This window comes from Schistocerca cancellata, chromosome 4, assembly GCF_023864275.1.
Source record: "Schistocerca cancellata isolate TAMUIC-IGC-003103 chromosome 4, iqSchCanc2.1, whole genome shotgun sequence".
NCBI classification, from domain to species: Eukaryota; Metazoa; Arthropoda; class Insecta; order Orthoptera; family Acrididae; genus Schistocerca; species Schistocerca cancellata.
The window spans coordinates 122,009,056-122,081,144 of record NC_064629.1 but is presented as its reverse complement, the minus strand read 5'-3'; the positions used below and the strand labels follow the sequence as shown (position 1 = coordinate 122,081,144).

Sequence of the window (72,089 nt, the reverse complement as noted above, 5' to 3'; positions counted from 1 at the left end):
TCTGAAACCTAAAAATATATGAAAACTTAGAGAGCGATCTCACCCGCAGTCACGCGCTTATGACGTCACACCAAAGATGATAGGGCTCTTCTCAAAAAAAATCAAAAAAGTATCTTATTACTTAGTTTTAAAGCCAACTGGGTTCATTACGCGTTCTTTACCGCTAAAAACATTTTCACACGAGCACTGTTTAAGAACTGTAAATAGTTTTCACTCCCGTATGAAAATTTCATTGCTAGAAACACCTCCTCGATCTCTAGTTTCACTAACACTGCCTGCCCATTAAGTGTTATTACTTTATTCGTCTTTATTACTGGAAACTTTTCATTTAGAGGCACCATATAAAGCTTTGTGAGAGGGTTCTCGTAGCCCGCTCCACTACCGATATTGTAGAGTTTCTGAGAGGAAGGATTCATAACCTGAAATAAAATTTACATTCTCTCAATGTAATGTTAGTATATAACGCCATAAAAATGCATAAACTCACATTTCGACCTCTGAGCACTGATAGTCGATTAGTGTCACCAATCCCTGCAGCTGACAACCGCGTTGTTGATTGAACAGAATGACAGGAGAATGGAAAGGATGGTACATGAGGTAGGTTAGTCTTAGCACAGTAGGCACGATAACAACAACAATAAATTGGATTCAGTGATTAGGCTTGAATGAAAACTTAATCCAACCACATTTTAAACAATGAAACTAGGTGAGCAGGCAAACTAGCCACCCAAAGACAGGAAGTACAACATCTAGCTCAGATAATGCGAGTCCTCACAGGTTGAAATTTAATTTGCACAATTACAAACACGAAAGTTTTATTCAGCACCTGTTTGAAATGAAAAACGTAGTATTCTTCAGGTTCCTTCTGGATTGTCGACAGTTGACTCAGGAGCCCTGTTGACGTGTTGCACAGTAGGACCTTGCCACACCCACCAACACTTGCAATTTTTGTGAGAGAAGAAGCCATAGCATTCTGCAAGCAGCGGTCATGGTGGGCCAATGCAATATTGACCATTTTACTCGACGCCAAGAAAAGTTCTGTCTCCGAATGCCTGACTCCTCCACAGAGCACAGTCATCACTAGCCCTCTAGTGCTGAGACGCGGCTCGCCGTCACCACCGCGATAGTGAAGTTAGTGCACGTGGCAGCCACGGAATGTTTCCATGTCCGTCACGGCACAGCTGAGACACCTCTCATTATACAGGGTGTTACAAAAAGGTACGGCCAAACTTTCAGGAAACATTCCTCACACACAAAGAAAGAAAATATGTTATGTGGACATGTGTCCGGAAACGCTTACTTTCCATGTTAGAGCTCATTTCATTACTTCTCTTCAAATCACATTAATCATGGAATGGAAACACACAGCAACAGAACGTACCAGCGTGACTTCAAACACTTTCTTAAAGGAAATGTTCAAAATGTCCTCCGTTAGCAAGGATACATGCATCCACCCTCCGTCGCATGGAATCCCTGATGCACTGATGCAGCCCTGGAGAATGGCGTATTGTATCACAGCCGTCCACAATACGAGCACGAAGAGTCTCTACATTTGGTACCGGGGTTGCTTAGACAAGAGCTTTCAAATGCCCCCATAAATGAAAGTCAAGAGGGTTGAGGTCAGGAGAGCGTGGAGGCCATGGAATTGGTCCGCCTCTACCAATCCATCGGTCACCGAATCTGTTGTTGAGAAGCGTACGAACAGTTCGACTGAAATGTGCATTAGCTCCATCGTGCATGAACCACATGTGTCGTACTTGTAAAGGCACATGTTCTAGCAGCACAGGTAGAGTATACTGTATGAAATCATGATAAGGTGCTCCATTGAGCGTAGGTGGAAGAACATACTGACGAAACTAAAATGAGCTCTAACATGGACATTAAACGTTTCCGGACACATGTCCACATAACATCTTTTCTTTATTTGTGTGTGAGGAATGTTTCCTGAAAGTTTGGCCGTACCTTTTTGTAACACCCTGTGTATAATAGAACAGTGATGACACTGCCACGGTCGGTTTGCATATAACACCAACGTGTGTGTGTGTGTGTGTGTGTGTGAAACTTTTCCAAGTCCATATTTCACTAACTTCACATGTCCTGACAGGCTAAGTACTGCAAAAAAGTACGAATGCGCGATGGTATTTCAAGCTACAGAAGCAGGCAGCCAGTCTTCGGTGTGGGTAGCGTACAAAAGCAGTTTCTGGGACACTTTTTGGAACGCCGATTCTAGGACACATTGGGGAACGTCGATTCTGGGACATTTTTGACTCAGCCCTCCATCTTCCCAGTCGTCTCTTCCCTCTCCCTCCTCATTTCTTACCGGCCAATACGAGCGCTCTTTTGATTTACATGGAAACTCCTTAATACAACCATACTAGAGCTAACCGGAAATCCATCCCACAACCTCCTGGTTTCGAAAGACTTCCCGTCCCCCTTCTGCCGTATTTTTTATTCAATTAAAGTCACCTTATTCGTATTTTTTACGGGAGACCCTCCCACCACATCATCATTCTACACTGCATTACCTTGACTGACAGTTGATTTACATATTTCCGGGTAATTGTCAGGGAAAAAGAGATGTAATTAAACATTACTGTTGCAGATTCGCATGCGATAAAAATAAATATGGCTATTGTCAGACACCCGTTGCGCCGCTGGCTTGAACTCAGCCTGATATACATCTCGTGTAGCTATGTGCGAAAAATTTGTCACACGAAGCGTAGGCCGCCACTGGCCAGCAAGCGCGGTTGTGATTCTCCGGCGCACATCGTTGGGTGCGCGTCACAGCGAGAACAAAGTCACGGGCAAGACGTTATCGTTAACGTATACTCAGCCATTTAAATACACCGATCCTTTTAGGTAACCTCTGTTGTTAGACGCCGGCATTGTGCTGCTCCGTTTTCATAACGTTCAGACAATTTCCATCCCATATTCGACAACGTCATGTGATTCACCTCTTACTCACCATTCTGTTGTCGTTATGTCTCGACATGTGGAATGCATTCCAACACGTCAATCATAGTATTGAAGTTTCGTGACTGCTTTTGGGATAATTGTCAATGTGCACTGAACCTCCTAAGTATACCGGTGCGTTTAGGTCGTCTACATATTAGTAACATGTGAATCTGTATTATCATAATTGGTACTGTCCCGCCTTGGCGTCCACTGCGCCGTCGTACAGCGCTCTCCATGACGATAGCTAGCGGCAGATTCTGCACGCTGTGCAGTCGGTGGGTCCGGAAACCACATCACGCCACCCAGCGAGCAGGGTGGGACAGCGCTGAACCTTCAGGCAGCCAATTCACTTATAGCTTGCTGCCCCGAGGTCCAGGTATGTCGACCCACCTCTCTATTTTTAAGTGTGATCATATTTAATGAAGTGCAAACGCAAGTGTCGATTGGGTGAGGATAATTTCTACGTACATGACCGTCATTTAACACTGACCATCATTCAGCACTAACCATCAGTCAACACTAGCTTCCATTCTGTTCAACCATTTTACCTCATACTTTAAACAATTGGTTCTCTAAGTTTGGATCTGTTCCGGGAAGATGAGCACAATAGAGGGTTTCCCAGAAAGTATGTCCCGCATTTTTTTTCTTCAACAATTCTGTATTGAACATAATGAGAATTACACACAAGAAAGAATAGTGTTTTATCTACACACCCTATGTTTCCACGTAACCTCCATCCCGCTCTATAGCCTTCCCCCAGCGCGAAACAAGATCGTGTATGCCCTGTCGGTACGGATCCTCGTCCGGGTGGCGGAGCCAGTGCTTCACTGTGTGAATCACCCCCTCATTGTCCTCAAAATGTCTTCTACCAATGGCATCCTTTAATGGCTCAAAGATGTGGAAGTCCGAAGGGGCTAGATCAGGGCTGTCAGATGTGACATGGTCAGGGTTGTTAGGTGCGACAGCGGTGGATGGTCTCCCCGTCCGTGAAGCAACGCCGAACAGCCTTCTGATGACCACACTCTCCGTGCCCAGCGACTAACTGTACTTCTGTCGACAGCGGATGATCCATAGACTTTGCACAAGCGTTTGCGAATATTCCCCACAGTTTCTTTCTCTGCAGTGAGAAATTCAATGGCAGCACGTTGCTGATAACGTACACCTACAGACGCCATTTTGAAACTATCCTGCAGCTACGCTATCTGTCGTAAGTGACAGAAACTTGATGCGCTCACTCAGGAGACTTCAAATAATACGTACGTCACGTTTCGCATCCGTAGCATTGTTTTCAGGGCACCCCTGGTAGGATTCGATCCAGCAACCTTCCAGTTTCCAAATCCTATTTTACGATTGCAAGTCATGTATCCCCTTCGGAATTATCAAACGATGTTGCATACCGTGTATTGGAGAAATAATGTTACTCAAATATCTAATACATCTGCTGAGTCTGATAAGATCTCGGGCAAACACCTCCCACTGACTTGATTCCTGCCATGTGATATGCATGACTCCAAAGAACTAGACGATTAACAGTATTAGATGCGATATTAAACTGTCCACGTTTCTCATTGATCATGTTTGTGCGATATTGTTGTTATGATTCTACAGGATGAAAAGTATTGAAACCGACAAACTCTGTGAGTTTGTAGGGGACATCAAAACAAATATTTTTCCCTAATGTCATTTTTTCCTACGAGGTCTATTTAAACCGGTAGAGGAAGATTGCTCTGGCGGGAAATTAATTAAACCAACAAACAGTTTTCCAGTTTTTTATGACCAAGAGACAAGACATTAACACAACCCAATCTCAATTACAGTAGATTTTCAAAAATGCCTCCATTGACACGTAAACAGTGGTTACACCGTCGGATCATGTTCTATCCGACACAGGCAAAAACCCCAGAAGTACCTCAACTGTTCCTGCTGCTGCAGTAGCAAACACCAGATCTTCTTCTGATGCAACAGGAGTTGCGTAAACAAGGTTGCACATCTCTCCCCACACAAAAAGTCCAGAGGGGACATATCTGGGGATCGAGCAGCTCATGGTACAGGACCACCTCTGCCAATCCACATTTCTGGGAACCGTCCGTCCAGGAACCGACGCACACGACGACTGAAATGTGCTGGCGCCGCGTCATGTTGGAACCTCATGCGTAATCTTGTAGGGAGCGAGACGTCTTCCAGCAATTATGGCTATGCTCTGGCGAGAAAATTGTAATGGTGCCTGCCATTTAATGACCTAGGTAGCAGATACGACCCAATTAAACAGTTCCCAACAACAACGACCCACTCATTAACGAAGAACAGCACGTGATGAGCGCTAGTAACTGTGGCATGTGGGTTATCCTCACTTCAAACATGCGAATTGTGCATGTTGAAGACTCCATCACTCCCGAACGTTGCTTCATCGGTAAAGACCACACAGGATGGAAATGTAGGATGCATTTCACACTGTTCCAGGTACCACTGCGAAAACTGTGCTCTGGGTCGATAATCAACTGGTTCCAGGTTATGGACACGCTGTAAGTGAAATGGACGTAACAATTGCTCTCCAAGGACTGTTCTTACATTCGTCTGATTCATCCCCATGTTACGTGCAATTGCACGAGTGCTGATTGAAGGATCCCGGCCTACATGCTGCAAGACAGCTTCCTCAAATTGCTGCGTTCTTACCGTGCGACGGCGTCCCTGTCCAGGTAATCTGCTAAATGACCCGGTCTCACGCAGACGTTGGTACACAGCAGCAAAGGTCGTATGATGCGGGATACGGCGATTAGGATATTGTTGTTGATAAACCCGCTGTGCAGCTCGTCCGTTGTGGTGCGCTACGTAGTACGCACCTACCATATCATTGTACTCACTCCAGGTGTATCGCTCCATTAGTAAACAGAGGCAATGCACTACTACACTGGCGGACAGCAGTTGCCTCCAACTGAAGAGCATAACACGCCCTCTGACAATTGAAGATCGTAATACGATCTATAACAATTGAAGAGCGTAACACGGCCTCCACCGGTTTAAATAATCCTCATAGGAGAAAATGACATTAGGGAAAAATATTTGTTTTGATGTCCACTACAACCTCCCAGAGTTTGTCGGTTTAAATACTTTTGACCCTGTATATGAAAATCATACCTAAGTTTTAAAAAGAGTATGATGTATACGGTTTAAGCCCATCTGACAAATTCTGAAAAATTCCCCTATTATGTTAAAGTTTAAACAAACCTCCTCTGATGTAACGCACTTTAAAAAATTGTCATCCCAAATCTGTATCTCATTTCCGAATGCTTGAACAACTAGTGAGAGGATATTTAAAAAAACTTCACTTGCCTAAAAATTTAGAAAACAGTGCGAAATTCTCCAACCATAAGTCTAAAATCACGTGAGGCCTCCTGGTTGTCAGAATTAGAGCACATACCCTAACTTGAAAAATTTGTATAGTCAGTCTGTGTCCTTGGCATCACTCATCAATGCAGTTGTGGATACAAACACACCATAGGCAGAAGGATATTTCCCATTCTGCACAGCGTCAGGCCATGCTTCCAAAGTCCTCGCCGTTTCCGCCAGCCTCTCACTCCACCATGACCATGATTACTGATGCCATCACGCGAGCCACTGCTCGCAGCGCACTTGGGTCTACCGTTAAACCCCAGTAACCGCATACACACCTGCCGTCTAGTCTGTTTGTCATGTATTACACTCTAGAACTGTAAGCTGTCGCACAATGCTCAGATAGAACTATTATGTCATCACCGAATCACGTCATAGCATGGACCCACAGGAGACTGCAGCGTCTCCAGCCACCTGTCCAGTCACCCACTAGGATGCAGACGTGTGTTGCCGAACATTAGTTCTCGCGATAATTATACCTCCAAATCAGGAAGTGTTCTATGTGTTCGAACTAACTACGCAACATACCAGATCTGAGATTTTCTTTTCCTACCTGAAGTACATCCCAATACAGAATCCAGTTGCTATTAGCTTAGTGGGATGTCGCGAAGTACTTGTTACCGGGTCATATATAACTGTATAGCACACGTCCTAACAATAGTACTCAGCTGTTGATTATTTTAACTCCATGGATGACTTCACACATTTACAGAACGGTAGTATTGTCTGTGAGTTCCATGTTTCAGCTCTAAAACATCGTAATTCTTCAACGTAGGTCATGAGGTGTTAATCACAGTGTAATCATCGCTATAATATTACGAGTACACCTATGTGTGCTTGATGTACTTAAAAAATTAAGGAATGCATTTTAATGATACTGCTCTAATCTTCACAATATGCATTAACATTGTACAAAAAAGTTACTTATATCAATAGTATCTATTGCAACATGGTTGTTTTCGTTAAAAGTGCTGTGACTGAATCAGGTCCCTCAAACACAGCACACAAGGAAAGGGTAGGTCCACATTATCGCAAGCAAGTGTAAAGGGAAAAAATAGTACTCCTGGAAGCAGATTTTACACATGTGAGCATTGTCAGAAGCTCTCGCAGCCACGTTGTGTTCTGCTGTTGTATTTAGAAGATTTCCTGAAGATCTAGTTTGTCAGGACGTGGTTTAATAGCTAAAGACCGACCTTTGAAATATGTCAGCCTCGCATCTCTTGTTCTATAATTAGCGTGAGATGACCTAATTTCCCATACACCACATGTTGAACTACTAAATGATACTGATTCGGCAGATGATTGTGGATGCACCTCCATTCTGCAGAGGTTACCAGTATCGTACAAAAGAAATAATTCGACCCATCACCAATACACTTTCACAAACATACCTCCGCAACACCCTCAGACATCCACTACGTTACAGAGCGCCCTGCTTTCAAAAGCTTCCTTTACATACAGACTATCTGAAAATCCAAGATGCTGGCACTTCGGCTCACGTGATATAGGCATCACGTCCGGTCATGTATTTTAAATTTACCTGTAAATGTAGTACAATTGCGAACACCTAGCGCAATTGCCCTATTTTTCTGCATATGTGTTTATAGGTTTCTTTTGGTTGGCCCCCAGACCCTACTCCCGATCTACTACCCGTAAATCCACCTACAGACACTGCTCCAGACGTACTGCAGGTGGATTCATCTTCGAAACTGTACTGGACGTAACATGTGCTGGATTCACCTTTGAATAGTGTCCCAGATCTATCCTGTACAATGGGGGCACCCCTGTGAGAAACAGATATACACACATACAGAGAAATAGAGCACTTGCGCTAGATATTTACAGCTGAATGACATTTACACTCAAATTTCGAATACGCGACCAGGAGTGACATCGAGACCACATGACCAGAATAATTGGCATCTTGGATCTTTAGAGTAAGCTATACGTAAGAGGAGCTTTGAAAGCAGATCGCTCTGTATCATAGCGGATGTCTGAGGGTGTTGGGGAAATATATCTGTGAAAGTGTGTCTGTGGTGGGTCGAACTGTTTCCTTTATACAAGAGTTATAATCTGTGTATAATGGAGATACTCCCACAATCATCTCCTGATCTTTGGAGTAGGCAGTTCAGTATATGTTATCTACAAGATTAGATTAGCTCACCCTATAGAACATGTAATATATCCTTCAAAGCTTGGTCTTTACCTGTTAAGGAACGCCCTGACAAACTAAGTGAAGTTGGATCATTTTGTAATGGTGACGTAGATGAAACCGCGTGTTTCCATTGTTGTGAAGGGTTGAAATATTCGGATGAAATGAGTAACTCACGGGTTGAACATGCTGTGTGGTTTCCCAGCTGCTTGTTTGTGCTTCTTCGGCAAGGCAGGCGTTTTATCGATAGCATGTGTCAGAATATGGATACAAAAATTATTACAAAGGGTGTGGCTAATGTTAAACCGTCATGAAATCTACTGAATACAGCATCAGAACACTAAGTGACTTTGAGAATTTCTGACAGTGCTCACGTGTGTAAAATCTGCTTGCAGGATGAAATGGGAGTACAGTTCCTTCCCTGCCGACATGTTGCTACTTGTGTTAAAAGTGAATCTACCCTTTCCTCATGTGTTGTGTGTTAGAGACCTGTTTCAGCCACAGTAAGTGCGTTTTCGAAGACAGAACCGATTTTGCAAGAGATACTGTTATTTAGTAATGTATCTTTTGTGTAAAGTTAATACATATTGTGAAGAATAAAGCATTAACTTTAAAATGTTTCTTTTCTTTTTCTATATCAAGCGCACTTAGGAACGACAGCGATTATTACGCAGTGAACATAAAACCTCGTGACCTACATTGAAGAACTGCGACTTTTTTGTGTCGAAACATAGAACTGACACAAAATACCACTGTTCTGTTAAGGTATGCAGGCATCCATGGGGTTAAAAATATCATTTCGTCCCCCAGCAGAGTATTGTGGTTAGGACCAGTGCCACACAGTCCCACACGATCTGGTAAGAAATTCTTTGCGACACATACACCCACCTCATGACGTGCTTTGAAGAACCTAGAATTTTTAGTGTCGAAACACAGAACTGACAGACAATACCACAATCTTCCATGAAGTTAAAAAAAGAACATCATTTCTTTTCCCAGCACAGTACTATTGTTAGGCCCTGTGCTACACAGTTGTATATGATCCGGTAATAGGTGCTTTGCGACACGTACTCCCCATTAAACATGTTGCAACCAGATTTTGTATTGAGGTGCACTGCAAGGGGAAAAGAAAATCCTACTGCTACCAATGGCCATGTGCCATATTAATTCAGTAAAGAGGAATACACAGCAGATTTAATCAGAACAGGCGATAGAAGGTACTTGGTTTCTTCATGTATGCTGCATGTGTTAGATGATGTCATGTATCCGTACTTCAATAGGGGGAAGTCTATGCACTCTAGAGACATTGTACCATATTCCATAGTCGGTAGCTTGGCGTATATTAGGAGAAATTGGTATGGATGCAGTAGGAATATAAGAAACCCATCTGAAGTAGAATTGATTGACGTTGAAATGGACCATCTGCCTGTACCACTGCAATGTCATTCTGTAGATGCCTAATAGCATATGAATTCAGATGAACCACGAAACTTGTGTCGTCAGATATCTCAGGATGAAACCACTGTACAGCTGATTCTTCTGTATGCGTAATCTGCCTGCAGTCGTAAACTTGCATGTGTAAATCGTGATATCAGATCTGTGGTCTTAGCTTGTATGCAAACGTCTGATTTGGTATGCAACCTGTGGCATACAATCCGACTGTGTACGCTGCTAATACCAATGTTCATTGCAAACGATTTAGAACTCTCATTTTTTGTCTTTGTATATTAAGAGGTGGGAAATTTGCACTTCAGTATAACACACTATACTATCTTCCAGCAGGTTTGGTTCTAGGGTTTGATACTTCAGAAAGAATCTTCTCCATCACTGCTAACATTCAAAGCAACCTTGACAATCTTATGTGACATTTCTGAGTTAGTATTAATTAAATAATAATACCACCATCCATCAAAAGATTGTGAGATGGGCATGATACTTGTGGTAGGAAATCTACTACTATTACATTTGGTTGGAAGGTATCGTAATCAATAGTTTGCATCTAATGTTAGTACCTAATCGAAATAGCTATGCGATCTACTATTTGAATCTGTGGAATGAATATAGTTCCAATAGCCTGCCAACTTAACTCTGCTAATCACACGAGCTTTTGAACTACTATAGCCCCTTTTCGTGCAGAAACGCCCATTTAACTGACTGTAATTTGAGGATGAACATCGTAATGATGTCTTAGCCGTCAAATTAGTATGCTCTAAATATATCTGAAGTTGTGTCTAAACATATCCCATTAAACAGGAATCGTGTGGTATAAGACTCAAATGTGCTAATGAAGCTAACACGTGTGTTCATCATAAATGATTTAGAAATCTGCTCGAGCCATTTTATGTCTTAACTAAAACGAACTGTGTGTGAGAAATAGCTCTCGTGCCAGCGTCGGCAGTCATGGGCCTGATGGAGTGCGAGGTTGGTGGTTCAAATGGTTCAAATGGCTCTGAGCACTATGGGACTTAACTTCTGAGGTCATCAGTCCCCTAGAACTTAGAACTACTTAAACCTAACTAACCTAAGGACATCACACACATCCATGCCCAAGGCAGGATTCGAACCTGCGACCGTAGCGGTCACGCGGTTCCAGACTGAAGCGCCTAGAACCGCACGGCCACACCGGCTGGCTCGAGGTTGGTGGAAATGGTGAGGACTTTGGAAGCATGACCAGGCACGGAAAAGACCCTCTTGCCTCTGGTATATTTGTATAAATAAAGATGCAAGTGTGTCTCTCTATTATTCCTGCCACACCCAATACTGCAGTAATGGGTGATGGTAAGGATACAGACTGAATAGACAGCTTTCTAAAATTAGGATAAGTGTCCTGGTTCTGACAACCAGACGGCCTCCAATCATTATAGACTTATGGTATGAGGGCTTTACACTATTTATTAAATTTTTTGGACAAGTGAATTTTTTTGTATGTGCTCTCCCTGGTTGATCAACCATAGTGAAATCCGGATCCAGATTTGGGGTGGCAGTCATTTGATGTGTGTTACATTGGAGGACTGTTAAATGTTAATGTCAGGGGGAAATTATTTAAACTTTCTCAGAGTGGCTTTAACTAAGACGTTATTTTTTAAACTTATGTCTGATTGTGAAACACGAACATCAAAAAAAGTTTTTCATCACCTCGGTTCCCAGTGTTCTGGAACCTGTACAGAAAATTTGAATAGAGGTCAACATAAATCTGATTTCCGCCATTTTTATTGCTAATGAAAACCACACACTGCCTGTTGTACCACCATACAATGAGACATTCAGAAGTGGTGGTCCAGATTACTATACACACCGGCACCCCTGATACCTAGTGGCACGTCCTCTTGCACTGATGCATGCCTGTACTCGTCGTGGCATACTATCCACAAGTTCATCAAGGCACGCTTGGTCCAGGTTGTCCCACTCCTCAACGGCGATTCGGCGTTGCTTGGTGGGTCACGTCGTCCATAAACAGCCCTTTTCAATCTATCCCAGGCATGTTCGATAGGGTACATGTTTGGAGAACATGCTGGCCACTCTAGTCGAGCGATGTCGTTATCTTGAAGGCAGGCATTCACAAGATGTTCATGATGGGGGCACGAATTGTCGTCCATGAAGAGTCAGACAGCAGTAGCGGGCCGAGACACAAGCAGCAACAGGGAAGTAACCGATATTGTGACTTTTACCAGTTCCTAACAAGGAGCGAATTTTATGTCATCATCTGTATGCTTTAATAGTTTAGTTTATTGAGTTTCTGCGTGTTAATTTAATATCTAATAGCCACAGTTCTCGTGTTTTCGTTTGTGTCGGAAAGTAAACCGATTTTGTGACGTATTGCAAGTTTCTAATCATGGGCGAATTATTTAGTTTCACCTGAGTGCTTCGGTAGTTGGGTTTTAGAATCTCTGCGTATTAACCTAATTTATTAGAGACAGCTCCTGCGTTTTCGTCAGGGTGTACAGTAGAGTTGCGCAACGCCTGCCGATAGTCCGTTTATCTACACAGTTTAGCTTTCCACGGTCTTTAGTATGGATAAGGACTGCGATTGTCGTGCGCGGATGCGAGCCGAGTTGGTGCAACTTGGCTCTCAGCTTCAGGCTGTGATAGCTTCGGTTATACAGCTTGAGGCTGCAGTGGATGGGCACCACTGTTGTGGACCGTCCGTGGGAATCCAACGGACGTCCAGCACGTCAGAGTCCTCCGATCGGTCCTCACCGGTGGCCAGCCCAGTTACTGCTCGCACTGAGGCTCACCCCTCACATCTGGTCGAGTGGGAGGTCGATCTGGGGCGTAGCAGGCGGCCGCACGTAAGGCCTCCCCGGTTAGTGTGACAAACAGGTTTCAGGTGCTGTCTGTGGCTGACACTGTCGCTGAGCCAGATGCTGTCGACTGTCCTGTTTCAGAGGAAACCTCTCACCTGCAAGATCCTGAAAATCACAGAGGGTGCGGTTATTGATTATTTGGAGCTCCAACGTTAGGCACGTTATGGGGCCACTTAGGGACATGGCTGCCAAGAAGGGAAAGAAAACCAATGTGCACTCCATGTGCAATCCGGGTGGAGTCATTCCAGATGTGGAACGGGTCCTCCCAGTTGGCATGAAGAGCACAGGGTGCCGCCAACTCCAGGTGATTGCTCACGTCGGTACCAATGATGTGTATCACTTTGGATCAGAAGAGATTATCTCTGGTTTGGAGCGGCTAACAGAAGTAGTAAAGGCTGCCAGTCTTGCTTGCAAAATGAGAGCAGAGCTGACCATTTGCAGCATAGTCGACAGGACTGACTGCGGACCTCGCATAGAGCCGAGTGGACGGTCTGAATCAGAGGCTCAGATGGTTCTGCGATCGTGGAGGGTGCAGATTCCTCGACTTGCGCAAAAGTGTTGTTGGGTTTCGGGTTCCGCTGAATAGGAAGTAGCTACACAGGTAGCAGGGGCTTTGGGGTGTGGACTGGGTGCTTTTTTAGGTTAGAGGGTCTCGGAAAAACACAAGAAGGGCTTCAGTCACAAAGGGTGCAGGTCTAACACAGGAAGAACGTAGATACAGGAACCATCGGTATAACAGTTGTAAATCGTCGTAGCTGTGTTGGGAAAGTTCCAGAGCTCCAACCGCAAATAGAAAGCACTGACGCTCAAATCGTTACAGGCACTTAAAGCTGGCTAAAGCCGGAGATAAGCTCAGCCAAAAATTTTGCGAAGAACCTAACGGTGATCCGAAAGGATAGGCTAAACACGGTTGGCGGTGGCGTGTTTGTTGCTATTTGAAGTAGGTTATCTTGTCACGAAATTGATGTAGATAGTTCATGTGAGTTAGTATGGGCAGCGGTCATTGTTGGCAACCGGAATAAAATAAAAATTGGATACTTTTACCGACCTCCCGATTCAGATGATACAGTTGCTGAAAGGTTCAAAGAAAACAAAAGTTCGATTTCAAACACGTACCCGACTCATACGATTATAGTTGGTGGTGACTTTAACTTACCCTCGATATGTTGGCGAAAACATATGTTTAATTCAGGAGGTACGCATAAAACATCACCCGAAATTGTGCTAAACGCATTCTCTGAAAATTATTTCGAGCAGTTAGTTAATGAGCCCCCGCGAATAGTAAACGGTTGTGAAAACACACTTGACCTCTTAGCAGCATATAATCCTGAGTTAATAACGAGCATCAAAACGGATACAGGTATTAGTGAACACAGGGTTGCTGTAGCGAGATTGAATATTGGGACACCCAAATCGTCCAAAAATAAATGCAAAATATACCTATTCAAAAAAGCAGATAAAATTTCACTTGACGCCTTCCTGAGAGATAATCTCCACTCCTTCCAAACTAATAATATAAGTGTAGACCAGATGCGGCTTGAATTCCGAGAAATAGTATCGGCAGCAATTGGGAGATTTATATCTAATAAATTAACAAACGACGGAGATAATCCTCCTTGGTACACAAAACGGGTCAGAACACTGTCACAGAAACCATGAACCAAACATGCCAAATTTAAACAGACGCAAAATCCCCTATATTGGCGATCTTTTACAAAAGCTCGAAATGTAGCACGGACTACAATGCGAGAAGCTTATAATTGTTTCCACAACGAAACTTTGTCTCGAAACTTGGCAGAAAATCCAAAGAGATTCTGGTCGTATGTGAAGGATGTTAGCGGCAAGAAACAACAATGCCTTCTCTGCGCGATAGCAATGGAGGTATTATCGAAGTTAGTGCTGCCAAAGCAGAGTTACTACTCACAGCCTTCCGAAACGCCTTCACAGAAGAAGACGAAGTAAATATTCCAGAATTCGAATCAAGAACAGATGCCAACATGAGTAACGTAGAAGTAATTATCCACGGAGTAGTGAAGCAACTTAAATTACTTAATAAAAGCAAGTCCTCTGGTCCTGACTGTGTACCAATTACGTTCCTTTCAGAGTATGCTGATGCATTAGCTCCATACTTATCAAGCATATACAACCGTTCGCTCGACGAAAGATCCGTACCCAAAGAAAGGAATGTTGCACAGGTCACACCAATATTCAAGAAAGGTAGTAGGAGTAATTCACTTAATTACAGGCCCATATCGTTAAAGTCGATATGCAGCAAGATTTTTGAACATATATTGTGTTCTATCATTGAATTACCTCAAAGAAAACGGTCTATTGACACACAGTCGCCGGCTGCGGTGGGCAAGCGGTTCTAGGTGTTTCAGTCCGGAACCGCGCTGATGCTACGGTCGCAGGTTCGAATCCTGCCTCGGGCATGGATGTGTGTGATGTCGTTAGGTTTAATTAGTTCTAAGTCTAGGGGACTGATGACCTCAGATGTTAAGTCCCATAGTGCTTAGAGCCATTTGAACCAACTTTGACACACAGTCAACAGTTCAGGAAACATCGTTCTTGTGAAACACAGCTAGGTCTTTATTCGCATAAAGTGTTGAGTGCTATTGACAAGGGATTTCAGATCGATTTCATATTTCTGGAAGGCTTTTGACACTGTACCACACAAGCGGCTAGTAGTGAAATTGCGTGCTTATGAAATATCGTCTCAGTTATGTGACTTGATTTGTGATTTCTTGTTAGAGAGGTCACTGTTCGTAGTAATTGACGGAAAGTCAACGAGTACCTGGCGTACCCCAAGGTAGTGTTATGGGCCCTTTGCTTTTCCTTATCTATATAAACGATTTGGGAGGCAATCTGAGCACCTGTATTAGGTTGTTTGCGGATAACTCTGTCTTTATCGACTAAAAAAGTCATCAGAGTATCAGATCAAATTACAAAACGATTTCGGAAAGATATCTGAATGGTGCAAAAGTTGGCAGTTAACCCTGAATATCGAAAAACGTCAGGTCGTACACGTGAGCGCTAAAATAAATCGTTAAACTTCGGTTACACGATAAATCAGTCAAATCTAAAGGTCGTAAATTCAACTAAATACCTAGGAATTACAATTATGAACAACTTAAATTGGAAGGAACCCATAGAAAATGTTGTGGGGAAGGTAACAAAAGACTGCGTTTAACTGGCAGGTCACTTAGAAAATGTAACAGATCTACTAAGGAGACGACCTAAACGAAGCTTGTCCGTCCTCTTTTAGAATAGTGCTGCGCGGTGTGGGATCCTTACCAGACAGGACTGACGGAGTACATCGAAAAAGTTCAAGAAAGGGCAGCACGTTTTGTATTATCGCGAAATATGGGAGAGAGCGTCACTGAAATGATACAGGATTTGGCCTGGACATCATTTAAAGAAAGGCGTTTTTCGTTGCGACGGAACCTTCTCACGAAATTCCAATCACCAACTTTCTCCTCCAAATGCGAAAATATTTTGTTGACAACGACCAAGACATGGAGAAAAGATCACCACGATAAAGTAAGGGAAATCAGAGCACGTGCGGAAAGATATAAGTGTTCGTTCTTTCCGCGCGCTATGCGAGATTGGAACAATGGAGAATTGTGAAGGTGGTTCGATGAACCCTCTGCCAGGCACTTAAATGTGATGTTCAGGGTAGCTATGTAGATGTACATGAATGCCTCGCCAATATACTGCCGATATGGATGCACTGTCGGTTGGTGGATGGCATTCACGTATCGTACAAGACGCTACGGCGTCTTCCATGACCACAAGCGGCGTATGTCGGCCCCACATAATGCCACCACAAAACAACAGGGTTCAAATGGTTCTGAGCACTATGGGACTTAACTTCTGAGGTCATCAGTCCTCTAGAACTTAGAACTACTTAAACCGAACTAGCCTAAGGACATCACACACATCAATGCCCGAAGCAGGATTCGAACCTGTGACCGTAGCGGTCGCGCAGTTCCAGACTGTAGCACCTAGAACCGCTCGGCCACCCTGGCCAGCAGACATCAGGGAACCTCCACCTTGCTGAACTCGCTGGACGATTGTCTGGGTGAAGGGATATGCGATACTCATCCGTGAAGAGAACGTGATGCCAGTCCTGAGCGGTCCATTCGGCATGTTGTTGGGCCCTTCTGTACTGCGCTGCATGGTGTCGTGATTGCAAAGATGGACCGCGCCATGGACGTCGTGAGTGAAGTTGCACATCATGCAGCCCAATGTGCTCAGTTTGACGCGTAACACGACGTCCTGTGGCTGCACGAAAAGCATTATTCAACCTGGTGGCGTTGCTGTCAGGATTCCTCCTAGCCATAATACATAGGCAGCCGTCATCCACTGCAGTAGTAGCCCTTGGGTGGCCTGAGCGAGACATGTCATCGACAGTTTCTTTCTCGCTGTATCTCCTCCATGTCCGGACAATATAACTTTGGTTCACTCCGAGAAGCCTGGACACTTCCCCTGTTGAGAGCCCTTGCTGGCACAAAGTAACAATGCGGACGCGATTGAACCGCGGTATTGACCATATAGGCATTGTTGAACTACAGACAACACGAGCCGTGTACCTCCTTCCTGGTGGAATGACTGGAAGTGATCGGCCGTCGGACCCCTTCCCTCTAATAGGCGCAGTTCATATATGGTTGTTTACATCTTCGGGTTTAGTAACAGTCAAAGGGACTGTGTCTGTGATGCAATACCCACAGTCAACGTCTATCTTCTGGAGTTCTGAGAACAGGGGTTCTCTACTGCGCCAATGTTTTATAAGAGGAAAATATGGTGCTAAATTTTAGTGTCCATTCTTGTGCAGATAGTCAACGACATTTTTTTTCTCTGGGATGAAGCCACAGCTAAAAGGGGACCAAACGGAACTGCAAGCTGTTTAAAGATGTATTTTGAAAAGAATGACATTAAAGTTGAAAAGTTGGTTGCGTTTTCCGACAACTGTGGCGGACAAAATAAGAATTGGACGTTAGTGGCATTTTGGCTATACCTGTTAAAGTTTGGTCGTTTCAGATACGTCGAGCATACGTTTCCTTAGGCTGAACATAGCATGCTACCTAGTGACAGAAACTTTGCTCAGGTGGAGCTCCTCACATTATCAAAGTGTTTATGGAACTGATCATAGTGAAGAAGTTGTAAGATCATCCAAGCGAAAGAAGTCATTCAAGGTAACTCGTATGACTCAAGAGTGTTTTACAGTCTCTCTGCACTGTAACATCTGTTCCACAAACTACAAGCTCAACTTCTCAAAGCAAATTCAGTATTAGAAACTGTGTTCGACTCTCATTTTCTTCTGAGCTACAAAGTCCCACCCCCACATTGCCTAGAATCAGTTTCCTTATCAAAACTTGGAAGACCTGCAAGCATTTCTTTCCTGACAGAGCTTAAACCGAAATATTCTGGGTCTCTTCCTATTAAACGAGACAAGCTACGAGACATTCTCTGAAGCTTAAAATAGATATCTCCTGTATATCATGACTGGTGCAACTCACTCCAAGCAGAAGGATGTACTGCGCTTCAGCAACAAGAAGACGATGAAGGAAGATACACAATCATGTACTGAGAAAACAATATTTAAAGTAAAATAATAATGTTAAGTAAATGCATCGAGAATAAAATGTTTACATGTAACAGAATGTTAAGTAAGTGTGTTGAGACTACAATGTTTCGAGTAAATAATGTTAATTACGCGTTTCTTAAATTTTGAAAAACGTTTTTCGAGTAGATATTACATACTAAAAATATGTAACTGTTGACACTGTGTAATAAAGTAATGCAGTACCCGAAAAAACTAATATTTTGTATGTATTTCAGATATCTGATTTATGGGAGTTTATTAAAGTATTTCTGGTGCGTTTTCTCAGAATTACTGATTTGTCTCTTACAATTTTTTACTGCCGAGCCCTTCAATTATGAGTACACACTGTCTAGGAGTATCCACATCTCAAAACTAGACAGGCCAGAGAAGCTACAGCATCCTTACACACAAACATGGTGACAGTCTCGCGTCACATCGATTCTTTGGTGAGTAGTGAAAATTCGTTATACTTCCCGTTCAAGTGCCCCCTATCGTTTTGAAAGGAGCCGCCACTTTTTATTGGTGTTCGCAGTTTCAGCGACGTGATGTGAACATGCTAACATCAAATTTTAAGTGTACCCAGTGCAGTGGGACAATATCTAATAAAAACCATTAGCGAATTTTTTCTACGGGTGCAGATGTCCAGATAAAAAACTGGAGTTGTAAGTCGACGCTTAACACATAAATTAGATCAGCCACATGCCGCAGACCGTGATGCAACATCCTATACAATAGTGCCTCTATTTCGTTGTTAAATAATAAAAACAACAGACAGCCACATGTTGACTTGGGTTTGATAAATCTGTTCTTTTCTTTTAAGGCATACAGGACAATATTGCTTGAAGATGTAGAGGTGACAAACATATATTCCGCCTCATGCCTTAATATAACACTTGCACATTGGCAAGGACGCTGGATTACAGATGGCAGTAGATGGAATGTTCGTCTGTAACAGGTTGGGGCTTGCAGAAGTACTCAGTCAATACTCCTAACAAACAGCAACTCCGTAGAAACGCATGTGTACAGGTGCCGCAAAAATGTGAGTCACCAAATCGACATGTGTGACGAACCATTGTGATCGCCAATGCATGTTCACAGCACCTGATTATTTAATGTAATAGCGTTACACAGTCTCATTATTGAGTGTATATTCGTTGTGTGCTTACAGAAAACATCATTTTTGTAGAATTAAGACACACTGTATTATCAAAGTGTCATAAGTTAATGCTTGGGTAGCTTGGTAGAGCACTTGCCCGCGAAAGGCAAAGGTCCCGAGGTCGAGTCTCGGTCCGGCACGAAGTTTTAATGTGCCAGGAACTTGCATATATTTTCATCTTTATTTACACATCGATCACTTCTTTCGGCTGGTATATCTGATCAGAGGGTCACTGCAGTTTCTGTCCAGGTACTCGCTGATGTCAGCATCAGCACTTTCTTATGGTCCAGGTCATTCTACGAGTCCACCACTCTCAGGCAATTATGATGGGTACAGTTGGCTAAAATCAGCATTAGCACTTCCTTATCTCCAAGGTCATTCCTGGAACTGTATACAGACACATGCATCATGGCCAGACTGGGAATCGAGACACTGTACCCCTACCCCCAGACTCCAATGCCCTCCTTGGCAGCTAAAGGTTACTAATTTAATTCGAGAAATTATTAATTTTTATGCGTGTTCTCATATGCTGTCCAGCATGAAGCACCGCCTTCCCCCACCTCTGCCCCTGCCTCAGTGCCACCAATCAAATACATACCGAATGGCGATTTCTGTAGCTTCTGAGTTGGCATTTTTCTTGGGAGTGAGATTCGACTGTAGCTCACAAGTGTAGCCCCACACATGTATTTACCATTGATACTTTCGTGGGGGTGAGAGATGACTGAAACTCACAGGTAAGTGCCACTTGACATAGCTGACAGGCATATTTGCACATACTGCTGATTACTCAGAATCCGACATCCTCTTGCCATCCACCCTGAGGACCCCTTAGTCGGCAGCCAGTAGCATGCACTGTAGCTCTCCTTCCATTTAATTGTAGCGAGGCTGTGGTCTGCTGACATGACACATATTTTTACTTACAAGCTTGACAACTGGATACATTTCCAGGAGACTCACTGCACAATATTATAACTAATAAGTATGAACAAATTAATTTCTTTCAAATGATCTGGTATTCTTATACCTACGTTACACAAATGCATCACGTCAATATGCATAACTGCTTATGTGAAACACGTAATCCCATTATTTCATCACATCTGTCTGTACATACATCTAGGTTCCATGTGGTCAAAATATGAAATTCTTGAGCTGAGGAAAGAAGATTTCGACAAATTTATTTTCTGTAAACATCAATCAGAAAAATGTACTTAGAGCTTTCTGCATCACGAATGGAAGGACATTATAGTGGAGGACTGTGTGACTGGAGGCAGAGGGTAGCTCATTTAGTCAGCACTTGAAACTTTTAATGGATAACGAAAATCATGTTCTTTATGTTAAGGTATCTTTTTAACAGAAAAGTCAAATTACATCGGCAGCACACGAAGCTTTTAATGAATAATGACAGATTACGTCGCAAACATCTGATGGACTTCACGCCACTGTACAATTCTCTCTTATTACCTCTAAACTGAAGAGGTCGTTGTATCTGCTGGATGACGTCGATGCATATACGTAACTGGCCTTGGGTGGGGTGAGGGAAGTGGAGATGGAGGTGTGGAGGGAATTCTGGGAAGTGAGCGACGGGAGTGAACCCAGGGAATGCTGATGTCAGAGATTCCTGGAACGGTGATGCTGTTATCAGCAACTTTTTGGCTTGGAAATACACTGCTCCGTTCCTATCAATTAAAATATTTTTTAAAACATTTAATAAAATCGCAGGTATGACTAATGTTTTTGGCGTCGTCACATTTCGAAAACCCTGGAGGTCAACTATGCTGCGAGCTGCTATGCTGCTGCCAGTTCATGAACCTCAATTCTACCTACTGCCAATGTAATGCTATTTAACAAGCCATTTACTGTATGGCAAAGAAAGCAGAATTGCCATATCTTTCTTTCTGGTAATCAAAACTCATTGTGAGATGTCTAAATCCATGCCTACACCGAATAATTTTCGCACGGCGACGCATCGTGATATTACACACAGTCTTATTCCCCATTGTGTTTTGCAAACTGTCGTTTCGTAGTCATTGCGGTATTAATAGTAGAACTTCCGGACAAGTTAAATAATTTTCGTTGTGCAGCGTCGTTTTGTTACTTCATCTCGGCACTCATTTCTATCCACCAGTCTCCCAGGGGCTACAGTCTCAGGTATACTCCATCTTAATTCTGCTCGTCTTTCTTTACTGCGTAAATTCTGATCGTTTGTCACTTAGCTCTTATCAAGAAGCGCTTATTTTTGTAAATATATTCTTGATTTTTATACCTAGTCTACGATTTTAATATCTGTGCCTTCATGGTCTTGTTAGTTATCATACTACAGAGTGTCCCAGAATTGTTACGACGAACTGCGAGGGTTTGTACGTGGTGTCTTGAGGAGAAAATCGAGGATGGCAACCTGTGTCGGGAAACGTCACCCAACGACACTACAGAGAGTCGAAGTTACAGGCGCCACTAGGTCACCCCTTTTGGCAGCAAACGTGAGCTTGTACGCTGATGGACCGTAGGCGGTCATATCGCAACGTCGTTTGTTGTTCAGTAATCGCGACTGATAGCCTCAATCGCTACTGGAGGAAATGGAGCTAATAGCTGAGCAGACACACCTTATCTATTATGAATGCGACTATCTGTTGCCTCAGTTTGTTTTTCTCCTGGATATCTCTAAAATATCCTATGTTTTTCGATGCACAGGAGAAAATTAAACTGAATTTGGAAACACGTCTCCGAAACCGTCATTCACCAAAACAACAGAACATTGCACCCATTGGAGACAAGGCCTGTCTTACGCAGCACTACGTCCATCTTCTCCACTGGCAATCGCGGCAATCAGTAGTGACCAATGAATAGCAAACAAAAATGCGAGACGTTCCATCTACGGTGCGTTACCGTACAAAATCAGTTTTTTTGACGAACTGTTGGCCTAATGGCAGGCGTTGGTGCATATAAATCCGACGCACTGTGGCGCCGTTAGATTACGCTCTACACACGGGTTCCTATCCTCGATGTGTTCCACATGACACCCCGTACAGACCCTCGAAGTTTGTCGCAACATCTCTGGGACACTCTGTATATTATCTGTTAAAACACTTATTTTGTACATACATAGATTTTATCTTAAATGTTGTTCTTGTTGTGGTCTTCAGTCCTGAGACTGGTTTGGTGCAGCTCTCCATGCTACCCTATCCTGTGCAAGCTTCTTCATCTCCCAGTACCTACTGCAACCTACATCCTCCTGAATCTGCTTAGTGTATTCATCTCTTGGTCTCCCTCTACGATTTTTACCCTCTAAGCTTCCCTCCAATACTAAATTGGTGATCCCTTGATGCCTCATAACATGTCCTACCAACCGATCCCTTCTTCTAGTCAAGTTGTGCCAAAAATTTCTCTTCTCCCCAATCCTATTCAATACCTCCTCATTAGTTATATGATCTACCCATCTAATTTTCAGCATTCTTCTGTAGCACCACATTTCGAAAGCTTCTATTCTCTTCTTGTCCAAACTAGTTATCGTCCATGTTTCACTTCCATACATGGCTACGCTCCATACAAATACTTTCAGAAACGACTTCCAGACACTTAAATCTATACTCGATGTTAACAAATTTCTCTTCTTCAGAAACGCTTTCCTTGCCATTGCCAGTCTACATTTTATATCCGCTCTACTTCGACCATCATCAGTTCTTTTGCTTCCCAAATAGCAAAACTCCTTTACTACTTTAAGTGTCTCATTTCCTAATCTAATTCCCTCAGCATCACCCGACTTAATTCGACTACATTCCATTATCCTCGTTTTGCTTTTGTTGATGTTCATCTTATATCCTCCCTTCAAGACACCATCCATTCCGTTCAACTGCTCTTCTAAGTCCTTCGCTGTCTCTGACAGAATTACAATTTATCTTACATAAAATATTATATTTTACATTGTGGGATTTAGGTATGTGACGCTCCGATCAGTCTAATATGTTCAGGCACTGAAGCCTGCAGGAACCATTAACGTGCCTTCTGCGAAATTTAGTGTCACCTGATTGGTGCTGCAGGCATGTGATGCGGTAAGGAATGTATTCGTAAGTAGAACGGAGACGAATGTGGAATTGTACCGGATTTCCAAAACTGAAGTTTCAGTTTAAATATGCTGTATAACGAGAACCACAACTCAGAATTCCACATTTGAACAGCATAATATTGACGCAGGGGAAACGTCATGGGGGGAAAATGAAAATCTTACCAATAGATGGCACTTTAAACGTCAGAATATAAACAGAAACAGATGCGCGGCCCACTGCTGTTCCTCAGTTTGCGACCCAGCTTGTCTGTCTCCATGAAAGATGGCGCGCTTCTGTTGAAGCTCTTTTACAAGAACGGCGTCTGTGCGGCAGTAGCCCTGCAGAAGACCCAGACATTCAAGGGTACGATAAAAGGCGCTGGTCTGATGTCTGCTAAGGGTCTGGAGGAAATGACTACAAAATTGGAAAAGACCTTTTTTTAAGTGCAGTGTGCAGAGGGAAGGAAGCTGTTAATCCGACGTGTGTCGAAGAAGTGGCCAAGATGTGGCCATAGCATTGCAGGAGGGATTGAACGGAGATGCGCAGATATGCAGTGCACGGGGAACTGTCCGAACGTTGTACATGGCTGCGATCACGATGCATAAAATCCTACGAAACCTCCTGCATTGCTAGCCGTACGCTCACCCATCTTCTGGAGTTGTTTACTACTGACCTGCCAGCAAGACAAACGTTCGCTACGGAATTTCTTGCTCGTATGGACGTGGACAGTGAATAGACGTGGAACATTCTATGGACAGACGAAGCCCATTTCCATCTCAAAGAACATGTCAATACTCAGAATTGCAGAATATGTGCATCAGAAAAGTCTCACGTACACCAACCGGTAACACTTCATTCTGCAAATACGATTGTGTGGCACAGGCTGATGGTATCGTTTATCGAAGGGCCGTACGTATTCAATGAGATGATTCCTGCAGGTCTTGTTATCTGTGCGGCCACTGGTAAACGCTATGAGTCTTTTGCGCACCAACGTCATTGTAACCCTTCAACAACGTAATGTGTGAGCAGGATCATTTTTATGCAAGATGGCGAGCCTCTGCACATAGCACAGTAAGTGCAAAGGCATTTCAGAAATGCTATAATTATCAGCCGTCATTTCGCTACAGCCTGGCCAGCCAAATCACCTGATCCTGGTCTGTGTGACTTCTGGCTGTGGGGTTATCTGAAAAATGTTGTGTTCAGTGTCTCAGTTACGAACGTAGCTGAACCGTAGGCACGCTCTACGCAACGCTTTCTGAATGTGATGCCCGAGACACTCCGATCTGTTATGGAAAATGCTGTTACCCGATTTCAGTTTGCGGTAATAATCGATGGATGGCATAGTGAACATGACTTGCGCGAGTCTACGAAGAGTTAGGAACTGATGTCATTTCGCTCTTTATGATGTTTTTGCTCTAGGACAATTAAAAACAGGCGTGATTTTGATTTTTATGTCGTTTTGGCCTCAGGACAATTAAAAATGATGTTACTCATCCGATGTGGTAGGACCCTGGCCTGCTGGATGGTCTTACATTACAAATAGTGCCACAAGTGTTGACGGCCGAACTTGTGCAATCAAGCACATGGTACAGTATGGATGGTGTAATCTGCAACATTATCTATGTGATCGATCCAATGTAGGTTATTTTTAATTGTAATCGCTAAGTAATTAGTTGAATTTACAGCCTTCATATTTGTTTGACTTATCGTGTAATCGAAATTTAGCGGACTTTTTTTAGTACTCCACACTTTTCTTTATTCAGGGCCAATTTCCACTTTTGGCACCGTACAGATATCTTATCTAAATCATTTTGCAAATCGTTTTGGTCACCTGATGACTTAACAAGACGGTAAATGACAGCATCATCTGCAAGCAATCTAAGTTGGCTACTCAGATTGTCTCCTATGTCGTTAATATAGATCAGAAACAATAGAGGGCGTATAAGACTTTCTGGGGGAACGCCGAATATTGCTTCTGTTTTACTCGATGACTTTCCGTCTATTACAACGAACTGTGACCTTTCTGACAAGAAATCACGAATCCAGTCGCATAACTGAGGCGATATTCCATAGGAACGCAGTTTGTTTAGAAGACGCTTGTGAGGAACGGTGTCGAAAGCCTTTTGGAAATCTAAAAATATGGAATCAATTTGACATCCCCTGTCGATAGCACTCATTACTTCATGAGTATAAAGAGCTAGTTGTGTTTCACAAGAACGATATTTTCTGAATCCGTACTGCCTATGTCTCTGGGTTAATAATATGCAGTTCAAATTTTACGTCATTCTGAGAAGTGATTCACTTTCTACAGCGTTTTGAAACTGGAACGTTAATTGTGGGCACTTGTGTTAGTGATCATACGGGCTGCAAATGAGGATATTCGCTGACATTACCGACTTCAACAAATAGCAGATAATTGTGGCATGGTGTCAGGTAACGAGCATCTTGGAACAGACGAGGTTGGTCAGCTTCCCCTATACTACTGCCATGAATACGAATGGAAAGTGGTTGAAGGACCACTAATAGATGAGAATTTGCTGGATGTCCTCGTCTCATAACAATGTGGAGATCGGGGTATTGCTCGCTCTAATCTCACTTCTGTATGGACACTGGGGTGACAAAAGTCATGCGATAGCGATATGCTCATATACAGATGACGGTAGTATCGCGTACACAAGGCATAAAAGTACAGTGAACTGGAGGAGCTGTTATTTGTACTTAAATGATTGATCTGAAAAGTTTCCGGCGTGGTTATGGCTGCACGACGGCAGTTAACGGACGTTGAACGCGGAATGTTGGAGCCAGGAGCATGGGACAGTCACTTTCTGAAATCGTTAGGGAACTGAATATTCCAAGATCCACAGTGTCAAGAATGTGCCGAGAATATCAAATTTCAGGCATTTTCTCTCACTGGCCACCGGTCTTCACTTGACGACCGAGGGTAGCGCCGTTTGCGTAGAGTTGTCAGTGCTAACAGACAAGCAACACAGAGGGAAATAACCGCGGAAATCAATGTGGGACTGTACGACAAACATGTCCGTTAGGGCAGTGGGGCATTAATTGGCTACGTCAGCAGACGACAGACCCCACTGCCTTTCCTAAAAGCACGGCATCGCCTGCAGCGCCTCTACTGGGCTCGTGAGCACATCGGTTGTGCCCTAGACAACTAGAAAACCGTTGCCTGTTCACATGACTTCAAACTTCAGTTGATAAAGGCTGATGGTTGGTTTCGAGTGTGGCGCAGAGCCCACTACGCCTAGGATCCAAGATGTCAATTACGCTCTGTGAAAACTGCAGGTGGCTCCGTAATGGTGTGGACATGTTTCTACATCTACATTTACATTTATACTCCGCAAGCCACCCAACGGTGTGTGGCGGAGAGCACTTTACGTGCCACTGTCATTACCTCCCTTTCCTGTTCCAGTCGCGTGTGGTCCGCGGGAAAAACGACTGTCTGAAAGCCTCCGTGAGCGCTCTAATCTCTCTAATTTTACATGCGTGATCTCCTCGGGAGGTATAAGTAGGGGGAAGCAATATATTCGATACCTCATCCAGAAACGCACCCTCTCGAAACCTGGCGAGCAAGCTACACCGCGATGCAGAGCGCCTCTCTTGCAGAGTCTGCCACTTGAGTTTGTTAAACATCTCCGTAACGCTATCACGGTTACCAAATAACCCTGTGACGAAACGCGCCGCTCTTCTTTGGATCTTCTCTATCTCCTCCGTCAACCCGATCTGGTACGGATCCCACACTGATGAGCAATACTCAAGTATAGGTCGAACGAGTGTTTTGTAAGCCACCTCCTTTGTTGATGGACTACATTTTCTAAGGACTCTCCCAATGAATCTCAACCTGGTACCCGCCTTACCAACAATTAATTTTATATGATCATTCCACTTCAAATCGTTCCGCACCCATACTCCCAGATATTTTACAGAAGTAACTGCTACCAGTGTTAGTTCCGCTATCATATAATCATACAATAAAGGATCCTTCTTCCTATGTATTCGCAATACATTACATTTGTCTATGTTAAGGGTCAGTTGCCACTCCCTGCACCAAGTGCCTATCCGCTGCAGATCTTCCTACATTTCGCTACAATTTTCTAATGTTGCAACTTCTCTGTATACTACAGCATCATCCGCGAAAAGCCGAATGGAACTTCGGACACTATCTACTAGGTCATTTATATATATTGTGAAAAGCAATGGTCCCATAACACTCCCCTGTGGCACGCCAGAGGTTACTTTAACATCTGTAGACGTCTCTCCATTGATAACAACATGCTGTGTTCTGTTTGCTAAAAACTCTTCAATCCCAATGTTCGGGTACTTGGAGACCATTTGATATGATTCATGGACTTCATGTTCCTAAACAATGATAAATTTTCATGGATGACGCTGTACCATGTCACTGAGCGACATTTGTTGGCGACTGGTTTGAAATGGCCGCTATCGACAGGGGATCTCAAGTTGATTCCGTATTTCTAGATTTCCGGAAAGCTTTTGACATCGTTCCTCACAAGCGACTTCTAATCAAGCTGCGGGCCTATGGGGTATCGTCTCAGTTGTGCGACTGGATTCGTGATTTCCTGTCAGGAAGGTCGCAGTTCGTAGTAATAGACGGAAAATCATCGAGTAAAACTGAAGTGATATCAGGTGTTCCCCAGGGAAGCGTCCTGGGACCTCTGCTGTTCCTGATCTATATAAATGACCTGGGTGACAATCTGAGCAGTTCTCTTAGGTTGTTCGCAGATGATGCTGTAATTTACCGTCTAGTAAGGTCATCCGAAGACCAGTATCAGTTGCAAAGCGATTTAGAAAAGATAGCTGTATGGTGTGACAGGTGGCAGTTGACGCTAAATAACGCTAAGTGTGAGGTGACCAACATGAGTTCCAAAAGAAATCCGTTGGAATTCGATTACTCGATAAATAGTACAATTCTCAAGGCTGTCAATTCAACTAAGTACCTGGGTGTAAAAATTACGAACAACTCCAGTTGGAAAGACCACATAGATAATATTGTGGGGAAGGCGAGCCAAAGGTTGCGTTTCATTGGCAGGACACTTAGAAGATGCAACAAGTCCACTAAAGAGACGGCTTACACTACACTCGTTCGTCCTCTGTTAGAATATTGCTGCGCGGTGTGGGATCCTTACCAGGTGGGATTGACGGAGGACATCGAAAGGGTGCAAAAAAGGGCAGCTCGTTTTGTATTATCGCGTAATAGGGGAGAGTGTGTGGCAGATATGATACGCGAGTTGGGATGGAAGTCATTAAAGCAAAGACGTTTTTCGTCGCGGCAAGATCTATTTACGAAATTTCAGTCACCAACTTTCTCTTCCGAATGCGAAATTATTTTGTTGAGCCCAACCTACATAGGTAGGAATGATCATCAAAATAAAATAAGAGAAATCAGAGCTCTAACAGAAAGGTTTAGTTGTTCGTTTTTCCCACGCGCTGTTCGGGAGTGGAATGGTAGGGAGATAGTATGATTGTGGTTCGATGAACCCTCTGCCAAGCACTTAAATGTGAATTTCAGAGTAATCATGTAGATGTAGAAAGACATTCTGGATTGTTAGAGCGAATGACTTGGTCGCCCAGATCGCCCGACATGAGTCCCATCGAACATTTATGGGGCATAACTTAAAGGTCAGTTTGTGCACAAAATCCTGGACTGGCAGTTCTTTCGCAGTTATGGACGGCTATAGAGGCAACATGGTTCAATATTTCTACATGGGACTTCCAACGACTTGTTGAGTCCATGACAGGTCGATTTGCTGCCCTGCGCCGTGAAAAAGGGGTTCGGTGTGATGTTAGGTGGTATCCTACGACTTTTGTCACATCACTATAATGCAGATGCAACCGCAAGTGTTTCGGTGCACACCGTACAGCACATAAAGTAGAAGATGGTGTTCCGTAGCAGACGACCCTACCGTACTGAGACGTTGACCCGCAGACATCGTCATTTACGAATGCATCGTGAATGGCTGCTCCAAACACATAGCCGGCCGTTGTGGCCGCGCGGTTCTAGGCGCTACAGTCTGGAACCGCACGACCGCTAAGGTCGCAGGTTCGAATCCTGCCTCGGGCATGGATGTGTGTGGTGTCCTTAGGTTAGTTAGGTTTAAGTAGTTCTAAGTTATAGAGGACTGATGACCTCAGCAGTTAAGTCCAAACACATATTGCACCATTGACACCGGATGATGGGGCAGCATTAGGCTGTGGGGGGGGGGGGGGGGTATTTTTCTGGGATTCAGTGATGTGGTAGTAATCGAAGTCATCATGAAAGCTGTGAACTACGCTAACATTATTGCCAACTACCTGCATCCATTCATGCTTTATGTCTTCCCCGACAGTGATGTTATTTCCCCTCAGGAAAATGTTATTGTTCGAAGGTCATAATCGTGCTTAAGTGGTCTGAGGAGCCTGATAGTGAGAAAACGTTGTTGTCTTGGCCACCAAATTCGTTCGAATTAAAGCCAATGGAACACTTCGCTACTCAGCCGCACGTCAGTTTTGCGTTCACTAACAGACGGAGGGTAATGTACGGATTTGTGTCGACATATGTTGACTGATAGCACCGAAAACTTACCAGTGGCTTGTAAATTCGACGGCACTCAGCATGACTACTGAATGCGGCCACATACCTCCTGAAGCCTACCTAGCATTCGTCAATTGCGTGTCGCTGAGAATCGCTTCTGCATTGCGTTTCAAGGCGGACCAACACGCTGTTAAGCAGGTGGTGATAATCTTTTGGATTATAGGTATATATGGGCACGGGAAGGCCGTCGTGTATTCCGGCTTCTTCCAACATATTATTCCACCGGTACCGGCACTGGTCCTCTCTTCATATGGAAACTGACATGGTTTCTTCGCAATTAGACAACTTCATTTATTCCTTCCTTCTCTTCTGTTACTTACTTACATTATGATAATTGACAATTAGAAGTAGTACTTGAGAAATCCACATACAGTTGCATAATTGATTGTGTCTTACGTGACTGGATTTAGACACGCAAATAAAGTAACTGACTTAAGAATGACCTTCCTGAAATTTATGAGAATTTTAGTATATACGTTTTAATAATGAAACTATAGAAGTTAATTGGAATCAATAATTCCATCTTTTCAAAGAAGCCCTTTGGAAAATGTTCTAACCAACCACACTGTTTTTCCACTAACCTGTCTGAGTCGTCTACCGCCACTCTCGGTGAATGCAGGTGACACCTTGATGGTAGCAACTTTCGGCACTCGGTCCTGAGCGAACAAATTGTTGCGCCCGTCTGGGAATTCAAAAGGGTTGTGTACTTGGATCTGCAACAAACAGCGAAGACAGTATCAAACTATGTACGTTACTTATAGACTGAGGTGACAAAAGTCGTGGAATAGCGATATGCACATACAGAGAAGACGGTAGTATCGCATGCACAAGGTATAAAAGGGAAGAGCATTGGTAGAGCTGTCATTTGTACTCAGATGCTCATGTGAAAAGGTTTCCGACATGATTATGCCCGCACCACGGGAATTAACAGACTGTCAACGTGGGATAATAGCTAGACATATGGAACATTCTATTTCGAAAATCGTTATGGAATTCAATATTCCACAATCCACAGTGTCAAGAGTGTGCCGAAAATACCAAATTTCAGGCAATAACTCCCACCACGGACAATACAGTGACCGATTGCCTCTACTTAACGACCGAGAGCGGCGACGTTCACGTAGATCTGTCAGTGCTAACAGACAAGCAATACTGCGTCAAATAACCACAGAAATCAATGTGGGACGTGTGATGAACGTAGACAATAGGACAGTGCGGCGAAATTTGACGTTAATTGGCTATGGCAGCAGTCGACCGATGAGAGTTCCTTTACTAACAGCACGACATCGCCTGCAACACCTGTCCTCTTGACCATATTGGTTGGATCCGACCGTCTAGAAAACTGTGGCCAGCTCACATGAGTCTCAGTTTCAGTTGTTATGAGCTGATGGTCGGGTTAGATTGTGGCGTAGACCTCACGAAGCCATGGCCCCAAATTGTCACCGAGACGCTGTGCACGCTAGTGGTGTCTCAATATTGGTATGGGCTGGGTTTACACGGAAGGGACTAGATACTCTGTCTGTTCAGCTACTTGGAGACCTTTTGCAGCAATTCACGGAATTCATGTTCCCAAACAGCAGTGGAATTTTTATAGATGAAAGTGCGACATGTCAGAACATTCTGGGCAATTCGATCGAATGATTTGGCCACCCAGATCACCTGACATAAATCCCATCGAACAATTATGGGACATAAGCGAGAGGTCAGTCCGTGCACAAAATTCTGCTTCGGCAACACTTTCGCATAGACGTAGCATTGTTCAATATTTCTGAAGGCGACTTCCTAAGACCTATCGAGTCTAAGCAACACCGACTCAAAGGAAGGCCTCGGTGCTTGTTGGTGACGTCACGTCAGGTAGGCACGGCGAACGCCAGGTCTGTTGCAGGCAGAAACGCCTGAGCGTGCTTATTTTTGGACAAAATGTTTCGTATTGTTTTCGATTCTGCAGTTTTATTTAGATGAAAGATTTTCTTCCTATCGAAAAGCTACAAATGAAGATCATAGTTCTGTATTACTGAATCCTGTCGAAACAAACGTAGATCAATATGAGAAGATGCTTTGTCCCATTGCAAGCTTCGGAAATTTCACATTCAAGTAACTATACTTACTTGATCCATTTTGTTATCGAAATTTACCCCAACCCCATTACAATTAACTCGTTTCCTTTATTTATTTATTTATTTTCGTTTGATATCGTCACTGGAAATGTGAACTAATTTACATGTGTAAATGTCCAGCTGTTGCCAGTCATTAGATTACAGTCGTTTTCAACGAAAGAAATTCTAAACAGGAAACAAAATAGCTTCATACATCGAAAATACTGCTGAGCTTAAACTTTTTTAAACATGCACATTAGAAAAGATAAATATTCCCCTCTTGCAACTGAAAGGAGAAACTTTATAAGACAAAAAAATTTTATTTGATAAAATAAGTATCTCTCTTTTGCCTCTTCTTCTGTCCCACACCCCCTCCCCCAACGTGTACAATCGCAAGATATTTCATTAACATTCAGTGCTCCTCACCCCATAGTCAACCAAGATATCTAAAGAAGAGCACCAATATGTTCACAGTTTCTTGTAAAAGCAACGCAGTACATACGTAACTTCCTCAGATTTACAATTAAGGTAAAGAAGCACGAATTCTGTTGCTACTGGACCATGAGGTTGTTTTTGTATGTCAATCCTTAAAACAGGTGGAAATTTAAGTTCAGGAGTACACTATTTGTTGAGAAGTATAATGAATTGCACAATTAATTGATTGCAGAAATCTCTCAGAACAATGTGTGTTGGTCAACTAGCGCCAATAGTTTCACATTTTCCTGTGTCAGGGAGGGAGACACCACCATTATGAGTACGCCTGCAACAGACCTGGCGTTCGCCGTGCCTAGCTGACGTGACGTCACCAACAAGCGCCGAGGCCTTCCTTTGAGTCGGTGTTGGTCTAAGCCACCTCGAGTTGCTTCACCACGCTGGGCGAAAGGAGGCCCTCTTTTGATGGAGGAGAAGGTGTCTATCACAATTCCGTGGGATTTACTCTTGGATCTGTGTCTATGCATAGCGAAGTGCACGCTGTTGTTCTTGTCTAATTGTAACACTTTGATGTCCTTGGAGACATTTACCACTGTTAGAAAATACTGTCGTGTATTTCGAATTGGAATTTATGGTGCTGTATGTCGAATGGAAACTAAACTTCAGTTTAGAAATAGCTGTATATACTCACGTGCAGACCTGGAGGGAAGGTAGGGTGCGGAGGCAGGAACTCGCTGAGGCGCGCAGGCTTGAGAATGACCTGCAGGCCTGCTGCTGCGCCCGGCCCTACTGCGTGGCGCAGGCTGCAGTCGCCACGCCGGTGCATCCTTCCGGCGCTGCGTGCAAACGAGTGCCACAGGGGAGTGTTATGGGACCATTGCTTTTCACAATATATATAAATGACCTAGTAGATAATGTCCGAAGTTCCATGCGGCTTTTCGCGGATGATACTGTAGGATACAGAGAAGTTGCAGCATTAGAAAATTGTAGCGAAATGCAGGAAGATCTGCAGCGGATAGCCACTTGGTGCAGGGAGTGGCAACTGACCCTTAACATAGACAAATGTAATGTATTGCGAATACATAGAAAGAAGGATCCTTTATTGTATGATTATATGATAGCGGAACAAACACTGGTAGCAGTTACTTCTGTAAAATATCTGGGAGTATGCGTGCGGAACGATTTGAAGTGGAATGATCATATAAAATTAATTATTGGTAAGGCGGGTACCAGGTTGAGATTCATTGGGAGAGTCCTTAGAAAATGTAGTCCATCAACAAAGGAGGTGGCTTACAAAACACTCGTTCGACCTATACTTGAGTATTGCTCATCAGTGTGGGATCCGTACCAGATCGGGTTGACGGAGGAGATAGAGAAGATCCAAAGAAGAGCGGCGTGTTTCGTCACAGGGTTATTTGGTAACCGTGATAGCGTTACGGAGATGTTTAACAAACTCAATTGGCAGACTCTGCAAGAGAGGCGCTCTGCATCGCGGTGTAGCTTGCTCGCCAGGTTTCGAGAGGGTGCGTTTCTGGATGAGGTATCGAATATATTGCTTCCCCTTTCTTATACCTCCCGAGGAGATCTCGAATGTAAAATTAGAGAGATTAGAGCGCGCACGGAGGCTTTCAGACAGTCGTTCTTCCCGCGAACCATACGCGACTGGAACAGGAAAGGGAGGTAATGACAGTGGCACGTAAAGTGCCCTCCGCCACACACCGTTGGGTGGCTTGCGGAGTATAAATGTAGATGTAGATGTAGAGCTGACTGTGCCCAAACAATACCGACTAAATACCAAAGATGTTGTGAAATACTTTCACAACAGACATAAAGACCGTAACATACAATGAACATAAGTGTGGTGTGCGTACTGTAAGACCTTCGGTACACACACCATCAGATTATTTGACTTGTCGCTCTAACGAAGTAGGCGAGTGTCAGCAATATGTCTCGTGGTCTTATCGTGGCGTGTTTGTCTTCTGCCGCTAGGTCAGACGATAGAAATGCCACTTGCACGCCTAGAGTAGCAGATTGACGGTGACCAACTTTAAACAGAACTTGATTAATTTTCACACACATTTATTGAAATAATAACAAGCATAAAAATTACTTAACTTGGTTCTGGATGCTATTTACAATTGACAATCTGAAGTTACTTTGGTATTGGTACGTTAATCTTATTCTCACATATATCTCTGATACTTGACAAAAGTGTCTATACATTTATCTTCATGGCTATGTACAGTAATCTTATTAGGCACAGACTGAAGCCTGACTATAGACTGGTACAGACAAATGTAGACTGGTACAGACTCATCCAGACTGACTAATCGGACGTCTGTACACTCGTTATAATACCTCGCGTGTTCATGTATCACTGCGCGAGTGTGATCCGCGATGAGAGAAGGTTCTACGTTAGCAGCAATCTCTTTGGCTGCGTTACATATTAACACGCGGATCGGCGGAAGCAGAATTTGGTCCGTCTCTATGGCAGCGCCATCTCGTAGTGCGGAGACGGACGAGCGCTGCGCCTGCGCAGTTGTGCTGAGTGGGAAAGTTGTGTACGCGCTGACTACGCGGAACTATGTACACAACAATAAGCAACAGGATAACGGGATGAAACAACCCCCAGCCAAAAGCATACACATTATTCAGTTTCAGCATACAGTCGTTGGGCCACTCTTCTATTTTATTCAGTGAAACTGTACACGAGATGCACATCGCCCAGCTCGTTATCGGCACACTTAATCAATATTCCTGGGTATGACTGTCAACGTAAAACGAGATGCATATTGGCCAGCTCGTTATTAGTACTTAGACCATATTCCTAGGTATCAATGTCTATGTAAAACCAACACTGCCATAAAAACCAACCCGAGGCGGGACTCAAAAGTAATGAAAGAAGGCTTGAAGCGAAGAGTAAATGCCGGCCGGTGTGACCCAGCGGTTCTAGGCGCTTCAGTCTGGAACCGCACGACCGCTACGGTTGCAGGTTCGAATCCTGCCTCGGGAATGGATGTGTATGATGTCCTTAGGTTAGTTAGGTTTAAGTAGATCTAAGTTTTATGGGACTGATGACCTCAGGTGTTAAGTCCCATAGTGCTCAGAGCCATTTGAGCCATTTTTTGAAGAGTAAAATTGGAGATTACAATAATCAACAGCAAGTACTTTGAGTGAATGGAATAAGTTTGTTTCCAAACAAGACACACAGCACATTCCGACGCCATTCACAATATTATACAGATATTTTCAGAGATAGAGCTAGAGATCTAAATGGATCCCTCATTATAAAATACTGTACATGTCCAGTATTAAAAGAAAAACTGCTCTGCTTATGATGGTTGCATCGTACGACTGAGTGTGCACTTGGACATCATAGACGACGTGTCGTGTAATACTGCAGTCATCACTATAGTGAGTTTAAAAATGTTGAAACGTGTGTGAATTCCTAAGGAACCAAACTGCTGAGGTTATCAGTTCCTAGTCTTAGACACTACTTAAATTAACTTAAACTAACTTATGCTAAGAACAACATCCACACCCATGCCCGAGGGAGGACCCGAACCTCCGACGTGAGCGGCAGCGCAATACGTGACATGGTACCTCTAACCGCGCGGCCACTCTACGCGACCGTAGTGATTTACGGAAATTTTCAAACACCTTTGGATTTTCTCATAAGTGTAGACGGCACTGCATAAATTCTGCTCCATTTATTTGTCTTTTAACGGATATACACATATTTACTATCAAAAACCATAAAATACCTCGATTATTTGACAAAATTTTTAATTCATCTCTGTTTATGTTTATGTTATTTTCCATTTCTGCAAATATTTGTGTGATATTTTTATTAAATGAACTTAATAAATGTTATGTCAAAGAAAGTAACTTCGTAAAAACTCATGGAAAGTTTCTCAAGTAGATCGATATAGAATTATATCTATTCGTTAAAATAATAAGGCTGGGGAGCGCGCGAAAGCTTAGTGTGCCAACCACTGTGCGGAAAGGAGCAAAGAGACATTCAGAGCTATGGCGTAGAGTGACTGACATCTCGAACGAGAGGTCGTATTTAAAATTCATAACTGTGCGAATTTAACTGTTAGATTACGTTAAATGTGTGCTATACTGACTCAGTAAATCACTGAGTAATCAGAAGTAAAGTTATTTAGTGAATGAAATATAACTTACGTGTCTCAAGTACAGTAATGTATGTCATCGTGTTTGGCTTGTCGACGTAATGAGACGAGAAGAAGATCAAGGCGGGGTATTCGCGAAGTTTGATATGCCCTAAATTCGATCTGTTAGTCTCTAATAAGTATCTCAGATCACGTACTTCAAGAGGAGTGCCAAACCTGAGAATGATCACAGCGAGAGGAATGAGTTTTTTGTTCAGATGGCTCTGAGCACTATAGGACTTAACATCTGAGGTCACCAGTCCCCTAGAACTTAGAACTACTTAAACCTAACTAATCTAAGAACAGCACACACATTCATGCCCGAGGGAGGATTCGAACCTGTGACCGTAGCGGTCGCGCGGTTCCAGACTGAAGCGCCTAGAACCGCTCGGCCACACAGGCCGGCTGAGTTTTTTGAATCTGATTAAAAGCACATAGACCCACATATAAAACATAACGCCTATTTCAACACTTAGGACGTCAACCACAGACTTAATAAGGAAAGATGTAACTACCATTTTTTGTTGCTACGAACTTTAACTACAATTGCGAAACGTAATATTTGTATGTTTTCAATAATAAGTAAACCAAAGACAGTGTTTGTTATGGACTTTAAGTTAGTACCAATGCATAGTACTGGCTAACAATGAACTTCTATAGATTGGGTGTCCTTTAGTTAATGCCACGCTTTCACACACCAAAGGCCTTCACTCAAACAGTATAATAATTATTGTATTGTATCAGTCAAGTCAGAACTAGCTATTTTCTTCCATTACGCAAACATCTAGCTAGCTAACAAAGTAAGAAACATGATACCGCAGTAGTTGTTAGGCGAAGTGTTCTTGCTAGTTTGAAGCTCACATATTAACATTAATGAAGTACAGTCAACAGTAATTCATGAAAGTAAAATTATTTCACAAAGAAAAAGTAAGCTGGTTTGAATTATTTGTTAAGTTGAAAGAATTACTCACAGACTACCAATGAAGTTTAACGGGATTATTTTGTGACAGTGAACAGTAATAAATCTCACACATTTTAAACTCAATAAAATTTCTATGTTAACGTCAAAGTATCGCATCCATTTGCCTACACTGTCAAGTAATACTAATAATTAGACCTTCACTGGAGTTTAACTATCTACAGCTTCACCATTTTACATTATGTTAATCTGTTGAACGCATTAAAAAAGTTCTGTGAAATACATACAATCCGCTTGCTTGCTTCAATTTTAGTTAGAGTAGAATGACACTACATTCTCATGTCTTAAGGTACAATAAATTTTAACTAAGGCAACCTGAGTTTCCGCTTGTTTATACTGTTTTAGATGTCACAATCGAAGGTGAGGCTAACTTCATTAAACAGACGTTGTGCCAGTTACACATTCCAAATAAAGGAACACGCATAAGTTGTTAGCTACACTACGATTCAGGTGGAACATTTAATCGTAAGCACTAGCTCTTGCCTTTGATGGATATGCGTGTACTGCACTGTTCCTAACATGGATGCTGCAGATGAAGATCAAAGCAGGTAATGTTAATTATTGGGCAGTTTACTGTGTGTGGGGTCTTTGTATTACGATTTCCTCTGTTAGTCCTACGTCAAGGTATAGGCAATTGTGAACAAATAAAAACAATAGCACTCTTGCCATTCGTTATTTAAGAATCGGTAATAGTTGTTCCTACAACATTTCCATTCGAAACATACAGTGTGATTTCAACTGAACTAATTAACAAAAGGCTACATTAATTTTTTGATAAATAAAACTATTACTTAAATAACAAATGCACAGCATTTAACTAGCTAATTACATGCAAGAGAACACTTAATTTTCTTAAACGATTAGGTCGTGAAGTGGTGAGGTGAAGGTGGTAAGAGACCGTTTCCGCAGTAATCGAGGTTATTGAAGTTAATGACAATAAAACCAACCATTTGGTCGCTACAGATGTCTCCAGATTTACGAGACGTACTAAATGATGGTAAGATGTAAGGAGGCGTATCTGTAGACAGTGCATAGTTATACACTCCTGGAAATTGAAATAAGAACACCGTGAATTCATTGTCCCAGGAAGGGGAAACTTTATTGACACATTCCTGGGGTCAGATACATCAAATGATCACACTGACAGAACCACAGGCACATACACACAGGCAACAGAGCATGCACAATGTCGGCACTAGTACAGTGTATATCCACCTTTCGCAGCAATGCAGGCTGCTATTCTCCCATGGAGACGATCGTAGAGATGCTGGATGTAGTCATGTGGAACGGCTTGCCATGCCATTTCCACCTGGCGCCTCAGTTGGACCAGCGTTCGTGCTGGACGTGCAGACCGCGTGAGACGACGCTTCATCCAGTCCCAAACATGCTCAATGGGGGACAGATCCGGAGATCTTGCTGGCCAGGGTAGTTGACTTACACCTTCTAGAGCACGTTGGGTGGCACGGGATACATGCGGACGTGCATTGTCCTGTTGGAACAGCAAGTTCCCTTGCCGGTCTAGGAATGGTATAACGATGGGTTCGATGACAGTTTGGATGTACCGTGCACTATTCAGTGTCCCCTCGACGATCACCAGTGGTGTACGGCCAGTGTAGGAGATCGCTCCCCACACTATGATGCCGGGTGTTGGCCCTGTATGCCTCGGTCGTATGCAGTCCTGATTGTGGCGCTCACCTGCACGGCGCCAAACACGCATACGACCATCATTGGCACCAAGGCAGAAGCGACTCTCATCGCTGAAGACGACACGTCTCCATTCGTCCCTCCATTCACGCCTGTCACGACACCACTGGAGGCGGGCTGCACGATGTTGGGGCGTGAGCGGAAGACGGCCTAACGGTGTGCGGGACCGTAGCCCAGCTTCATGGAGACGGTTGCGAATGGTCCTCGCCGATACCCCAGGAGCAACAGTGTCCCTAATTTGCTGGGAAGTGGCGGTGCGGTCCCCTACGGCACTGCGTAGGATCCTACGGTCTTGGCGTGCATCCGTGCGTCGCTGCGGTCCGGTCCCAGGTCGACGGGCACGTGCACCTTCCGCCGACCACTGGCGACAACATCGATGTACTGTGGAGACCTCACGCCCCACGTGTTGAGCAATTCGGCGGTACGTCCACCAGGCCTCCCGCATGCCCACTGTACGCCCTCGCTCAAAGTCCGTCAACTGCACATACGGTTCACGTCCACGCTGTCGCGGCATGTTACCAGTGTTAAAGACTGCGATGGAGCTCCGTATGCCACGGCAAACTGGCTGACACTGACGGCGGCGGTGCACAAATGCTGCGCAGCTAGCGCCATTCGACGGCCAACACCGCGGTTCCTGGTGTGTCCGCTGTGCCGTGCGTGTGATCATTGCTTGTACAGCCCTCTCGCAGTGTCCGGAGCAAGTATGGTGGGTCTGACACACCGGTGTCAATGTGTTCTTTTTTCCATTTCCAGGAGTGTAGATTGTAAATAAAATTTTCCAAGTACGTACTGGTAAAGTACGAGAAGTAGGAAGTGAAATACGTACAGCAGCTGAAATTACAAAAAAGTGAAAAATAAAGCAAGAAGCAGTGTCGTCAGAATCTGAGAAAGAGAGTGACTCGTTAGGCGAATCAGGGCAAATGACTTGATCAGAGAGGATGGGAACATAAGGTTGGGGTTACTTCCTGAGTAGTACAGCTGTAGAAATTCTGACCAACCATTACACCAGTATCAAAGTCAAATAACAGACTGAAGAAAAGACAGAATATGTCAGAGGTCAGAATGTAAGAAATAATAATACTGAAACTTCCTGGCAGATTAAAACTATGTGCCCGACCGAGACTCGAAATCGGGACCTTTGCCTTTCGCGGGTAAGTGCTCTACCATCTGAGCTACCGAAGCACGACTCACGCCCGGTCTCATAGCTTCACTTCTGCCAGTATCTCGTCTCCTACTTTCCAAACTTTACAGAAGCTCTCCTGCGAACCTTGCACAACTAGCACTCCTGAAAGAAAGGATATTGCGGAGACATGGCTTAGCCACAGCCTGGGGGATGTTTCCAGAACGAGATTTTCACTCTGCAGCGGAGTGTGCGCTGATATGAAACTTCCTGGCAGATTAAAACTGTGTGCCCGACCGCGACTCGAACTCGCGAACTCGCGAAAGGCAAAGAAAGGTCCCGAGTTCGAGTCTCGGTCGGGCAGACAGTTTTAATCTGCCAGGAAGTTTCATATCAGCGCACACTCCGCTGCAGAGTGAAAATCTCATTCTGGAAACATCCCCCAGGCTGTGGCTAAGCCATGTCTCCGCAATATCCGTTCTTTCAGGAGTGCTAGTTCTGCAAGGTTCGCAGGAGCGCTTCTGTAAAGTTTGGAAGGTAGGAGACGAGATACTGGCAGAAGTGAAGGTGTGAGACCGGGCGTGAGTCGTGCTTCGGTAGCTCAGATGGTTGAGCACTTGCCCGCGAAAGGCAAAGGTCCCGAGTTCGAGTCTCGGTCGGGCACACAGTTTTAATCTGCCAGGAAGTTTCATATCAGCGCACACTCCGCTGCAGAGTGAAAATCTCATTCTGGAAACATCCCCCAGGCTGTGGCTAAGCGATATCTCCGCAATATCCTTTCTTTCAGGAGTGCTAGTTGTGCAAGGTTCGCAGGAGAGCTTCTGTAAAGTTTGGAAGGTAGGAGACGAGATACTGGCAGAAGTGAAGCTGTGAGACGGGGCGTGAGTCGTGCTTCGGTAGCTCAGTTGGTAGAGCACTTGCCCGCGAAAGGCAAAGGTCCCGAGTTCGAGTCTCGGTCGGGCAGACAGTTTTAATCTGCCAGGAAGTTTCATATCAGCGCACACTCCGCTGCAGAGTGAAAATCTCATTCTGGAAACATCCCCCAGGCTGTGGCTAAGCCATGTCTCCGCAATATCCGTTCTTTCAGGAGTGCTAGTTCTGCAAGGTTCGCAGGAGAGCTTCTGTAAAGTTTGGAAGGTAGGAGACGAGATACTGGCAGAAGTGAAGGTGTGAGACCGGGCGTGAGTCGTGCTTCGGTAGCTCAGATGGTTGAGCACTTGCCCGCGAAAGGCAAAGGTCCCGAGTTCGAGTCTCGGTCGGGCACACAGTTTTAATCTGCCAGGAAGTTTCATATCAGCGCACACTCCGCTGCAGAGTGAAAATCTCATTCTGGAAACATCCCCCAGGCTGTGGCTAAGCGATATCTCCGCAATATCCTTTCTTTCAGGAGTGCTAGTTGTGCAAGGTTCGCAGGAGAGCTTCTGTAAAGTTTGGAAGGTAGGAGACGAGATACTGGCAGAAGTGAAGCTGTGAGACGGGGCGTGAGTCGTGCTTCGGTAGCAGATGGTAGAGCACTTGCCCGCGAAAGGCAAAGGTCCCGAGTTCGAGTCTCGGTCGGGCACACAGTTTTAATCTGCCAGGAAGTTTCATATTAGCGCACACTCCGCTGCAGAGTGAAAATCTCGTTCTGGAAACATCCCCCAGGCTGTGGCTAAGCCATGTCTCCGCAATATCCTTTCTTTCAGGAGTGCTAGTTGTGCAAGGTTCGCAGGAGAGCTTCTGTAAAGTTTGGAAGGTAGGAGACGTGATACTGGCAGAAGTGAAGCTATGAGACCGGGCGTGAGTCGTGCTTCGGTAGCTCAGATGGTAGAGCACTTGCCCGCGAAAGGCAAAGGTCCCGAGTTCGAGTCTCGGTCGGGCACACAGTTTTAATCTGCCAGGAAGTTTCATATCAGCGCACACTCCGCTGCAGAGTGAAAATCTCATTCTGAATAGTAATACTGTTATAGAAGTAACTAATATTGACACGTTACGTGCACTGGTTAATGTTACGAAAGCAGTGAAAATTGCGTTATCTGACAAAATGGATACAAAAGAAATGAACATTCCAATCAAATACACTCGCAGTAAAATGAGTTCTCGAAGAAAATGAACTTAAAAAAGAGTGGGCTGTCACAGAAAATAATTGCGAAAAATAAAAGTATGGTTGAACAACGAAAGACAGTGGTGGGTTGGATCACAGACTTCCTGAACGAATAAGAAAAGAAACTTGGAAAATAAAATCAGTAGATGGTCAGGTAACATCGATAAAAAGAGAATTAACTGACGTGTACATCCCAGTAGATGGGGTTACTGAACGATTTGATTCCAAAATAAACTGGATCTAGTGTCGAGCCTGTAATTGAAACAAAAGTGCAAGTATTTGTTTCACACTTCATAGATGATACAGACGGCCAGAGAGAGGATAATATGTCAAGATTTTAAAAAATGTGGAAATGAAAGTTAAGAACACAGTAAAAACCCATGTTAACGATTAAAAAATTATTCAACGGGACGGTTGGAGAAACTACTGCAAACTTGTGCAAATAAATGGATTCCTTGTGACGACAGATAGAAGCCAGAAACAGCAATATACAAATTTTGATACAAAGTACCATACATCTATTGAAAGACGATAAGTCAAACTCTCAGAAAAGACAAAGTGGTTGCCATTCTCTTGATTTTACTATCAACTGCCAATGAGTTATTCCTGCCAAAAAGAGCGGAAAGAGAAAATAAATACGGTAATTCATGCCATGAAAAGGAATGCAAAAAGGTGGGGTTGAAGTTGGATATTTCGGAGTAGAGATTTACACAGGTTAAAGACAATTTTATTGCAGATTTCATGTCTGAACAAAGTAGGACAATCTGTGGACAGAGTTCATTGTAACTTGGTTACCAGATTTTCGTGAGAGGAATTCGACGAACGATTATTGTGAAGAGTGATTTTGTAGATCAGAATATCTGACAGGGCGAATATCAGAGTCGGGGATAGCATGGGAACCTTAGAAAAAGCTACCAGATGATACGGAAAGGTCTGTAGGAAGTAACCACAAATTATTTTCTGCTTTCCTAGAAAGTCTTAAAGACGAAGAACTTTGGCACAACAACATCGACCAAAGACAATACAGATATGTGAAATGCGTGTACAAAGATAACAGGAAGAATCCGAGACTAAACATGAGGTGAGTACATGGCAGAGGATGTTAGTTCAATACAGCATGCGTTAGTTAAATGCAGAGAACTTGTGACTGAGGGAAACTAGCGGCCACACACGTTGTGGGTCTACTAACTGAGGAAAGACAAATTAATGGAAGCGTGAATTGAAACTGGAGGAATGTGAATTTGTTAAAATAGAAATTACCTTTCTAGGTCATATTTCGACATCAGGAGTTAGAAAAGATTCGAGTAAAATCGACTCCATTGTAAATTATATGGAGCTGAAATCCAAAAAGCAGTTAAAAATAGCGTTATTTCAAGGGAAAATGTTGGGAGATTCGGTTAAGCACTTGCCTGTTGCTTTTGTAAGCAAGTCCTTTCCAAAACATGGATGAAATTGTAGTATTTTGGAGAAAGATGCATTAGTTTTTGTGTGAGGTTAAAAAAGTTAATTAACACCTATGTAATCATAAAATTGTAGTAAACACTAATGATTATGCTTCAACGTTTTTGAATGATTGTAAATTACTTCATTGACATTTTCCCCAAGGTGTTTAAATTTTATAAGAATTTGACATCGATTTAGGTCCTTTAACATGGTGGGCAGCACCTTCAGTACTCAAGTATGGTTTTCTCACGAGCTCTCTGCCAGCAGCATATCATCCAATAAGCTGTTAACGTTATGTTTCAGTGATGTGGGAAGTATCCCACACAAATTGCGAGTGTAAGCTGCTGATTAGATACTCAGGCCAAATAGTAAGCATCTAAATCAATAACATCTGCTAGACGCGAGAAATTCTGTCATTTGCGTTGTTATGGATACAACTCAAGCTGTCAGGAGCTCGACCTCAGATCTACTGAGAAAAAATTGACACATCATGAAACCATTGTAGTAGCTCTTTGAGCATTTCCGTCCTGTATGTCTCAGGTGCAATTATAGTATTAATCTGCCAAGAATCTAGTACGAGGCAGATACATTCATCCCTTTGTATCACAATATGCAGGGGGTTGTTATTAAGTGATATGGCATTTTCTATTATTCCATCATTCAACATTTTGTGTAATTCCTGGCTAAACTCCTGTCTATGTGGTAGTGGGAGCGACTATGGTGGAATGAAAGATTTCCAGCATTTTATCACTTCAAATCTATGTTACAAGTCTCTGATTACCCCCAGCATTGGTTGAAGTACGAGGCCTGTCCAGAAAGTAAGTTACGATCGGTCGCGAAACGGAAACCACAGTGAAAACAAGAAACATTTTATTTGCAACAGTTAGGTACACCTTCCGCCTACTTCTCTACATAGTCGCCGCTCCAACTTCGAGTTTTGTCGTAGTGTTGTATCAACTTTCCCATATCCTCGTCATATAAAGCAGCCGCCTGTGGTTTCGGCCAGGTCTGCAGCTCGTTGTCTGTCGAAAAATTTTGTTCTCATGGCCAGCGGTTTTTGTGAACAGAAATGAGACTCAGGTGGAGCCAATTACGGACTGTACTGTGGGTGATCAAACACTTCTCATCGGCAACGCTGCAGGAGCGTCTTCATTGCCCCTGCAGTGTGCGGCCGAGAATTGGCTTGAAGAAGGAACTGCTCGACAGTTGTGTTATGTGGGCTGCATGACACAGGCGAAATCTCTAACCGGGCCCTCACGCTTGGCGGGAGACGCTATTCCCTACGCATCTTTACGTGCTCACTGTTCACTCAAAACTGAAAAGAGCGTCGCGACACGATTGACGGGCAAACTAGAGACACTGACCAACACATCTGTGCGAAGCTTTACCGGATTTTCCCAGTGGTTTCCATTTCGCGGCCGATCGGAACTTACTTTCTGGACAACCCTCGTACTTCTACATATGTTGTCTTGTTCCTTAATTCATCCTTCTTCTGGGCCTCGATGTTATACACTGCATTTCACACCTTAATTGTATCTCCTCTTGCTGAAAGCACCTAAACTAGTATAATGGTGTCTCTTTTTCCTATTTTATGTGCGCTTCCTGCTCTCAACACAACTTTAGGTTTTTCTGTAGGGAGCAAATGTGCTCATTTGGGAGCGATCTATAAACTTGTAAAGCAATAAACTGGTAGCCAAGATCGCAGGAATTCCTTTTCCTCCTTTATTACTGGTTTCGGCGAAACTAAAGGCGCCATCATCGGATGGCAACTATTAATATCACCATTGTTTGCCTAGATGTTGTAACCTGCATGTGTCCTAAGATCCGATGATGGCGGGTTTAATATCGTCAAAACCGGTAATTGTGGAATAAAAAGAATTCCTGCGATATTGGCTACCAGTTTATTGCTTTACAACTTTAGGCAACAAGCTTAAACGTCAACAGTGGTTGCTTGGTCTTCAAAATGTACCTGCACCGCCTTTCCCTTCTGCAAAGTGACTATTCCTCAGCCAGAACGAATACGGTTTCGTTCTCACTTATGAAATCCATACCGATAATCTAGGCTTCTCTGCTACTGTGGAGATCAGATCATTCTTGTGGAAAGCGTTGCCCAGAACGTAATTTGTAAGCCTCACTCATATGTCCGAAATGACCCAAGATTATTCCTTCCTCTCCTTCACTTTCTTCGTCCAGAATGGACTCCGAGTCACTATAGTCTTCTTTCTCCAAATCCTGTCCTTCCATCTCATCTTATTGTTGGTTTTTCATCTCATCTACATCTACATCTACGTACATACTCCGCAATACACCATACGGTGCGTGGCGGAGGGTACCTCGTACCACAACTAGCATCTTCTCTCCCTGTTCCACTCCCAAACAGAACGAGGGAAAAATGACTGCTTATATGACTCTGTACGAGCCCTAATCTCTCTTATCTTATCTTTGTTGTCTTTCCGCGAAATATAAGTTAGCGGCAGTAAAATTGTACTGCGGTCAGCCTCAAATGCCGGTTCTCTAAATTTCCTCAGTAGCGATTCACGAAAAGAACGCCTCCTTTCCTCCAGAGACTCCCACCCGGGTTCCTGAAGCATTTCCGTAACACTCAGATGATGATCAAACCTACCAGTAACAAATCTAGCAGCCCGCCTCTGAATTGCTTCTATGTCCTCCCTCAATCCGACCTGATGGGGATTCCAAACGCTCGAGCAGTACTCAAGAATAGGTCGTATTAGTGTTTTATAAGTGGTCTCCTTTACAGATGAACCACATCTTCCCAAAATTCTACCAATGAACCGAAGACGACTATCCGCTTTCCCCAAAACTGCCATTACATGCTTGTCCCACTTCATATCGCTCTGCAATGTTACGCCCAAATATTTAATCGACGTGACTGTGTCAAGCGCTACACTACTAATGGAGTATTCAAACATTACAGGCTTCTTTTTCCTATTCATCTGCATTAATTTACATTTATCTATATTTAGAGTTAGCTGGCAATCTTTACACCAATCACAAATCCTGTCCAAGTCATCTTGTATCCTCCTACAGTCACTCAACGATGACACCTTCCTGTACACCACAGTATCATAAGCAAACAGCCGCACATTGCTATCCACCCTTTCCAAAATATCATTTATGTAGATAGAAAACAACAGCGGATCTACCACACTCCAGATGATACCCTCACCTCCGATGAACACTCACCATCGAGGACAACGTACTGGGTTCTATTACTTAAGAAGTCTTCGAGCCATCACATATTTGGGACACAATCCCATATGCTCGTACCCTAGTTAGGAGTCTGCGGTGGGGCACCGAGTCAAACGCTTTTCCGGAAGTCAAGGAATATGACATCCGACTGATACCCTTCATCCATCGTTCGCAAGATATCACGTGAAAAAAGGGCGAGTTGCGTTTCGCAGGAGCGATGCTTTCTAAAGCCGTGCTGTTGCATGGACAGCAACTTCTCTGTCTCAAGGAAATTCATTATATTCGAACTGAGAATGCGTTCGAGAATCCTGCAACAAACCGATGTTAAGGATATTGGCCTGTAATTTTGAGGATCCGTCCTTCTACCCTTCTTATATACAGGCGTCACCTGCGCTTTTTCCCAGTCGCTCGGGACTTTACGTTGGGCAAGAGATTCTCGATAAATGCAAGCTAAGTAAGAAACCAATGCAGTAGAGTACTCTCTGCAAAACCGAATTGGAATCCCATCAGGACCTGGCGACTTATTTATTTTCAACCCATTCAGCTGCTTCATAATCCCAGGGATGTCTATCACTATGTCCTCCTTATGGGAATCTGTACGAGACTCAAACGGCGGTATGTTTGTACGATCCTCCTGCGTGGAAGATTTCTCAAATGCTAAATTTAAAATTTCAGCTTTCGTTTTGCTGTCTTCCGTTGCCAGGCCAGATTGATCAGAGAGTGACTGGATGGAAGCCTTCGACCCGCTTACCGATTTTACGTAAGACCAGAATTCCCTTGGGTTTTCAGCAAGATCTTTTGCTAAGGTATGACGGTGGTAGTGGTTGTATGCTTCACGCATCGCTCTTTTTACAGCAGCACGAATCTCTACTAACTTTGGCCTGTCCTCATTCTCCCGATCTTTCTTGTACCGCAAGTGCAACTGTCTTTGCTTCCTGAGCATTCTCCGAATTGCGCTGTTAAACCATGGTGGGTCTTTTCCGTCCGTAACCCACTTTTTCGGCACATACTTCTGCAATGCCTGATTTACAATGTGTTTAAAATTTGCCCATAATTCTTCCACGTCCATCGTACCGGAAGTAAATGAAGTCGATTCATTTACTAAGTGGGATGGTGACAACTGCTTATCTTCTCTTTCTAGTAAGATACTCTCCTAGCATTCTTGACCGACTTTTTAACTTTCGTAACCGTAGTCGTAATGACAACATCCTGATCACTATTCCCTGTCTCAACACTGACACCGTCGATGAGGTCTGGTCTGTTCGTGGCTACCAGATCTAAAATATTTCCATTACGCGTTGGCTGTCGATTTAGCTGCTCAAGACAGTTTTCGGATAAAGTGTTCAAAAGTAATTCACACGACGGATTGTCTGTACCACCTGCAATGAATCCATATACATCCCATTCTATACTAGGTAGGTTGAAGTCGTCTCCGACTAGCATGATCCGGGTACTTCTGCGATACAGATTGTAGGCTCCCTTCGAATGATTCTAGAACTGTCACGGTGGAACCTGGTGGTCGGTAATAACACCCAACAATTAACTTTATTTCTCCTAGCCCTGTTAAACGTGTCCAGACAACTTCACAATCACACTCTACTTCGACCTCAGTAGAAACAATATTTTTGTCAACTGCAATGAATACACCACCTGCTACGGTGTCTATTCTGTCTTTCCATTACGTTCCAACCCTCACTAAATACTTCCTCTACTACACGACCTAGTGTCAAAATACAATCACGTGCTGAAAAGTAATTCCCACCAGTTTTTTATTCTTCTTAATATTGTTTGAGTTATTACATTTCATGCGTATTACTCGGTCGACTTTCCCAATGCGCTGACGCAAGTAGCAACTCTCTACTGCTAGAGGGCTCCAAATTGTTGCGTGTCAAACAGCGATGTATAAACAGCATGCTGTAATCGAGTTTCTAACCACAGAAAACTAACCTTCAATTAAAATGCATGGAGGGGTGAGAGCTATGTACGGGGATCATTAAATCTACGTCAGATATCTACAACGTTGCGTTATATGTTCGTAATGAAGGAAACGGTGCTTCTAACCCCAACATGTGTGAGTGAGCTCTGAATGGACGACTACATACGGCAAGCGAGAGGACTCATTGGAACTGAGTGGACGAAATCATCAGAGAATATCGTCGGATAACACAGCCACAGCTCTCATCTTAGTGTGGCATATCATGATAGCCTGTAGAGGCCATCATTACAGAGCTGCAGCAGAGAAAAACTGTGTGTACGGAGAACGCCTTGAATGCTCATTGCTGACATGTAAAAGAGGTGTTTAGACATCTGACAACACCTTCCATTCCGTTTCGAGGGTGATGGTGAATGATTCGTTATCGATACTGTGACAGGTGATGAAATCTGGGTTCACCGTATTGACCCCATAAACAAGATAGCGTCAGCGAAGTTCCACCACAAAAGATTATCCACGGCAATAAACTTCACAACTATGTCATCAGCAGGTAAAGTCATGCTCACAGTTTTCACATTGTTCAAGCTGTGGTGCATTTGGATTCATGGCTAAGACACCAACATCAACTCTGCAAAATACAGCGAGACCCTCAGAAAAATGGTAGCATTTATTCGAAGATTTCATATGGAGCATCCCTTTATTCAGCATGACAATGCTAGACCATACACAAGCGCTGTGACATAATGGAACAATTTCATACCTAGGGCTCACTGTCATCAATCATCCTCCATATACACTCCTGGAAATGGAAAAAAGAACAAATTGACACCGGTGTGTCAGACCCACCATACTTGCTCCGGACACTGCGAGAGGGCTGTACAAGCAATGATCACACGCACGGCACAGCGGACACACCAGGAACCGCGGTGTTGGCCGTCGAATGGCGCTAGCTGCGCAGCATTTGTGCACCGCCGCCGTCAGTGTCAGCCAGTTTGCCGTGGCATACGGAGCTCCATCGCAGTCTTTAACACTGGTAGCATGCCGCGACAGCGTGGACGTGAACCGTATGTGCAGTTGACGGACTTTGAGCGAGGGCGTATAGTGGGCATGCGGGAGGCCGGGTGGACGTACCGCCGAATTGCTCAACACGTGGGGCGTGAGGTCTCCACAGTACATCGATGTTGTCGCCAGTGGTCGGCGGAAGGTGCACGTGCCCGTCGACTTGGGACCGGACCGCAGCGACGCACGGATGCACTCCAAGACCGTAGGATCCTACGCAGTGCCGTAGGGGACCGCACCGCCACTTCCCAGCAAATTAGGGACACTGTTGCTCCTGGGGTATCGGCGAGGACCATTCGCAACCGTCTCCATGAAGCTGGGCTACGGTCCCGCACACCGTTAGGCCGTCTTCCGCTCACGCCCCAACATCGTGCAGCCCGCCTCCAGTGGTGTCGCGACAGGCGTGAATGGAGGGACGAATGGAGACGTGTCGTCTTCAGCGATGAGAGTCGCTTCTGCCTTGGTGCCAATGATGGCCGTATGCGTGTTTGGCGCCGTGCAGGTGAGCGCCACAATCAGGACTGCATACGACCGAGGCACACAGGGCCAACACCCGGCATCATGGTGTGGGGAGCGATCTCCTACACTGGCCGTACACCACTGGTGATCGTCGAGGGGACACTGAATAGTGCACGGTACATCCAAACCGTCATAGAACCCATAGTTCTACCATTCCTAGACCGGCAAGGGAACTTGCTGTTCCAACAGGACAATGCACGTCCGCATGTATCCCGTGCCACCCAACGTGCTCTAGAAGGTGTAAGTCAACTACCCTGGCCAGCAAGATCTCCGGATCTGTCCCCCATTGAGCATGTTTGGGACTGTATGAAGCGTCGTCTCACGCGGTCTGCACGTCCAGCACGAACGCTGGTCCAACTGAGGCGCCAGGTGGAAATGGCATGGCAAGCCGTTCCACAGGACTACATCCAGCATCTCTACGATCGTCTCCATGGGAGAATAGCAGCCTGCATTGCTGCGAAAGGTGGATATACACTGTACTAGTGCCGACATTGTGCATGCTCTGTTGCCTGTGTCTATGCGCCTGTGGTTCTGTCAGTGTGATCATGTGATGTATCTGACCCCAGGAATGTGTCAATAAAGTTTCCCCTTCCTGGGACAATGAATTCACGGTGTTCTTATTTCAATTTCCAGGAGTGTATGTTCATCGACAGGGTGACAATGTTGATAAATAAATATGTAGACACGGACAGTAAAGATGCAGAATGTGAAGAAATTTTCTTTTATTTAAAAATTGTATGGGTGTTCATATAAAATATACTGAAGCATTACTTTTCAGAATGCCCTCGTAATTAATCGATCCTCCTCATATTCTCTAATTTGTCCATATTCCACATAACTAACAGTTTCATTCTGTGCCTCGATGTCATCACTTTCTTTATCTACTGTACCAAGGATTCTATCCCATTTACATACCTTATTACGTCAGCTTTGCACAATCTGGTTTCTTTCTCGGGGGCTGTTATAGCCGTTCAAGCATCTGTCACCAGTCATTACTGTGATGAGTGTCCCACAAAACTGTTATCCCTTGGCTTCGGTGGTATGATTTCTGCAGTCTCCGCTTCTTACCTATCTCTTTCTATCGCCTCGAAGTTTGTTATAGAATGTTGTCAATTTTTGGGTGATAGTGATTCCCTGCTCCTCTATTTACTGAGCAATGGTTGAATGGAACGCTCCCGTCTGTCGCTCTATTCTTATTGTTACATCTATGGTTATTCCATTGTGATGTCCAGTGAAAGTTGTTGCGACTTATTAGTCTCTTGTTCTCTCTTTCTCTCCCACACTTAACTCTCGTGAACTGTAAATTCTACTTTGCGCAAGTTGGTTTCGAACCCTTCGATATCATCGCTGCATCTGCTCACCAGTACTTGTAGGTATCTGCACAGTAATTTCATGCAGCAAAATTTCTTGACTTCACTAGCAGTGTGGGGTACATCTAGGAATTGGATCTTCCTTAGTAATGTGTTGAAAATCTTCTCTGGGCTTCCATGTCCTGATGCATTCATATCTTTGCATATTGATACCTGTTTTTTAATTGGTTTTTTGAATTTTTTGACCTAATCATCGCAAGGAAAGCCTCCCTAATACCTCTGTACGATGTGGAAGTTAGTGTGATGGTTCTCATCTTTAGAGCTCTCCCCCTTCTAAATGTGCGCACGAGGGGTTTAATTTATACTGTGTGGAGCGCATTCCCGCAGTCCTCGTGCACCTGAAAACTGTGTATGGAAAGGAAGGGCTTCAAATGAAACCCTCTTCCTCCACGGTGCACATTCTAGTTGCTATTGGTGACTCTGTATTCTCTTTCTCCCATTATGGATTTACAACAGACTCGTTAATGCAGCTAGACGTTCCATTAATCCCACTCACGTCTGCTACGTGGGTCTTCATCAGTCTACACAATTGTGTGTTTTCCACACCCCTGCCTCTAATATGAGCACTTGCGCCACTTGTTCTCTGAATCAGTCAACGTTTTGGTACCTTCACTCGTGTGCCTTTTTGAATTGGAGTAGTGACTGAACATCCTCTGATACGCAGTCGGAGTTCAGTTTGAACTGTCTGACCCCGTACCTCCCTGCGTAATTTACTCCCTATCGTTTCTTGATTGCATTACTCTAACTGTACTGCAGCTTCGTACAGTTTGCTGATGATACAATTTTCAATGTCCGATCTTCTGTCCTGCCTATCCTTTCCCTCTGCTCTTCCCGCTTATCGATAACCTTCTCGAGGTCTCGTTCCATGACTGGAAATTAATCTAATCGAATATTCGTGTCTGCCTGCGCCTTCTTTGTCCCCCCAACCATCCTTCCAGTCACTTGCACCTATTTCCTAACTTATGTAGCTACATTGTTTGCTTCCTTTGCTACTTTTTTGATCACTTTCGTATGTGCTGTTGCTCGTATCCATTATTTCCTCATTTCTTTCATAGCTGCTTTAGCTTCCTCACTGGCTTCTTTACTTATTTTGTCTTATCTTGGTTTCGTGTCTCTTCTCATTCCACATGCTTCCAGCTTCTCTTCCATAGATTCTCCTATTGTTTCTTCAGCCATTTTCCAAGTTTCTTTTGCTTCTCTTTTCTCCCAAACTCGTCTATTTTTTGTGTCAACTTCCTGAAGACCCATTTCCGAGTCTTACTGTTCCTCTCATCGATTTATCTAAAAAATTGTAATATGGGGAAATCCGTGCCTCCCCCGCTTGTCTCATATACTTCGAGTTGACGCTGGTGTACTCGATGGAGTATGCATCTGGGATGGCATGTCTGGCCTATCATTCTCCTCCACCTCGTAGTCTCTGGTTTTTACTATAACATCAGTGTGTGGCGAAGTGACCGTGACATCTTCCTTGCTGTCGCTATCCACAGTGCCTGTTAATTCCATTAGTTTTTGTAGCCCTCTTTCAGTTTTAGATGCACTACGAGCCACACGTTCTGTGGGAAAATTTATCTGCTGCTCCCCTGAATTCAAGCTTGGGAAAAAGACATCGTAATTTAAAATTTTATCTGCACAACTTATATTTAGCATGTTTAGTCATCATAGCATAGTACAGCAAAAAATCAATTCAGTGCGCTGTTAGCTTCGTAATACAGCAAGGAATCATGTAGATCTAGATGTAGATGTAGTTGAAGCAATGGATTGCGTTGGTACTGCTGTGTTATACCAAAGAACCTATAGATAGCCCTCTTAGTGTTTTTACGCCAGTGACAGATAAATTCTCAGAAGTTTACATCAGTAACAGAATTAAGCGCCCCCGCGATTACCATTACAAACTAAAACAAAATCTACTTGGCTAAGATATACAGACTACTGATTTATCACTATGAATTAAAAACACAACGGCATTGCTTTGTTTTTTTATGGCATATGTTACTGTTATTTATATACATAAGTTGTAGAATCAAGTGCCGCAAACTTATCTTTACAAACGCAAACTAATAACATTAACTTCACTAGGCTTTAGGGATTTATTGATTTCGCTCTGTGCATTAAGAGCGTAACGACATTACTTTGCTCCTTTCGATATGTTTTATTTGTATTCTTCGCTACGAAAAACGAATTTATTAAGTCTAGTTTTATCATTTTTGTGCCTAATCGTTAACCCTTTCGCCACCGTGTGCGTGTACACACGTCCTGGTATGTCGTTCCAGAGGCGTTGTGGAGATCCAAATGCGCGCCGACTGGATTTTGCTACAGTTAATCCACTCCAAAGTATGAACTCAAATCAACCATTCGCTAAGTTTACGCAATTCGTTTCCACCTCTGCAATGCCTTTAAAATTTCGTGTCATGTTTTACTTAACTTGATGCAGCACCGTAAGTGTGGCATGTAACGAAAAGGAATCCAGTCACTTATGAAACGAAGATACCAGACCGTAAGATCTGCAAAAATCAAATTTTTGTCACGGAACTGGTTCGCGCCCGACCGTCCATCAGATATGAAACCCAATAGATATCGTTCTGCTCTCATTTAAAAACATATTCCGATATGCTATCTACATTTCATTCACTGCAATATATGAACTGAAATCAATCCTACGCAAATTTTACGCAATGCGGTTTTTACCTCTGCAAACTCTTTAAAGCATCGTTCAGTGATTTACTCAACGTGATGCAGTGCAGTAAGTACGACGGATAACGAAAAGAGATTCAGTTCTTGATCGAGTGAAACTAACAGAATGTAAGATGTGAAAAGATCAAATTGTTTCACCAAATCGCTTTCGAAAAATTGGAAGGTAAGTATTTTTTATCGGTCGGAACGTCATCTCTTAGTACAGGTAACAGCATCTGGTGAGCAGTACAGCCATAAAAAAAGAAAGAAAACGACCTCAGCATTGATTGCAAAGAGCATGTCTGTAGCAGCGAAAGGGGTAAATGTTGATTTACTTTTGTTTCCGAATGAAAATGCGTAGAAAATGGTCATATCTTACTGAATAGACAGAGGACTATACAGCATCAAAAATCGAAATGCGAGACTTGCTGTAGCTCGGAAACATCGAGCTTTATCTCGCTCTCCGGAAATTTCTTCCGAAAGCCAGGTGCAACGGAATCCTGATGGAGAGCGTCCAACATTACCTTGCTCCTCAGAGCCCTTTGTTCACAGGGACATAAAGTTCCTTCTCTTGAACGAAACATCAGAAAAGCGGAGGATTTGATGGGAAATCGATAGACGAATGAGCACTGTTACACTGAATCAAATTTATACCTAACAATTTAACACTTCGCTTTAAACCTGCTCACTTGAACCCTGCTACCTTCCTTAAAAAAGCTATACACATACAGGATGTTTCCGTAAGTGCGTGCAAAAGTTTAACAAGACATAGAGGATGCTCCACTGAACGATTTGAGGTAGGGAACATGGAGTCGGAGAAGCCAGCTTAAGGAGATAATAGGAAAAAAATTACAGTACTGTGCACTTTTTCTTTTCACATTAGTTACAGTAAACTACAAATACCATCACTGACACAATGAACGTTCCAATTTGTACTGTATCTTACACAATGTTCTCAAATCATGGTCAATGCAAGCGTGACATCAGAGAACAACACTCTGACGCACCCTGACATATATTCCAGTTGTGTTTAGAATCAGATCCCAGGCAGCTACAATTCTGGTAACTAATTCCAACTCTGTATCCACTGGGCTCTCATAGACAAGTGCCTCTATATATCCCCATAGGAAATAATCAAGGGGATTCAGGTCAGGTGACTTCGCAGCTCATGGAATAGGACCTCCCCTTCCAATCCAGTGTTCAGAAAATACTTGTTCGTTTCTTTGCAGGGAATAAAGAATGTACATGTAAATAAACAGCACAGAACGTGTAAACTTGTATGCATGTTAGCTGTAAATATGCTGTAAAACTGTAATGCTAGACAAGGCGGTAGACAAGTTTACTTCCAAATCTCGTTAGCTAGCTTCCCTGATCCCAGGCTCCCCACCTCAAATTGTCCAACGGTGCATTCTCTATTTTTGCACGCTCTTACGGAAACACGCTGTATGTTCTTTCAGGTCATAATCATTCAGTATTGTGTCTAAAGGGCACGACGATTGTAAACTGTTAAAAATTATTGTAATTCTAATGTAGGTTTATTTTTTACCATATAAGGAAATTTTATAGTATTGCATGCCCCAAATCTCAACAATGATGTCAGCTCTGATCCTCAGTGGGATGTTCCACAATAGAATTTAACTTAGCGTATAAACTGACAATCACAGGAACATTTGGAATAGAGATTTACCTAGAATTCAACAATTTGGGCAGTGATATCTAACGCGAGCCTTACAAACATGTTTGTTACAATTTGAGCACTTGTTGTCATAACCTGACGGGCAGAATTTGCGTCAGGTATGTTTGCAGTTTTGATTGCCGCCGTTGGAGCTTGGTGTTGATGGACTTCCTATTTGCATTCTTCTAACAATGGCCGCAGACCGTTTGTTCTGCAGCATTATTTTCCTATCTTCAATGTAAGGAACTACTAGGAGTCTTCCCAATTCTCGAGAAATATTCATTTTTTGTAAAGAACATTTTTCTCCACGCTGGATTTATTTCTATCCACAGCACAAAGGCATTGTAGGCAGAAGTATTAATAATTGTAGATGGTGATCATTGGACAGTGGTTGGTTTTTCTCTTGCATGTGTAGGTGCCAATATACTGAGCCAATGTGTCAACTGCTCGCTTTCTAGCATTGTAGTCCAATATCATTTTTGGTGTGTTGTCTTCTCTGTTACTTATTTCCTCACTGTTGTGCATTGTGCTCATCAGGACAAACAGTTTGTTCTTCCATGGAACGTAAGATACGACTGTGGTATCCTTAGTCAAAATCAACTTTGAAGTGTGAACAACTTCTTAGCTTGGTATATTATTAGGGCGGTCAGGCTTTTTTTTCTCACCGACTCCAGCACGTCTTTGCCTAAAGTATATGATGTGAAGAAAATGTCACATTAGACATTTTGTCCATTTAGCTCATGTGTCAGATCCATGACGACCCTAAAATTTAGACCATTCTTAGTCCACGTAATTTTCTTGAATAGAATTCTGTCTTCAAAACATAAGAAGTAGCACTATCAAATTGCTCATCCATGGTTACATTTGTTCCAGGATTATATGGTTTTGAAGATATTTCCACCTGTTTATCGTACAGAATTCTTATACGTGCCAAAGTTCCATTTACTCTCCGTGCTCTTCGATCAGACTTCTGATCGAAACTTAGTGACGTGAGATGCAACAGAACTGTTTCAGTGACATTACGGCAAGAAAGATTGCTGCAGCCGTTTCTGGATCCCACATACTCATTCTTGATTCACCATATGATTTATACACATCAGCCAGTAATAATGAGCCCATATAGGATTCAAGTGTAATATCATCGAATGCTTTCCGGTTATTCCCATAAACTTTTCGACCCTCAGTATTAGTCATTTCCACCACAATACACGAACTATTATCTTTCATTATGACTTGAAAAGATGATTTTATATATCTTTGGCGATAGCGTATGTTGTCGCACCAGGAGTCTGTTCTATAATATTAGCACTAGATGCACTTCCAGTCTGCGGAACAGGATGTGAGACCCACGTGATATTTTTGTCTTTAGACGGAATCAGTTGAACAGCTTGTACATTGCCATTTGAGGTATCAGTATCTGAAATGTTCTCTGAGTCAAATGATGCATGAATGTTGTCATCATTGATGTGATTTCCTTCTGCAGAAATATTCTCCTCACTGTCAGTAGCATTTACTAAAGCTTCTAGTTGCTCATTGGAAGTTTTGACATGATAACCACTACTATAGATACTCCAAACGCGCCTGCAGTAAAGAGTTAATAAAATGTAACTGTTAGATATAATGTGCTATAATAACTTAAATGCAGTCATCGACTTGATTTGTTGTGTAACCTTCGCACATTTCAATAATAAGGAGTGAGATATTTACTTTGTCATTAAATATCGTTACGCATACATCTCAGGCACGTACAAATAAAACTTGGCTATGATATTTGTAAGTTCTGTGAATTTTTAAACGCCTAGGTTATATTGACTCAAAGAACACAAGTGTAACAAATTAAGTTTTAGCAAGGAGAGAAAAGTAATTTCTTTTAATTTGAGCTTTAAGGTAATTAGAATGTTTGAAAAACAAAGTCATAAAGTTCACCAAAATCATCTTTAGCCATAACCAGTAAGTAAGTAAGGTCTACCTGCCACTGCATAGATAAAAAGGAGACAAAAGAAATAACTTACGCCATCACTGTCGTTATATTGCAAATAGAAACAAACGTTCATTTACGCAGTGTCCCCGACTTCTATGGGGGTTTAATTGATATGTTATTAGGCCAATTTGTATATAAAAAATAGCTAATTTGCATTATAAAGTATCGTGGAATGAATATAGAGAAAGCACAGGGTTGCAACTCTTTAACGTTCACATTTTTTACTTGTATCTCTAGCGAATTGTCCCCTGTAGTTTTTTTTCCACCAACCTCAATGAATATGACGTCATTTCTCTTAAACTAAGAGTTTTACAATGACATGATTTTGCAGGTACATTCGACGGAATATGTCGATACCGTTTGCGACGTGTGTTGGGGATAGTGTTAGTAACAAAGAAATAATAAATTAAAACGTCATGCATGACGTGGCAGTTTTTATCGCATCTCAATGTTCATGACATTATTTCTACTGAACTATGTATCATACAATAATATATCGTAGAGGCTGCATTCTGTGGCATATTTGGGTGCTGCCTCCATAATATTTTGCTAGTATAGTCTCAGTATTTATGACGCCATATCTCCTGAACTATGAATCTTACAATGATATATCTTAGCAAGTAATTTCGCGGTATATGTGAATCTTCTCTGAAAAATATGATGCTGATTGAGTGAATATTAAAACTGTAATTACTTGAAACGCCATTCCTGATGCGGCAGATGTACTGCATAAACGGCGAATATGTGGTAAGGGACAAAGGTTTCTCCTTATATCGTTCTGCGTGGAGCGTCAGCAAGAAAATGTCTCACAAAGGCTTGAAATTATGTGTAACGTTTGTTGCAAGTCAGTAATTGCACTGATTCTCAAATACTGGACGAATATACTCTGGCTATTTACACTGATAAGCCACACTTATTTTCCACCCCCACTCCACTGACAGGTCGTTCTTAGCCCCACAGTCGTTCTTTCCAGACAGTAAGTGGTGTCTGTATCAGTGGTTCAGTAGCAGATGTGGAACATTCGTACATACACCCTTTTTTTTAATATTTGTAGATAAATACACTAATCAGCCAGAACATTATGACCACCTGCCCAGTAGCTGGTATGTTCTCTTCTGGCATGGCCAACAGCCGAGATGTAACATGGCATGGCAGCAGTGAGGCTTTGGTAGGTCGCTGGAGGGAGTCAGCACCACAGCTGCACACACAAGTCACCTAATTCAATCAAATCCCATGGGGGGGGGGGGGGGGGGCGAAGAGCTATGACTCCACATTAAATCGCTTCCAAGCTGTGTTCGATTGGGTTCAGTTCTGGCTTGTTTGGGAGAACTTGACACTGCGTTCCTTGAACCACTCCATCACACTTCATGCCTTGTGACATGGCACGTATATTATCGAAAAGTGACACTGCTGTTAGGAAATTACAAATTTACTCTCTCTGATCGACACACGTCCAAATCATCCACTCTCAAAACTCTGCCATCTCTCTGCCCACATCCACCACTGCTGGCGGCTCACCTCCAACTGCGCAACGCTACACGCTGTTCACATCCAACTGCCCAACACTACAATATCGAATGTTTCAACAATGCCAACCAGCCACAGACTGCACACAGCACAGCCAGTGATTTTCATACAGAGCGCTACGTGACGTTACCAACATAAAAACCTAAACAGCCTACTTACAAGCTTTTCTTAATGGCCATCTACACCTTGTTCCACGCTCTGATGGCCACTACATCGCCATTCATGTTATCGGAAGCTGGAATCAAGCTTGCACTTGACGCACTTACAGGTTTTATTCTCTCTATGACTTCTTTGTGCCTTCATTGCATGGTATACTTTCTTGATTTGGAACTTTATGTTGCTTTTATCTCACAAAGCTTCTCTGCTGAAGTTCACATATTGCAATCAACCTCAGTTGTCTTTTTTTCATTAGTGTTCCTCTGTTTTGGTGATAGTGACCGTGACTTTCATGTCTTGGTCATTATAAGGCGGCAAGGGCAAAATGTACTATATCTGGTCCACACGCTACAATGAAAGAACACTTCCACTGGTAACACACGAATGGACAGTTCACCATTCTGACATGAAGTACAAAAAAAATAAGAGCCACATCTGGTAAGATAATAGAGTTCTCCCAATAGTTCAAATTGGTCTCCTAGGTTAGTGTCCGTTCCATGTCCTGTTGATGTTCTGGATGGCATTCATGCTAGTATCTGGGTTGATGTCAGGCTCGATTGGTTAAGTGCAGTTTAGTGTGTTGCTCAGACGCCCAGACTGTGATGGATCAAAGCCCAGTCAGAGGTCGAAAGAGCACTGAAGACTGCCACTGATGGTTGCTACAGATGGGTGAGCTACAAGAAGCAGCGGCATTGAGCCCGAAATGAAAGTAGTAGCAGCTAGTGGTCCAACCGCGTATTAAGTAACCTAGTGGAATGATTTCCCTGAGGGACACCTGAGATGTGGCGCGTGTCACGTTGTGCGCGGGCGAAATGTTTGCCACTTTTGGAGCGCCACAGTCAGCTGCGAGGGCTGCTGGCAGGCGATGCTGGTGCCTCTCTTGGAGCCGACTGGAGTGCTGTGCGACCAGACTTTGTCTAGCATCAGCATAAGAGGCGTAGGCTACAATAACTCGCCGGTTGCACTTGTGTTCCGTTGTGGTATACCACCACGCGAGTGGCCAGACACTACAGTGACAATGTTCTCAAGAAAAATATTTTATAGGGCAATTATGATCAGCAGATCTGTTGCCTCCTAACAATAATTTACAGTGCGTCCACTGGAGAAGCTCCAAAAATGTGAATCGCATCTGGTGAATCAGTTTTTCAGTTTTCAAAATGCTTAAAAGATATATACTGGTTTATGATGGTTGGTCTAGTCTGTAAACATAATTACAAGAATAAAAATAAAACTCATTATCATATGATCTGTTATTCCAGTTCCCTTGGGCATCTTGCTTGAGGCAAGAGCTGAGGGTCGCTTCTGAGTTCACTCAAGGAGAAAACTGGTTGGAGAAAGGCTTTTCCTGCTTGTCGTATAACCGTGTCATGGCAACAATTCAGAAGATGTTTGGCGATTTTGTGACTGCCATGTTATTTTCCAGATGACGGAAAAGTAAACTACTTTCGCTAAATAATCTGAGCGAACTTCACTTTCGGAGTGAAACTGAGATGTTTGTTTATGGTTTTGAGTCCAGGTAGACCACCACACGTGGAAATAGCAAATATTCTCGTTTTTTACATTGTGATCTAGATGCCCTAGCCGCCACTGGGATCATAAGGAGGAGAAGAATGCCGCAGGTCTTCGGTAGGTCTGAGGTAACGGTGGTCCCTCGATTACATTAAGTCTCAGTAGCTCTCAGTTCCAGTCTCAATGGAGGCCAGTTTTTTAACTAATCTGCGACAGAGCATCAAGCAGCCAGATCCAAAAGCAATATGGAAAACATAAGAAAATTTCTCAATCTTAAGTCCTCTTGCTACTTCCAGTAACTTGTTGTGTAAAACTTATGATACTGCAATTCGATAAGGCATTTTCCTACATCTGCGGAAATGGTTTTTAGTTTTTGAAAGACTATAACTTTATTTATGAAATTGTGGCCTTCAATAATTTGTTAGTTCTTCTTCTTCCGTGGATGTACTCAAACTGCTACATATTCAAGTTACTTTAATATTACACTTCACAGAAAGTAACCATAGACAATTTAGATGTGTGACGTACATGATATCTCACTAATCTGTGCCAATTTAGGCAAGCTTCTTTTACAAAAAAATGGTTCAAATGGCTCTGAGCACTATGGGACCCAACTACCGTGGTCATCAGTCGCCTAGAACTTAGAACTACTTAAACCTAACTAACCTAAGGACATCACACACATCCATGCCCGAGGCAGGATTCGAACCTGCGACCGTAGCAGTCGCGCGGTTCCGGACTGTGCGCCTAGAACCGCTAGACCACCGCGGCCGGCAAGCTCCTTTTACAGCTACTTTATGTTTTATTAAAGTGGTCTTTCTTTGGAACGTTTTGTTTCTTTTTTCAGAAATACTGTGAATATTTCAATCAGTATTTTTCCATTGCGTTACTGGACACAACACTAAAAATAAGAGAGAAATATATCATCAACAATATATCCTGTAACATTATTTGAAACAGTGCAATACTCCGGTAGTTTACCAACATCATACTTTTAAAAAACAAGTCATTCAGAGATAAATATGTCGTCAATTCAAGTTTGAAGTGCGTTTCCGTCCAAAAAGGAATTTTCTTCGCGGTGGTCGATAACAAGTGGGAGATATAAAATTTTGCTGGCACAATATCACCAGAATCAATGCATGAGTAATAATTTCCCTACGCAGCTTCCCTTATGAATTCAGCAGAATGAAAACTTCACACGAACGTTAAATGCTTGCAAATCATTACATATGTCAATTATCAAGACTTTCTTAATGTGGAAAAGTAATTCATACTAGAAAGATTTTTCTTGAAACAAGAAAATTAGATTCTGACATGGTTGTTCGATAACACTCACCCCAAAAATGACATAGATGTTTCGATCTGCATCTGCAGCATGACCCCTTCCTTGAAACACAATATGTCGTAAACACAGACCTGTTTCTTTTTCCGAAGATATCTTTAAACAATTAAACAGCTTTCATCTCATTAAAGCATGTCAAAACCAATACACAACTGCGAGAGGAATACCACAATACAAGGGAAGAAAATAACATTGGAGGAATACACGTGTAATATCCTAAATGTTTTGTGTGACTGCACGGTGGTCAGTCGATTTATCGAAGTTATTTCTGGCGGAAAATCAAAATACAATAAGAAACATTTTTATAGTTACCAATGCGAGAGCAGTAATATGCCCAAAGTGGGCAGCTCCACTTTGCACAGCACCACGATCACCGGGTCGGATGGCTGATTGATTCACGCCGTCAGGCGGCAGTGGTGACTGTAGCGCGAAGAAACTCTCGAGCATGGCATTATCTGGTCTTGACGCAGACATTTTGGAGTAAATTTTTATGGGAAGTATTGCTATTAGCCGTGGGTTAGATAGTATGGTGACTATTAGAGAAATGTTTGTGGAAGGTTCTGCTACTACTGGTGGTATAAAAAGTGAAGATGAATATCTACGGTACCACGAGAATGATACTTTAGAAGAAAGCCAAAATAAGGTTTAAAATTTTAAGGAAGGAGTGGACACGAGCTCGAGACCTTGTGTCCTACATTGCGTGACATTTACCACTAGACCAGCAGCAGATACAGCCCTGTAACATCTCGAGCGGAGGACAACACTTCATCCAGAAATCTCAGCATCAAACAGTTTCTTCCAAATCGAGCAGTTTACTTGACTTAGAGTTTTCAAAAGTGGCCAAATTTATTCGTACCTTAAGTGAACAATTCGACTTGGTCTCTGAGGCCAGGTTTTCTCTATAAGACTGAACACAACCTATCAATCCACGTTACAGATATTTGTTCGGTATACATGTAAATGGACTGAAGTATCTTCGGAGGGAGTGAATCTAGTCCTTCTTAATAAAAGCGGCAGTTGCCTTTTAAGACACCTTAATAAAGTTTTGTAGCACATTTAAAGAATGTTATCTGTTAATTACTTGGAACACTTCTTCAAAAAATGGTTCAAATGGCTCTAAGCACCATGGGATTTAATATCTGAGGTCATCAGTCCCCTAGACTTAGAACAACTTAAACCTAACTAACCTAAGGACATCACACACATCCATGCCCGAGGCAGGATTCGAACTAGCGACTGTAGCAGCAGAGCGGTTCCAGACTGAAGCGCCTAGAACTGCTCGGGTCACAGCGGCCGGGCCAATATGGTCGTGGTAATTGATGCTTCAAGTTCCATGCTTCCCCATACGATGAAAGTCGTCCCTATATGTACATCTATTTCTTTTTTTTTTTTTTTTTTTTTTTTTGCTGAATGGATCACTGAGCTAGAAACATCATTGCTTCCTTCTTTGACATATACTGAAATACTGATAATATCTTACCAGTGATGGGTTCTCTCTGAGGTGAGCGAGTTGAACGAATAGCAGAATCCAGACTCGCAGCGCTGTATGTCGAATATTTTGCAGCAGTTGTAGGTTCGTCCTTCCCAGAGGCACTCTTGAAAGATATCTTCACATCTAGTGGAAACCTACAACAAAGCAGGGAATTTATAACACAATATGTTGTTTGTACTCAGTGTGAACTAATGAAAAAATGTTAGGAAAGGAGAACTTATATGTCAAATAGCGGATGAAGAAGACTGATATTGACAGTACATATAGAGTCAGTTCTTGCTACGATTGTTGTCATTCCACATGATATCAAGAGATGTACTGTTCAAGAATTCTGGATAGGTCATACGAGTGTGATTCACATATTGCAGCGACATCAAAGGCCAACTCTCAAATTTTCCTTCCATGACAGTTTGGAAAACAGCCGTCAAGAGCGTCACAGACTGCAGTTGCTGAAACTGGTGGCGAGCTTGGAACGGAAACTTACCTGTTGCCGTACAGACAATCCGCACTGAAGTGTCGTACACATCCAAGGTTCCGATATAGTTATTTTGAGCTCATTTGAAAGAGTCAACATCATAGTGTACGATCAACTCGCTGTTCGAAGTTTCTGATGAAATTTACTATCGTGTATGTTGCATTTTGCACTCCAAGAGAACTTTTTATTAATAAACGCATCAAGTGATGTTTTGCTAGTCAGTGACGGTTGTGAATTATCCAGCAATCCAACAGCAAAGAAGTATGTTAAAGTTAAGTAAATCCTTTAATAATTTATGCAATAAAATGAACTACTATTTCATGTGTTCTAATGTGATGAGCCTTCTCCCAGAACAATCGCAAAACCCACAATTATGGCAAGAAGAAAGTAGTTTCTTCTGGACACAACTGAGAAAACTAAAAACAGCTATCTCAATAATTAGCGGGTCAAGGAGAGAGCTAGACACACTAAACATCAAGCTGACATCAGGATCAGCAATTTCATACCATTCAGGGAATCCTACCATGCTCATGGAATTGTACGTGATAGATATCACTGACATAAGGAGCGTTGCAACCACACAAATGCCGTGAATGGACATGCAGCGAGGGGAGGCGCCCACACATCACCCGCCTAAAGCGCCCCCAACTCGGCTACCAGATAATATAAAGTATCTGAATTGAACATAATACCGAAACATTTGTAAAATAAGTTTGCATTACTGACTGCCAATATTTCACTTACGGGCTGGCTCACCAGTCCCATTGGTAATTTCTTTTTCCTTTATTGTATTTCGATACCCCCCGAAGGGGGCCGGCTGGCAGCATCTTAATACGCTGCTCTGCAGCCTACAGACTTTTTAAAACGTAAGAAAGAAGATAAGAAACAATAAAAGCAGGCGATAAAACGGTGACTGAAATTGTAAAATGGCGAAAAATTGTGGAAAGTTAAAACATAAAGCAAAGGGGTGGCAAAGCTAATAAAATGCACAGGAAGCAGACAGGGAACATAGGAGACAGACAATTAAAAAACATGGCGACAGTCTGGTTTCTGTTCGCAAGAAATATAAAAATCGCACCCAGCGACAGTATGATGTCCGTTCGCAACACTTCGAAGAAGACACACAACACTGAACGCTCACTGTAAACACTGTACTAAAATGTCGGCACAAAGATAACAACAAAGAGGGAGGAGAGGGAAAACGAAAGGGTGGGAACCAAAGGAGGGGGAGGACTCATAAGGGGGGGAGGGGCAAGGCAAACGTGAGAGGGAATGGGAAAAGGCAGAGGAGGGAAATGCAAAAGGACTCGGGAGAGAGAAGGGGGGCAGAGAGAGTAGGTGGGGAAAAAAAGAGGTTGGAAGGGGGGGGGGAGAGCCCAGGAAAAGGACGGAGTAAAGGAGGGGGGGGGGTGAGGATCAGAGTTCATAGAAGGGATAAATGGAGGGAGAGAGGGCATCATCCTGGAGGGGGAGTTGATGGAAGCCACCTAGGAAAAGGAGATGAAGGGTGTAGAGATGGAGGGTAGGGGGGACACAACAGTGAAGACGTGGCAGCGGGTGGGGATGGGAGAGGAGAGGAGCAACCAGGGGGTGAGGCGGATCAAGGCGGTGGGAGGTGTAGAGTATGTGGATATGTTCGAGGAACAGGAGCAGATGGGGGAAAGGAATGAGGTCATAGAGGATCCGCGTGGGGGACGGGAGGCGTATACGGAAGGCGAGGTGGAGTGCATGAAACTTAAGGATCTGGAGGGACTTACAGAATTTGGGGGGTCCCATTGGTAAATTTCACTTGAAACTATACATAATTTGCCCTGGAATATTGGAACAAGTAGATAGCATATTTCTCCACAAATCATTAAAAAAGCAAAATTTTCTTATAAAGTATAAATAACGAAATAGAAATTCATGTTTATTGAAAACGAGATCTACCTTAAATTGTATTCCTGAAACCCTGAAACTGCGAAAGACAATCAAGTCCTATTTCAAATCCTAATTTCACAGGTCACCTGCAGATGGCTGCCTTACAGAAAACTAGTGATCCTGTTACCAGCAGGTGGACGCATTGTAAAAAAAAGTGGATAATTCAGTCTTTGTACCACAATATTCTTTGAGGTTATTACTGTCCCCAACAGCTGGCTTCACCACTAATAGCACAACAGAGTCGAAATTAATTATTTGGCACATCTGAGATGATGCACTATTCCAATACCTGCAAAAACACGTCTGCAGCGTAAGAAAGTGCAAGTTAGTTCCCACATACACACATACTCGCCAAATTTGTGCCCAAAATTCTGAAGTATGTACTCAGTGCTAGTTTTCCATGCCTAATAACAGTTGACATTTTAGAAAGTAAACCTATGAAATGTATGTCGTAAAAATAACCTGCATGAAAATACGTTTTAGCTAAAATACTATACTGAGCGGGTAGGTAAGCCAGCAGATGGGCAGTTTGAATGTAAATAATTAGCCGTACTCTTGATTTACGCTACAGTACATCCTCAAAGTACATATTTACTCATTTCTGTTATTCTTTCACCATTTTATGGGGACACAGATACTATTACACAATAGAAAATGTAGTAGTTGAATCTAATTGTTAATTATTGCTACTATTACAAACGATATAGGCCTACTATCAATGAAGATTGAAACATGGACTATTGTGCCAAGCCAGTCTTGTGCCAGTCTTGTAGACTGTTTTACTTTCCACAACTAAGATTCCATAATATTCTAAAATGTCTGCATAATACGTCGGCAATGCGAGGAGTGCGAAGTTACATTGAATATCTAGAAGCTTGTGAAGGTTAAGTACAGGAAAATGTGCAAAATAAATACGTCATCCCATCTATCATGTCAAAATATTCTAACAATGACTCGGAAATACGAGGGTTGGAACTTTAATAGTGGCAACTATTTATTTACAGCTCGTACAAGATAGATACGTTTTCGAAGTTGCACTGACCTTCAAAGTAGTCACTAGCATTGTGTATATCCCGTTGTCAGCGATGTGGACGTCGTAGGATGCTCTTAGCAGTGCCAGTTGTGTTGACAGTTCGAGCGGCGCGGTCTATTGCCCCACGAATTTGTAGCAGTTCTGAAGCGAATGCCGAGAAGTGTTTCCTTCAGTTTAGAAATCGAGTTGAACTTACCAGAGCTTAAGTCAGGGGAGTGCAGTAGGTGGTATAGCATTTAGCAGCCCCATCAGTCAAACAAATCAGTAACAGCTTTCACTGTACGTGCTTCAACATTGTCTTGCAAAATGATGGTCAGGTCCTGCAGTGTCATCACTTCTGTCTCTAAGCTGGTCCTAGGTTGTGTTCCAAAAATGAACAGCATAGAGACAGAAGTGATGACTCTTTCTGCAGGACCTGACCAACATTTTGCAGGACATCTCTGTCACGGATATTATCTAACCTCAGACATCTCAACAGAAACCTGAATTGGTTTTCACTCATGCATAAATAAGATGATTCAAGTCCGTTTACCTTTGAGTTATCCCACAATTTCGATATACTCTTCCCTGAACATCTCAAACAGCCACAAAGATATAACAAACCAATGAAAGCTTTGATCTCTATCGCATCCGTTTCTTTAACATCCCTTTCCGTAGAGAATTATCACGAACTTCATTAGTGTATGTTGCGATAATGTTTACTGTGTTTTCATCCGGGAACTAATTCAGAATTTCTATTCCTGTCTTTTTTATACGAGCTTGAGTTTTTGGTCCAGGGAAGTGCGTAATGATATTACAAGATCTACTTCTGACATTGGTAGGACATTTATATTTCCTCCATTTAGTTATTCCACCTTTCCCTAAAAAAATGCATCCTCTTCAGGTACTTCTTCCTGTGACTCATATTCACGATTTCCTGACACTTCTTGCTCTGTTCCCGAATCATGATCGCTTTCTTGAACACAATCCTCAGTCTCTGAGTCAGCTCTATCACTGTGAGCATCTTCATCACCCAGCTCATTGAACCATTCCAGCCATACATTAGGATCTCTACTAAATTCTGCCAGAGGTTTTCTTGCCTTTGACATTTCTTCTACAATCTAAAAATAAAGTGAGTACTAGGTAACACGGAAGGGAACTGCAATCAGTTTCAATACGTCTAAATGTAGCCACATGAAAGATTGGTTGAATCTAGGAAAGCAATAAAGTAATATAGACTTACTTTGTTTCAGACTGTGGCATCGCATTCGGGAGGACGACGGTTCAATCCCGCGTCCGGCCATCCTGATTCAGGTTTTCCGTGATTTCCCTAAATCACTCCAGGCAAATACCGGGATGGTTCCTTCGAAAGGGCACGGCCGACTTCCTTCCCCGTCATTCCCTAATCCGATGAGACCGATGACCTCGCTGTTTGGTCTCTTCCCCCAAACAACCCAACCCAATCAGACTGTGGCAGCAGAGCTCGCGCGGATGACGAGCGTCCTCCAGACTACAATAATGTTACATAAACAATGTGTCTTTCGTAACTGAAAGCCAACAATAACTGGAACTAACAGCTGGAGAGTTAACAGAATGGTATCTAGGTATCTTTCGTAACTGAAAGCCAACAATGACTGGACCTAACTGCTGGAGAGTTAACAGAATGGTACTGAAAGTGGCGCGGATTCAATTGGGCCCTGTCAGACAAAATTGAGCGGGAAAGTCATGTGGATGACGAGTGTCATCCGCGCTAGCAACAGAGGGATCTGCATACCTTGAAAAGGTAATGAAGCGCCAAATGCGCCTAACGCCTAGCGCAAGACAATATACGAGCACCCTCCATTGCTATAAATGCTAAAAAAAAGGCCTGAATACGTATTAAAGTGACGTTATTATCTATAACGTAGAGATATGTGTAGATGCGGTATTAGTTGTGTTCCAAAATATAGAGGGTTACAACCGGAAATGATGTCAGTGATTCTACCACCCATGATGCTCCTACGTCTGAAATACATGCATTGTATCTGTTCAGAATAGTGAATCCCAACTGTCTCATCACATAGAATACCCCAAGATATCGTTTTGTATGAGAGATGTCAAATCCAGGCGAAAATTACGCTACGCTTGGTAAAGTTTATAGATTACCGAATTATGCCGGTTCCTACGACTGCTCCATGGTAGTGAAAACCCATAGAAATCGAATCAGATCCATTAATGTGGATTTATAGTGTAATTTCGTGAGACAGAGTAGTATGTGCATCCCATGTGTGGTGTGTATAAACTAAAGATGTCATATTATATTCGGCAAAATGGCAGCGAATAATAACGTAATGCAATAATGTAATGGTAACTCCGCGATTTATGCGTGTGGCAGTGTGCCAAATCGCGACCGACAGACTGTACCGCCGGTAATATTACGGAGAACAATGTTTCCCTTGTTTTAATATAGCGCTACTGTGTCGCATTTAACGAAGTCAGAGTAGCGTTTCAAGTGATACGCAGATAGAATAGTTAATTATTTACCTGTACTCCACTAGACAAACAACAGCAACGTTGTTAATCACCACACACAGGCTGTTCAGTAAGTTATTCGTTAAGTGAAACCTCATGGAAGCAATTGGCAGAGAGTAGAGTTGAGCACATCTTAAATCTTTTCTGATGGTGTTCACTACATGTAAAGAGTTGGAGTCTTACCCAAGATCAAAACCTACAATTCATACTGTTCCCAACTCCAAGATACACACAGCCACAAGACTACTTGTTGCAACGTATGAAAAAGATACCTCATCACCTAGCAGACACTATTTATAGTCATAGATCCTGAGAGGCTGTCAGGGTGCACGATACACGCCTTTAGCCTATCCCTGGGTAACACCTGTATTTACAAGGTATGCATACATCATCAATCTGAGCCCTAGAAACTCCACAGTCTGAGAGCCTTTCACTTCGTTTATTATCAGGCCAATATACACCTTGCTATGAAGTGTCATGCCGTAACGATTATAGGTCGCATATTCAGACATGTCGCATTCGCCGCGCGGGATTAGCCGAGCGGTCTAAGGGCGCTGCAGTCATGGACTGTGCGGCTGGTCCCGGCGGAGGTTCGAGTCCTTTCTCGGGCATGGGTGTGTGTGTTTGTCTTTTGGAGAATTTAGGATAAGTAGTGTGTAAGCTTAGGGACTGATGACCTTAGCAGTTAAGTCCCATAAGATTTCACACACATTTCATTTGTCGCATTCCTCTGGACAGTACCAAATTACATTATATGGATTACAGTCTTTCATGTGGTAGATGACACTATCTGTAAACATCTAATTAATTGATATCAGTGATGTTTTACGAGGTGGAATCTGTTGCATTTTGCTAAATTGTGGAGAGATGGTCGACTGTATTATGGCAGTTTCAGCGTCTATGTGTATGTGTGTGGCGTGTGTGTTTGTGTGTGTGTGTGTGTGTGTGTGTGTGTGTGTGTGTGTGTGTGTGTGTACTGTGTTAGGTAGCTGACACATGAAGACATATTGAGTAGATCTAGGCCACCTCACGTTCCTTTAAAGACAGTTGTGTATATCTTAGCCTCACATTAATTTTTACTGGGACATATTGCAACAATTCCCTCTCGTTGGGGGTTTTTAAAAAAATGGTTCAAATGGCTCTGAGCACTATGGGACTTAACATCTGTGGTCATCAGTCCCCTAGAACTTAGAACTACTTAAACCTAACTAACCTAAGGACATCACACACATCCATGCCCGAGGCAGGATTCGAACCTGCGACCGTAGCGGTCACGCGATTCCAGACTAAAGCGCCTAGAACCGCCCGGCCACTACGGCCGGCCGTTAGGGCTTTTAACCTCTGTATGTTGACAGTTACAGCTCTAGTAGGAATTTCCGTAGACTATGTCCATTGGTCAGGTGGCGCGGGTTGCACTATCCAGCAGTAATACACATTATATGTGTGATATTAACATAAAAAAGAATCGTAGTATTTCGTTGTTCAAC

The 72,089-nt window shown here is 43.1% G+C and overlaps 1 non-coding gene across 1 annotated transcript; it reads left to right on the top strand.

The window, feature by feature from the left end:
- The first annotated feature begins 41,604 nt into the window (after positions 1-41,604).
- On the top strand, positions 41,605-41,679 carry Trnas-cga (transfer RNA serine (anticodon CGA)). Its single transcript has one exon. It is a non-coding gene; the product is annotated as a tRNA-Ser (tRNA).
- Positions 41,680-72,089: the final 30,410 nt, after the last annotated feature.